At 36.8% G+C, this 72,089-nt stretch overlaps 2 protein-coding genes and 5 pseudogenes across 3 annotated transcripts; 6 read left to right on the top strand and 1 right to left on the bottom strand.

The window, feature by feature from the left end:
• Nucleotides 1–10,577: 10,577 nt before the first annotated feature.
• MRH6 (Adenine nucleotide alpha hydrolases-like superfamily protein) lies at nucleotides 10,578–12,164 on the top strand. 2 transcript variants are annotated; one of them, XM_028058899.2, is made up of 4 exons: nucleotides 10,578–10,849; nucleotides 10,935–11,267; nucleotides 11,349–11,446; nucleotides 11,732–12,164. In XM_028058899.2, exons 1-4 carry the CDS (start codon nucleotides 10,807–10,809, stop codon nucleotides 12,014–12,016), a joined length of 759 nt encoding a protein of 252 aa, XP_027914700.1. In that variant the 5' UTR covers nucleotides 10,578–10,806; the 3' UTR covers nucleotides 12,017–12,164. The 2 variants fall into 2 exon arrangements, with proteins under 2 accessions (XP_027914700.1, XP_027914702.1); XM_028058901.2 differs by having other exon boundaries at nucleotides 10,583–10,849; nucleotides 11,352–11,446.
• A 15,090-nt stretch (nucleotides 12,165–27,254) lies between these two features.
• Nucleotides 27,255–30,085, bottom strand: LOC114173041 (receptor-like protein kinase FERONIA pseudogene; annotated as a pseudogene).
• Nucleotides 30,086–33,142: 3,057 nt separating this feature from the next.
• Nucleotides 33,143–35,524, top strand: LOC146888432 (uncharacterized). Its single transcript, XM_085670099.1, has one exon. The coding sequence runs from the start codon at nucleotides 33,143–33,145 to the stop codon at nucleotides 35,522–35,524; it is 2,382 nt and encodes a 793-aa protein (XP_085526225.1).
• A 5,245-nt stretch (nucleotides 35,525–40,769) lies between these two features.
• Nucleotides 40,770–43,321, top strand: LOC146888431 (receptor-like protein kinase FERONIA pseudogene; annotated as a pseudogene).
• Nucleotides 43,322–47,816: 4,495 nt separating this feature from the next.
• Nucleotides 47,817–50,612, top strand: LOC146888430 (receptor-like protein kinase FERONIA pseudogene; annotated as a pseudogene).
• On the top strand, nucleotides 50,584–53,964 carry LOC146888429 (receptor-like protein kinase FERONIA pseudogene; annotated as a pseudogene).
• Nucleotides 53,965–69,092: 15,128 nt separating this feature from the next.
• LOC114171912 (receptor-like protein kinase FERONIA pseudogene) lies at nucleotides 69,093–71,990 on the top strand (annotated as a pseudogene).
• The last annotated feature ends 99 nt before the right edge of the window (nucleotides 71,991–72,089 follow it).

Raw genomic sequence — 72,089 nt, 5'->3', positions numbered from 1 at the left:
TTGAATCCTACTAATAGATATACTAGAGATCAGAAATTGTTGAAAAAAGAACAAAAAATAAATCTTAATTTTTTCCAACTATTGAAAAAGAAATAAATAGTGAATTTATTCAACATAATTATGTACTTACAAAATACCGTTTTAATTCATCCTATTTCATCTTATCGAAGATGTGATATAGTTCCAAAAGGTGATCGGGAAAGTTCCAACAAAATTTCATTCTTGAACAAAAATCTAATACACTTTTTGGAGGAAAGGTCTCATTGACATGCATCTGGTAGGAATTGAACCTACAAATTTGTCAATTATGATTTGGCGCTTTAAACATTCAGTCATGGATCATTAGTGCAAGAGTGAGTTTTTATCGCGGTTATTTTGAATCTTTAACCTCGGTTTAAGACCCAATGCATATATTGCCGAGGTAAAAAAAGGTTACCTTTCTGTCTCGGTTCACACCTAAGGCATATTTAATCATTACTGCCTCGGTTCTAGAATAACTGAGGCCTAATATAGGCATTTAGAGGGTGTGGTTGGGTCTCACTGGAAATGGCAGCAGCGACCCAGGGCTGATAAATGCAGAATCTGGTGGTGGCGTGACAACGAAGTGCTTGCGGTGGAGGTCGGTGGCCACGACGAAGTTGTTGCCTTTGACATTGGATGAGGCTCACCAGAATCTGCCAGAAACGGTGACGAAGGTGTGAGCCCCGATGCTAGAGGATGTGCAGTGAGCTTGAATAGAGGAGCACGTTGAAGCTCATCGGAATCTGTAGGTTGTGGATTGTGCCGAGTGAGGGGTAGAGGAATTGCAGAGAAAGGGGAATGTAAGAGGCTCGAATCCCACTTTGGTGTGTGTTAGGTCTGATTTTGGAGAGGGGTTTGGCTTATTTGACCTAACTCTTATGCCTCGGGTGCAAATCAAACCGAAACAGATAAGAAGTATATGCCTCGGGTATTGGACAACCGAGGCAGAACTTTTTCGTTCAAGTGAAAATTTAAAAATTGCGTGAAATTTAAAAATTCTGGCAAGCATTAGGCCTCAAGTCTGTGTGAACCGAGGCGGTATGTGGATTTCTGCCTTGGATATTATAATAACTGAGGCATAAAAAGATGCAAAAGTTTCAAAATTTCAATTGAAGTTAAATCTTTTGAAATGCAATTAAGAGGATTCGATGAAAGGATATAATTCAAATATTTTCAAATTGAGAAAGAAATCAAGAAAAATAAAATTTTTCAACTTAAAATAGCTTAAGAGAAGTCTAAAGACAGTTATATGTAACATTGGATTTTTATGATGTTGTCTATAGTTCCATATGTAACATTGGATTTTTATGATGTTGTCTATAGTTCCATAATATAGTCTAACTTTTAGCCGGTTGAATCTTAAAATAATATGTAAGAAAGGAATTGATTTGGATGTATTACCAAAAGGTGATGGTAAAGGTCAAACTCTGGCCTATCTGCTCAAAAAGTTTGAGACTGAGGGAAAGCCATCACTTAACACTCTTTGCTTGTGGTGATTCTGGAAATGATGCCGAGCTATTCAATATTCCAGGAGTTTATGGAGTCATGGTTGGTGTGGTTTAGCAAGTGTTTATTGCCATATTTTGCCTTGGTAGTAAAATATTAACTTTTTTTTAGAATATACTTTGTGAATTGCTGATGCATGTTCAGTGGTACCATCTAGATTACTTTGTGCACTGATTTTTTATTGTTTGATTACCTTGATATTTGAATATTTGCTTTGGAATTGAGCTTAATTAGCCATATACACATTGAATTTCAAAATAAGAGTTGAAACTCAATTTGTAACAGAGATCGGGACTTAAATTTGAAATCTCAATTTGTATCGGATTTGCAAATTTAATTATAAATTGATTCGGTGGCGGTGTTGCTCTTCAATTTAATCTTATATATGATTTTGATTTAATTTAGTCTTTATATTTATCATTTTTATTAATTTATTCTATTTTTTAAAAAAATTAGAGTAATTTGATTTATTTTCAATTTGAAACTAAATTAATAACTAAACTTATTTATCACTTATAATACATTTTAAAATATATTTTTTTATAATTTATACATAAAATTATTTTATTTAAATATTGAAATTCATTTTTCTTTTATATTTCCACATAAAAGATCACTATAAATTTATAGTTTATTTAAATATTAAGAATGTAAATGTAAAGTGAAACTTGTCATATTAAAAATATTTGTCACATTAACACCATGTTCACTTTGAGTTATTTACATTAGAAATATTTGTCACATTGAGAGTGATTGAAGTGTTTATGAGAGATAAATGATTTGAGAATGTTTGAAGTGTTCATTAGAGATTAATGATTTCAGAGTGATTGAAGTGTTCACTAGTAGGGATTTGAGAGACACGAAAAAAAAGGAATAGAAAATTTTCATTTCATTACCGTAATACACTCGATTATTTCTTGTTTTCTTAATTCAACAATAATGTAAATATGACTTTTAAAATTATGCTTACAACAATAATTAATACCCAAAATTTCTAAATTGTTTACCAAACAAAATTTCAATATGTAAATATATTATATTTTATTATGTTTTTATTAAAACAATTATTCTTTTTTCCAATTTATACATTAAATATTTTTTATAAAAGAAATCTAACTCATATAAATATAATTTTAGATTACTTTCAACATCAAGAACAATTTGGTAACCATGTATTTCTTTTAAATAAACTTAATTTTTAAATTATCACTTCAATCAAATCACTCACAAACTTCATTTCTAACTCCACTCACTTTCATCTCCAAATTCCTTAAAGTAAATAACACAAACTTCACTCTGTGATCCACTCAAATCCATCATTTTCCTCTCTCCCTCTCCCAAATCAATCTTTATAAGTGAACACACATTAAATGTTTAGTTTCAAAGTGACATTTTATAAGAAAAAATGTAAAAAAAATAAATATTTAGGTAGAATAATTTTATGTATAAATTATAAAAAAATATATTTTAACATGTATATATAAGTTGTAATTAAGTTTAATCATTAATTTGATCTCAAATTGGAGAAGGATCGAATTGCTCTAATTTAAAAATGGTAGACTAAATTGTAAATTGAAAACAAGCAATGCCACATGGCAGTAAAGTGACATGTGACACGATTTTGATAGGACACGTAATAGTTTATATTTTTGAAAAAAAAAATTGAAAATTTCACGTATTGACATATGGCATTGAAATGACCAAATTGAACCTAGATTAGAGGACTAAATTGAACCATAATGGGACCAAAATGAATCAAACCAACAAAATAAAATACACGCACCAACACACACACGCACTAGTTGTGAGGTCGATTTATGGCAATGGGTTGATTTAGTGTTTAAGATAAGAAGAGATCTCCTATGGGTCGTGATATGAAGAAAGAATGTAATGGATTAGGAAGACAAATCTCTTGTGGACCAAGTTATGAAGGAAGAGTATAATGAATTAAGAAGGCAGATCTCTTATGGGTAGAACTATGAGAAAATCAATATTGAATCACAAGAAAGATCATCTGAAGATCAAGGAACTTTAAAGTCATAGGATCTCATAAATAGATCATGATTATCCAAGCTGGATTTGCTAAGAGCAACGTCATCTTGGAACTGACCAGCTCAAGGATGGATGTTGAGCCATGGGTCGGGTTTAATTGATTTATGATATTTAGTTATTATTGTAACCCAATATTCGGTAATTATTATAAGCCGATATTCAATAGTTATTCTTTCTTGGTAGTTATTATCTTAGAAAATAGGTTAAAATATCTTTTTGGTTCTAATTTTCATCAAATTTTGTCAAATCAGTTCTAGTTTTGTTTTTGAATTCAAATAGATCCAAATTTTTGTCAATTTTGTTTAATTTGGACCTTTTTTGCTAACACCATTGAAATCATTAACAATAATGAACAATGACGGTCACATGTCACTTTGTGATTTTTTTTGTTTTTCTATTTTGTTTTAACTTTTATTTTTTCTAAATCTCCATATGTCAACCCAGTAACGTATCACGTGTCAGAGTCAATGTTTTATATTCATTTTGGTACCTATATTCGTTATTTTTGTTCAATTTAGTCCCAATTTTTTTAACATAAAGCAATTTTGTCCCTCTCCAAATTGAGACCAAATTCAATTTTTATATTAAAATTCACATATTTATTAATATTTTTGTTTAGGATTACAATTAGTTTAAAATTAGAACGAAAATTTTAAGGATAAAGAATAATTTTCAAATTTTAGATCAAAGATGTTAGTTTTCTTTCTTAAAATTTTCGTTATAATTTTAAATTAATTGTAACCTTAAACAAAAAATATGTAATAAAAATGTGCATTTTACAAAAACATCATTATAACTTTTATATAAAAATTAAATTTGGTCCAAATTTTGAGAAGGACAAAAGTGCTCAATTTTAAACAAAATTGGGACTAAATTGAAAAAAAAATAAATAGGGACTAAATTGAATATAAAACATTGACACTAACACGTGGTATATAGTTGGGTTGACACGTGCAGATTTAAAAAAGATTGATTTTTTTTTTAAAATTAAAAAATTAAAAAATCAAAAAAATCACAAAGTGACATGTGGCAGTCATTGTTCATTACTGTTAATGATTTAAATGGTGTTAGCAATAAAGGACCGAATTAAACAGAATTGACGAAAATTGAGACCTATTTGAACACAAAAACAAAATTAGGATTGTTCGATGTTTTCACAAGTCTCTTGGGAAACAATACTTGGACTTTCCACTTTATTACATGTACGATTTGGTACACTTACCAAACATGTAACAATTTATCATCTGCTAGTGTGTTATTTCTAACTTTTCAACAAGATATCCAAAGTTGTCACGACTAAGGAAGCATGGGAAATCTTGAAAAAAAACATACAAAGATGGTGATAAAAACAAAAAGGTGAATTTATAAACTATGTGTCAAAACTTTGAATTTATGATAACGGAAGAAAGTGAAACCATATAAGCATATTTATATAAGATTTAAGAGCACATTAATGCAATGAGGGCATGCAAAGACAACATTTCTTATTAGTAGGTTGTAGACAAGATATTCATGACCTTACCTCTATGATTTGATAATGTCGTGGTGGCACTAAAGGAGACAAGGGATCTTAAGAACATTGAAATTGAAGAGTTGCAACATACTCTTAAAGCTCATGAATACAGGTTCAATGAAAGGAGACAAGTCAAGAACATGTTCTCCAGGCTCAAACCAATGGAAAACACAATAGAAAAGGTGGTTTCAAGAAAGGAAACAAACAAAAGTTGTCTAGACAAAAAGACAGTGATGTAGAAGGAGAAAAAGACATAAGTTAGAAGTCATTTGTGGAGAAAGAATGGAAATTTGACAAAAGGAAGGTAAAGTGCTATATTTGCCAGAAGTTTGGCCATTTCAAGCGAGAGTGTTGGCATGGTCAAGGTGCTAAAGATAGACCAAATAATAAAACATAAGAAATTCTTGCTCAGGATGACATTTCACACACAAAAGTAGTCATGTTAATGACTGAAACAAAACTAGATGCAATTGATAAAAAATCATGGTATCTGGATTCTGGTTGCTTAACACATATGACAAGGAGAAAAGATTGGTTTATTTGTTTGAATGAAGTGAACCATGGAAGAATCAGATTTGCAGATGATAGTTGTTTGCATGTTGAAGGGAGTGGAAGGGTTATTATGAAAGACAATGATGACAAAGAGTAATTGTGGAAGATGTTCTTTATGTTCCAATCTTAAAGACAAACCTTTAGAGTCTTGGTCGATTACTGCAAAAAGGTTTTGTAGTGACCATGGAAGATAACTCCATAAACATGTTTGATCAGTCCAAGAAGTTAATCATACACACTGGTCTGTCTCATAACAAAACTTTTCAGCTCATAATGAACAATTAAAGTATCAATGTTTCACTACATTCAAGAAAAGAAGTGAGTGGTTATGACATCTGTGATTTGGTCATCTAAATTTCAGGGATGTACATGTTCTTAGTCAATAGAAAATGGTTATTGGACTACTTCAGGTGGTAATTCCAAAAGAGGTGTGCAAAAAAAGCGTATAGTACAAACAAATAGGGAACTAATTTTGCAAAATCCTACCACAGAAAACATTCCAAAAGTTAGAATTGGTGCATTATGACATATGTGGACCACTATAAGTTGAAACTCCTAGTAGGAGTAGGTATTTCATCCTTTTTGTTGATTATCTAACAAGGAATATGTGGATATATTTGATTCAGAAGAAGAGTGATACTCTTGTTGTTTTCAAAAGATTTAAAAGCATGGCTGAAAATCAAAGTGAACATCGTGTGAAGACCTTAAGAATCGATCGTGGTGGAGAATATACCTCTATCGGATTCAAGAAGTTTTATGAAGAAGTTGGAATCACTTATGAGATAACTCCTTCATATACACTGCAATATAATGGAATAGCTGAGAGGAGAAATAAAACTCTTTTGGTGGTGCATGTTAAAAAGCAAAGATCTACCTATGTTTTTGTGGGGTGAAAAGGTGCTGACAACCACATTTGTTTTGAATCGGTCATCGACAAAACACCTTGAAGGAATAACTCCAGAAGAAGCTTGGACAGAGAGAAAACTTGATGTTACTCACTTGTGGATTTTTGGTTCAATGTCTTATCAACATGTACCAGATCAACTAAGACAAAAATTGAATGAAAAAGGTACACCTCTTGTTCTTGGATATCACTTAATTGTTAGTTACAAGTTGCATATCCCTGAAAATGGAAAAGTCTTAATCAGTGGAGTTGGAAGTCAAGTAGTGAAAGAGGCGATTCGGGAGATAAATCACAGCGAAGCATCCTGCTAGGTGATGATTTATTAGTTGATGGAACCAATAAATTAAATGTTGAAGGTGAACAAAGTGGTAGTTCAATAAGAAGATTTGGAAGATTCACTCAACTACCCTTTCATCTTAGTGAATATGAGCTGTTCAATGTCTCAACATCCATATTAGAAGGCAACTTAGTGCATTTTGTACTGACTGTAGAGGTAGAATCTATAAAATTTGAGGAGCTATAAAAAATGAAGACTAGTTAAAGGCAATGCATGAGGAAATCAAATCTATAGAAAAGAACCAGACTTGGGAGTTAGTTGACTTGCCTCTAAACAAGAAATCAATAGCTTTGAAGTGGATTTACAAGGTGAAGATGAATCCAAAGGGTGAAGTGGTGAGACAAAAGGCCAAATTGGTAGTTAAAGGGTTCTTACAAAAGGCTAGAGTTGACTATAGTGAGATTTATGCTCCAGTAGCTAGGATTGAAACTGTACATGTGATTGTCTCGATTGCCACCTATGAAATTGGTCCATGCACCAACTTGATGTGAATTCAGCCTTCTTGAATGGGCCAATTAAGGAAGAGGTATATGTTATGCAGCCTCAAGCTTTTGTAGTTAAAGGGTAAGAGGACAACATTTACAAGTAGAATAAGGCATTATATGGCCTCAAGCAAACACCAAGGGCTTGGAATCTATGAATTGATGGTTTTCTCAAGAAAATTGGATTTGAAAGGTGTGTAACTGGATATGGTGCATATTGAAATGCTTTCCTACTAACCAAGGTGTAGATTAACTAATTATGTGTCTCTATGTTGATGACCTGGTGGTAATTGAGAGCAAAATAAAGTTGATTAATCACTTCAAGTCTCAAATGCAAAATGAGTTTGAGATGAGTGACCTTAGTCAACTCAATTATTTCTTGAGAATTGGGTTCCTTCACATAGAAATTGACACCATGATGAATCAAACTAGATACACGAAGGAGCTGATGACTCGTTTTATAATGGATAAATGCAATTGTGCATCAACTCCATTGGAAGTTGGGTTAAAGCTTGAAGTAGACAATGATCAAGAATAAGTAGATCCAACTCTCTATCATAAGATGGTTGTATTCTTAAGATATCTTTGTAGCACGAGACCTTATTTAAATTTTGGTGTTGCTCTCATCAGTGGTTTTATGCATAATCCAAAAAAAGTACTAAGGTATCAAAGTGGTACCACTGCTTTTGGAATTGTTTTCCTGAAGAAAAAGGTAAATGAAGGAGTTGAACTTGTTGGATACAATGATGCATATTAGCGTGGAGATAAAAATGACATGAAAAGTATTGCTGGATATGTGTTTTTCAATGGAGATGCGACTATATCATGGAGTTCAGTCAAGGAATCGGTTGTTGCCTTGTCTTCATACGAGTCAGAGTACATTGCAATCTTTGAAGTTACATGCCAAGTTGTGTGGTTGGAGATGTTGTTCATAAAGGTTGAAGTGGTGCAACAACCTAAACTTTATGTGGATAATAAATCAACTATTGATTTAGCTAATCATTCTACTTCTCATGGTATAAGCAAGCATATTGAGACAATATTTCATTTCTTATGTGAGCAAGCCAATAAAGCTAAGCTTGAAGTTGTGTATTGCGAGTCCGAAATACAATTTGTTGATGTCTTTACTATTGGTGTGGGTACCTTGAAGGAGTTTTGTTCGATTGAGTAAGGTTGTTGCATATTTAAATCAGGAAAAAATATTATATTTTAAAAAATTCCTAATTAAAAATTTATAAATAAAATATAAAATAAATTATGAACGTCTTAGAACTAAATAAAGTGAAGTGTCCATAAAAGTTATATATTATTTGATACATATTATATTAATAAAAAAATTCGTCAAGAACAAGGATATTTCGATACCCAAAATGGTAAAAGTTCTACAGCTTATGTAACACATTTTTTGTTTTCCAGTCTTTTTATACATCAGATATTAATGTATACAAAGAGTGATGTGCATTTCTCCTAGTTCAAGCCAAAATCTGTCCCATCTGCATTTTTTTTTTTCGCAAATACATATTCATTGAGGACTCAAAAAATATTAAATTTAGAGAAAAAAATTATTAGACATTCAAAATAAAAATACATCTTAAACTTATTTAAACCTATAAGGAAAAGAAAAAAACAGATGTTGGACCTTCGCTGTGGGCTTTTTTATCTTTCCTTTCTCAATTTGTTTCTCCCAATTTAATAGAGGGAATAATGTGAGCATTCCTAAATTAGACAACAAGGCAAACAATCACTTTTCAAATTGACTTATCTTTTCTTGTTTAGAACAAAAGCAAAGATTAGAAAAATCTAAAATAAGATAAAGATTTAATGAATGTGACACCATAACTAAAATGATAATTAAAAACAAGTCGAAGTCATACCAGGTTTCACTCAAATAACCTAATGACTTTTACCATTCCAATCAAGAATGGTTTTGTTGTAAAGATGGAAGAATCTTCTTTTGCCTTCTAACCAATTGAGGATTGGAGATTTTAGGTGGAGAGTCAAACTTAGAAGTTATAATGTAGCTTTCATGTTCTTCTTTTTTCTCTTTAATGTTGGTGTTTAAAGTAGCATGTCCAACATTAATTGTCCAATTTAGTGCCATTAATTTGCATGGACAACAAAAAAAAAGCTTAGTTAGGAGAGACTTCATGTGCATCACATGTCACTTGTTCATTTGCTTCTAAATTGTATCCAAATGAACATTTTCACCTAGGATGCCAAAATTTAGAAAATTCTGCAACTCATAATTAGAGATGTTGGACCACAGAATAAAATCATAGAACTATGTCGCATTAAAGATTGAGAATCACCTTTAGTAATGCTTTGATCTGTGTAAGAACTAACTGGGTTGATAAATGTCAGGTGCCACTGTTCATAGTATATGAATGTCAGAAAACTACATAGTTTTTCATTTTGGTTGGTGTAAGAAAATATGAAATGTCATTCTCAGAATTTTGACCCTTGTGAGAGATTCAGGAAACATGAGACTGAAAATATTGATAAAAAGCTGGATAGTGTGTTGAGGGAATATTTTATTTTATTTCAGTTTTCTTGGATGTCACAAAACCTTTGAAGCTCTCTTTTTTGAAAGAGAAGTCATTGACATTATTTGAAGGTGAACCTTTATCACATTAATAATTGTTTTATCCTTTTCTTATGGGGAACATGACTGTATTATTAGTATCATCAAAATGAAGAAGAGCATGAAGCGTAGGAAGAAAGCCATCTCATAAAATGCAATGAAAAAGAGAACTGGTTATAGGTTTGTCATGATAGTTCACAATGTTTTTGACAACAATTTCTGCAATAATAATTGCACCCCAAGTTCTCTAATCTCTTTGCCATTGTAGCACACCATGTTTTTGTTACAATCACTGATTTTCATGACCGATGTGTATGTGTAATAACCAAAAGCTGCATGATTAGAAAAACTATACAAAGAGTGAAGGGTACACACAGTTATAGTCTTTCACAACCATAAGATGTTAAAGCTGCAAGCATATCCTTTTTTTTTTAATCTTTTTCAAGTTAGATGCTAGCAAAACAGCAAACAACTTTATTTACTTGGTCATTTATTTTGGTTCACATGTTTTGTGATTGTTGTGAACCTAACAGTCCTTCATATAGCTTAACTAAAGAAAACAAATAAAGTTGGAAAAGCAAAAGGGAAAGAGAAACATCCTGTAATGATAAGAAAACGGGGCTTTGCAAATTTCAATCAATCACAGAACAAGCCTCCAATGAGTTGTTAGAAGGAGAAACAAAGTGGTGTAATAATGAGATTGATTTTTTAACCATGTTTGAAGGGTCCTACTGCTTGATGAGAAGCACGTTGATGTGGAGCAACCCACAAAAAGGAGAAAATGGAAGCAAAAGAAACCAAGAACTAAGAAAATGATAATTGGAAAAGTAAAAGAGAAAGCAAAGCAGAAAATGAGCTATGTCCCAGGCCAACATTTTACAAAATTTGTCAGCCCCAGCAGGTATTATTGTTGCTCTTTCTCTGTTGTTGTTCTCTTCATTCTCCCTTATAATATAATTGGTGTCTTTCTCCTTCTACATTGCAAGGCATGGGAAAGAGAGGAGCAAGGTTACCAGGGTTCTGCCTCAACAGAATTAGGCCACATGCAAGGGTGCGTTCACCATCTGCACAAGCCATAAAGCATGAAAACACCACAATTGGCACTACAATTGATCAGAAAACTGAGAATTCTTGCAATGCATGTGAGGAGAAATCTGATGAAGGGGTGAAACAAGGGTCTGTGATTGGTAGGAAGATCATGATTGTGGTTGATTCTAGCCTTGAGGCCAAGGGTGCTGTGCAGTGGGCACTCACTCACACAGTTCAGAACCAGGACACTATAGTTCTTCTTCATGTCATGAAGCCTTCTAACAAACAAGGTGCAAAAACTGATCATACAATGGTTTTTGTTTTTCCATTCAACTTTGACTCAGTGATTGAATTTGGTTAACACAATGTAGCAGGCTCAGATGATGAAGAATCCAGCAAGGAAATAGCTCCAAGGGCTAATGAACTTGCTTCCTCCTTCAAGAACATGTGCCAAGTAAAGAGACCCGAGGTGAGCTTATGGTATATACCATTACCTATAATATTCAACGTTTTCTTACCCCCATCAAACACCTTGTTTCTAATGTGTCTCAAAACGCTGAATTAATCAAAACTAGGTGACCCATGTAAAAAGTTGTTGAATTTCTCTTTCAGATTTTCAATCAAAATTGCACATTCACACTTCATTGAATTACATGATGTTGGAAAGTCATCAATGCTAATAAGTGAAGCATGCATGTGTAGTGAACTCATATGATGGCGATTAAAGTTGAAGTTAACTATATGATTCTGATAGGTACAAACTGAGATTGCAGTGATAGAGGGAAAGGAAAAGGGTGAAAAAATAGTGGAAGAGGCAAAAAAGCAAGGCGTGGCACTTCTGGTTTTGGGGCAGAAGAAGAGGTCCACAACATGGCGTCTTCTGATGATGTGGGCAGGGCAGAGAGTAACTGGTGGGGTGGTGGAGTACTGCATTCAGAATGCACATTGCATGGCCATTGCTGTGAGAAGAAAAAGCAAGAAGAGTGGAGGATACATGATTACTACTAAGCGTCACAAAGATTTCTGGCTATTGGCTTAATCAATGAACCAATTTTATGGGGTGTTGTGAGCTTCAAGAAATATACAAGTATAAATCATAAATCATGTTTTTTGGTGTCTGTAATCCACAATGTTTGTACATAATAAAGTGTGCAGAGAATGAACATAAAAAAAAAGGATTGGAATTATTAATTAAGAGTGGAAAAGGGGCATGGTGTCCTTATGTGGGCCATTATCCATAATGGGCACCACATGGTGGCATTGGGAACTTTAGGTTCCTTAAGAATGCTACAGAGCAGAATCAGAGCATGGAGTGCTTCTTCCTCTATTTTCCTGTTTTTCTTCCGGCACTTCGTAAAATTGGTACTTCCCAAACTACCCCTTAAAAATATAATAAAAGGTTTTTTTACGGAAAAATATATTTTGACAAAGTTTTATTTGATAAATTTTGACAAATAATATTTTTTGGTAAACAAATCCTAAAATTTTATTACTTCATTAAATTAGTAAAAGATTATTTTATTTAATAATTTTGTCAACTTTATTAAAAATTTGTTTGTTAAAAAATTGTTTTTTGTTTTAATATTTGCTAGATAGATGTTTCACAAAGTATTTTTGAATTTAAAAAATTCTTTTCAGAACATTCAATCAAAAATTTAAGAAAGAAATATTTAAGATGTGTGTTCTTAAAAATATTTCTAAATCTGAAATTATTTTCTGAAGAACTTATTTCAAATATGTTTTAATATTTCGGAACACGTAATTTGGAACGGAATAGTCATTCTGAAATCAGAAAAATATCCGAAATAAATGTTTCGAAATAAATTTTTGAATTTGAAATTATTTTTGGAAAAACTATTTCAAAATGCATATTTTAGTTTTAAATGTACTTTCGATTTTAGAAATATATTCGAAACAATCATTCTAAAATAGGTTAAATCATTTCATAGGTCCCCATTTTTGTAGCGAAATCTCAAGTAGGTCCCTCCATTTTTATTTGACTCAATTGAGTCCCTATTTTTGAAAATTCGATGCAATTGGTTCCTTTCCGTTAGTTGACCAGTAACGGTGTTAATTTATGTGCCACGTGTCAGCACGTGGTTTTTTTGACTTTTTTTAATTTTTTTTTAATTTTTTTTTTAATTTTTTTTTTATAATTTTTAAAAAAAAATTAAAATTGTCACGTGTCAATCTGACTGTGCCACGTGGCAGAGACAGTGTGATGTGGCAGTGCCACGTGTCAATATTGGATGTGAAAAGTCTCAATATAGTCCTTGTATTTATTATTTTGTCTCAATTTGGTCCCAACTTTTTTAAAACTGAATCAATTTTATCCCTATATCAGATTTAATTTTTATATAAATTTACAATGGTATTTTTATTATAATTGATATTTTTAACAAAATTAAGTTTATTTAAATGTATATTTTGCATTGAACTTTATTTAAATATTGTTTCAAATATTTATATATCCATAATTTATAGACAAATGTTAGAATTTTTATAATTTTTTTTTTAAATTTTATATTTGAATTTATAAAGTTTTTATTTTTAAAGCAACTCTAACATTTATCTATAAATTATGGATATATAAATATTTAAAATAAAATTTAAATAAATATTAGTGCAAAATATACATTTAAATAAATTTAATTTTGTTAAAAATATCAATTATAATAAAAATACCATTGTAAATTTATATAAAAATTAAATCTGATATAGGGATAAAATTGATTCAATTTTAAAAAAATTGGGACCAAATTGAGACAAAATAATAAATACAGGGACTATATTGAGACTTTTCATATTTAATATTGACACGTGCCACTGCCACTGCCACATCACACTGTCTCTACCACGTGGCACAATGTCAAATTGACACGTGGCAATTTTAATTTTTTTAAAAAAAAAAATTATAAAAAAATAAAAATTAAAAAAAATAAAAAAAATAAAAAAAAAAGTCAAAAAAACCACGTGCTGATACGTGGCACATAATTAGCACCGTTACTGGTCAACTAACGGAAAGGAACCAATTGCAACGAATTTTCAAAAATAGGGACTCAATTGAGTCAAATAAAAATGGGGGGACCTACTTGAGATTTCGCTACAAAAATGGGGACCTATGGAATGATTTAACCTTCTAAAATATATAAAAAAAAAAAAACAATTTTGAAACATGATGTGAGGCCCATTTTCTATGCTCTAAAACCAGTCTTGTGTCCTAAGAGCTTGTCCAGTTGCCTTCACTTCCCATTCTGCCTCCTTTCCACAAACAACTCACTTACCCTTTTTCTCTTGTTTTGAAATAGAAGGCTCTGCTAGGGCAAAAGCTTCTCCCTTCCTACAAGCTTGCTGAGTGTCCTCCCTCCGCGTAAGCAGAGCTCTAAACCCTTGTCCTATGTTTCTTTTATGTTTAGAATCTTTAGCTATGTCTTGGGTTTGCCCCTAGAAATTTAGTCTTATCCTTATGTTCATGCTTTACAGCTCTTTAGTTCTTCTTGGAGTTGTGGTGCTCATCTATTGGGTCCCTATTTCATTTTGCTAGCATCTGTCCAGGTAAGGGAAGCTAGGGTTTGCATGTTTTTTTCAATATTCTACTTGTTTTGGTTTTCTTTCATATTTATATGGCTTTTTTGGTGTTGTGGTTGCCTGGAAAATGTTAAAAGGTTGTTTGGCTTTGAATGTTTGTTTGTTGTATGTGTGAACAACGGAGAGAACTGGTACTTTCGCCCAAGGGAGCATGTCTCGCCTAAGTTAGAATAGCAAAAGCTTGCCCTGGTTTCTGCTCGAACTCTCACTCAGGCGACGAGCTTCCGTTTTGAGTGACGATTTATCTCGCTCAGGCGAGAAGGTCTCGCTTAAGCGAGAAATCGCATAAACCTCATTGTTCCATTGCTCAAGCTCTCGCCTAGGCGAGAGCCTTTAGCTTGAGCGAGGGACCCCTTTCGCTTGAGTGAGGGCTCATAGTTTGAGTGAGATTGGTGCAAGGACGTGCTATAACATTGTTCTCTTCTATGTTTTGGTTCTTTGGTTGCATGATTGAGTGATTTACCTTAAGGGCATGAAGTATGATGTCATGTATGGTTTATGAGATTAAATGATGTTGAGGCTTTGTTGTACTAGATATGGAATGAATCATGGATTGATTGGTTGGTTGAGCATTGGCATGAAATTATAATGCTTGAGATAAAATTGTGGTTCTAGTGTGAGAAACATGAATGTGGTATGAGATAAACGTAATTCCATGAATCTCTTGGTGAGATTTCATGGTGGTGTTGTAGTGTATATAATTAGATAAGGATTCAAGTATGGTTGCATCCTGAAACTCTAAAGAATCAATTAGTCTCACGTAGAGCGGACTGATAAAGTGGTGAGAGTAGTAGGAGGCTCTAGTCTTTGGCAAGATAATGACCCTAGATGATTGAAGGTTAACCTTGTGCGTGGTAGGGTGAAACCCATTGGCAATGGTTCTGCAGAGTAGTAGTGGCCACCACAAGTGCAGGCATCCAGTGAATCCAATCTCTTTATATGTATCCGAAAAATTGAGTCATAGAGTCTTGCATTGTTTACCATCACATGTTTGAATTCCTATAGTGTTGCTTGTTTGGAAAACTTTTTAATATTGCTTGCTTATTGCCATGTTGAAAATTATTTTTACTCTAGTTTACCCTTTTTGTTTGTTGTCTATTCTATGTTTGGCTTTCCTCTTTGCAATGATCACCAAATTCTTGGTGTGAGCAGATATGGGAACTCCTTGTGATCGCAGTGATGATGGAAATGTTGTAGTCTAGTCAAGCATGGGTTAGTTTTCGCTTATTGGAGCATCTTTACGGGCACTACTGCCTTTGTAATTTCTATGCTTTATGAGCAAGCCTTTTGGACAACCGTCAAACTCTTAAATTTTGTTCTGATTCATGGCATTGTTTTGTGCCTTAATCTTTCTTTCTCAGGATATTTATGGATGACTGTAATCAGTGAATTCTATATATAGTGTTTGTCACGTGCTCTAAAATATTATAACTATGCGAATTTTTATTTAGTAGAATTATGCTATTTTAATGGGATGTCACATTTTTATGGTATCAGAGCCTTTATTCCTTAGTGTTTGTGGGCTTGTGCTTGTTTAGTTTTTGTTGTGTGTTCCTAATGTTTAGTCAGTTAAGTTTCTAGTCTAATCATGTTTGACTGATGGTTTCTCCCGTGTGTCAAGTGATATGGCACATCCTCGTGTAACTCCTCAACTCCCTCAAAGTGATGCGCCCGATCTAGCTAAGGCGGTCAATGCTATGGTTGTAGCGTTCACCTAGAAAAGTAATGCTATGATGCAACAGCATGAGGCTTCCATGCAGCGTCAGGAAGCATCTATGGAGCAGCAGTAGACGGTGATGCAATAGATGGAGGTTGCGAGGTTGGTTTCTAAGGCTGCTCATAGGCAACACATGGAAGCTTTCCGGCAGTTAGAGAAAAACATGGTTGGTGGTCCCACCTACCGTCCTAAAGCTCCACCCCCACCCCTAGAATGGAGTTGGAGGATTTCTTAAAGCATTAACCTGCCAAGTTTAATGGCAAGACCAGTCTGGACTTAGCTGACCAGTGGATGAAGGACATGGAGAGGATCTTTGACGCCAAGAGGTGTCTTGATGAGATCATATTGGCTTACACCATGTACATGCTCACGGGAGAGGCAAAACATTGGTGGGCCAACATGAGGTTGGTCATGGAAGAGAAAAAATAGCATAGTACTTGGGAAGCCTTCAAGAGGAAGTTCTTGTCTGAATACTTCCCAGACAGCGTGAGGTACACTAAGCAGATGAAGTTCCTCCAGTTGACCTAGGGGATCAAATTTGTGGCAGAATATGCATAAAGGTTCAAGCATTTAGGGCGTTTCTACACCATGTCACTAGGCAATGCAAGAAGTTCGAGAATGGTCTTAGAGGAGACATCCGTTTGATGGTGGCCCCACTCTCCATCAAGGACTTTGCAACCTCAATGGAGAAGGCTATGGTCATGAAAAGGATGAAGGTAGAGTTAAAGCCCAACACTAGCAGCAGCAGAGAGTTAATGTACCATCTGAGTCCAAGTCGAGATTAGAGGAAAAGAAGAAACCTTATGTTAGGCCTCACTCCCAGTCTTCGGGGTCTATAGTGTTTTCTTCTCCACCCAACAGGATCTAGTGTCATTAGTGTGGAGGACCACATATGAGGAGTGTTTACCCACAGCTAGCAGGCTTCCGTAGATGCAACAATTGTGGTAAGGAGGGACACTTCAACAAGAATTATCCCACTTTGAGGAGGGCAGTGGCACGACCCCTAGTTCAGACTCAGTTGAAGAGAGGAGGCAGCATGCCTTAAGTAGCTCGCAGAGTGTATGCGATGACCGGAACTGAAGCGACAGGCTCAGGTAACCTTGTTGTTGGATGTTGTGTGATTGTTGGAAAAAGTTTGTGTGTGTTGTATGATTCTGGAGTGACACACTTCTTTGTGTCGAAGTCTTGTGTGCAAGAGTTGGGTCTGTCAATGTGTGAACTATAGTTTGATATTGTAGTATCTACTCATACATCTGGGTTGGTCAGGACATCGTCCTTGTATTCAAAGTCAATCTAATATGCCTACCTCAATAAGGTTTGGATGTGATCTTGGGGATCAATTGACTCTCTACCAATCAGGTTCTCATAGACTGCTGGGAGAAGAGGTTGTTGTTCTCCAACTCAGAGGAGCCTAAGTTGTTGTCCTCTTAGGGTGTTTTGAAGGAGATCAAGGATGGCGCTTAGTGCTTCATGATCTTTGCTTAGTTAGAGGTTGAGAGAGATGGAAGGATATCATTAATACCTGTGGTGCAGGAGTTTGAGGATGTGTTTTCAGAGGAAGTATTAGGGTTGCCTCCGAGCAGGAAAGTTGAGTTCTCCATAGATCTGGTGCTAGTAGCGGATTCAGTGTCGATAGCTCCTTAACGCATGGCTTCGAGTTGGTGGAACTTAAGAAGCAGATAGAAGAGTTGTTGGAGAAACAATTTATACGGCCTACATGGGGAGCACCAATGTTGTTGGTAAGAAAGAAGGATGGTAGCTCAAGGTTGTGTGTGGACTACAAGTAGTTAAATAAGTTGACTATCAAGAATAAGTACCATCTTTCGAGGATAGATGATCTGATGGATAAGTTGCATGGGGCATCAGTGTTTTCCAAGATTGATCTACGATTAGGATATCACCAGATCTTAGTGAAGGCAAAAGATTCTAGAAGACAACTTTCAGATCCAGATATGGGTACTATGAGTATGTGGTTATGTCTTTTGGTGTGACCAATGCTCTAGCTTTGTTCATGGACTACATGAACATGATCTTTAGGCTATTTTTAGATAAGTTTGTTGTGGTCTTCATAGACGACTTACTCATCTATTCCAAGACTCACGAGGAGCATATCAAGCATATGAGGATAATGCTTGGTATCTTGAGGGAGAAACAGTTGTATGCTAAGTTATCTCAGTGTCATTTCTGGATGAAAAAAGTGCAGTTCTTGGGACATGTGGTATCGGTTCAAGGCATACTTGTGGTTCCAGCTAAGGTGGAAGCGGTGATAAAGTGGGAATTTCCCAAGTTAGTGACAAAGATTAGGAGCTTCGTGGGTTTAGCTGACTACTATAAAAGATTCATAGAGGGATTCTCCAAGATAGTGGCACCTTAGACACAACTTACCAGTAAGGACCAATCTTTTGCTTGGACTGATAGGTGTGAGGAAGCTTTCGAAAGCTTAAGCAAAGATTGACTAGTGCTCTGGTGTTGGTTATCCCTAACGTTGGTGAACCCTTTGAGGTTTACTGTGATGTCTCTCATCAGGGATTGGATTGTGTGTTGATGCAAGGAAGGAAGGTAGTAGCATATGCTTCAAGTCAGCTTAAGGTTCATGAGAAGAACTATCCCACTCATGATCTAAAATTGGCAACAGTGGTGTTTTCCTTGAAGATTTGGAGGCACTATCTGTATGGTGCACAGTTTCGCGTGTTTAGTGATCACAAGAGCCTAAAATATCTATTTGATCAGAAGGAGATGAGCATGAGGCAGAGAAGGTGGATAGAGTTTTTGAAGGATTATAACTTCGAACTCCTATATCATCTAGGGAAGGCCAATGTGGTAGTAGATGGTTTGACTAGGAAGACAATGCATGTGGCACACCTCATGATCAAGGAGTTGGAGATGATTGAGAAGTTTAGGGATATGAAGTTGCAAGTTGAGTTGGAACCAGAATTCATTAGATGTAGGACCCTTACTATATCTAGTGACCTTTTAAGCTCAATAAAGGAACGACAGTCAGTGGATTCTAGTTTGCAAAAGGTGAAAGAGTTGCTTGGATCGGATCAAGCAAAGGAGTTTGCTTTAGGTGATGATGGCGTGTTGAGGTTTAGAGGAAAAGTTTATGTACTAGAGGATGCTGAGGTCAAAAGGTTGATCCTTGAGGAAGGGCACAAGAGTCATCTTAGTTTGCATCCTAACATGACTAAGATGTACCAAGAACTCAAAGAGAACTTTTAGTGGCAGGGTATGAAGAAGGATGTGGCATAATTTGTATCCACCTGTTTGACTTGTCAAAAGGCGAAGGTTGAGCATCAGAGACCTAGTGGGATACTACAACCTTTGGATATACTAGTGTGGAAGTGGGTTAGCATAGCTATGGATTTGGTTACCAATTTTCCAAGAACCTTGAGAGGTCATGATGCGATCTAGGTTGTGGTGGACCGATTGTCCAAGAGTGCTCATTTCTTAGCGGTGAATCTAAGAATATTTATGGTCAAGTTGGCTCAATTGTACATCAGGGAGATCGTGAGGCTACATGGGGTGCCCAATAGTATTATGTTTGACAAAGACCCATGGTTCACCTCTAGTTTTTGCACACACTACAAGATGCTTCAGAGAGTAAGTTAAGGATGAGTTCTACTTATCATCCTCAAACAAATGGGCAGCCAGAGCGAGTGATTCAGTCCTTGGAAAATTTATTGAGAACTTGTGTGTTGAATCATCTCGACAGTTGGGATGAAGTGCTCCTGTTGGTGGAGTTTACCTACAACAACAATTACCAAACAAGCATAGGTATGGCACTGTATGAAGCTTTGTATGGGAGGAGATGTAGGACTTGAGGAGACCCTTGGAGTTCGCGGTTGGGGATCATGTGTTCTTGAGGGTGACCCAAACCACTAGGGTGGGAAGGACTATCCGCTCAAGGAAGCTTTCTCCTAAGTTCTTGGGTCTGTACCAGATCTTGACAAGGGTTGAGCCTATGACTTATGAGATTGCTTTACCTCCTCAGTTGGCTAATATCCATCCGGTCTTCCACGTCTCCTAGTTTAGGAAATATGTGTCTGACCCATCTCATGTGTTGAAGGCTGAAGATGTGCAAGTTACGAAGGATCTCACAATGGATGTACAACCAGTTGGTTTAGAGGATTGCTAAGTTAAGGAGCTCCAGGGAAAAACCATTAGTCTTGTCAAGGTCATCTCGGACTAGAGAAAAAGTGACTCTACTTGGGAGCTGGAGGAGGATATAAAGAAGTTTTATTCGCATTTGTTTTCTGGTAAGCCTTAATTTTTGAGGTTGAAAATTTTTGTTGGGAGAATTTGAGGCCCACTTTTTGTGCTCTAAGTTAATAGGCCCAGCTCTAGTGAGTAAGGGCCCATAACCAGCCTTGTGTCCCTAGGATCTCTTGTCCAGTTGCCTTCACTTCCCATTCTACCTCCTTTCCATAAATAGCACACTTACCCATTTCCTCTTGTTTTGAAATAGAAGGCTTTGCTAGGGCATAAGCTTCTCCCTTCCTCCAAGTTTGTTGAGTGTTCTCCCTCTACATAAGTAGAGCTCTAAAACCCTCTCATATGTTTCTTTTTCGTTTAAAATCTTTGGTTTGTCTTGGGTTTGCCCCTAGAATTTTACTCTCGTCCTTATGTTCATGTTTTACAGCTCTTTAGTTCGTCTGGGAGTTATGATGCTCATTCGTTGGGTCCTTGTTTCGTTTTGCTAGCATTTGTCCAAGTAAGGGAAGTTAGGATTTGCATGTTTTTTTTTTCAATATTCTGTTTGTTTTGGTTTTGTTTCATGTTTATATGGCTAGTTTGTTGTTGTGGTTGCCTGGAAAATGTTAAAACGTTTTTTAGCTTCGAATGTGTGTTTGTTGCTTGCATGAACAATGGAGAGAACTAGTATTTTCGCCCAAGGGGGCATGTCTCGCCTAGGCGAGAATAGCAAAAGCTCGCCATGGTTTCTGCTCGAACTCTCGCTCACGCAACGAGCTTCCATTTTAAGCGACGAGTTATCTCGCATAGGCGAAAAGGTCTCGCTTAAGCGAGAAATCACCGAAACCTCACTGTTCCACTGCTCGAGCTCTCGCCTAGGCGAAAACCTTTAACTTGAGTGAGGGACTCCTTTCGCTTGAGCGAGGGCTCATAGCTTGAGCGAGACTGGTGCAAGGACGTGCTATAACATTGTTCTCTTCTATGTTTTGGTTCTTTGGTTGCATGATTGAGTGATTTACCTTAAGGGCATGAAGTATGATGTCATGTATGATTTATAAGATTAAATGAGGTTGAGGCTTTGTTGTACTAGATATGTAATGAATCATGGATTGATTGGTTGGTTGAGCATTAACATGAAATTATAATGCTTGAGATAAAATTATGGTTCTAGTGTGAGAAACATGAATGTGGTATGAGATAAACGTAATTCCATGAATATCTTGGTGAGATTTCATGGTGGTGTTGTAGTGTATATAATTAGATGAAGATTCAAGTAAGGTTGCATCCTGAAACTCTAAAAAATTAGTTATTCTCACGTAGAGCGAACTGATTCAAGTGGTAAGAGTAGTAGAAGGTCTTAGTCTTTGGCAAAATAATGGCCCTAGATGATTGAAGGCTAACCTTGTACGTGCTAGAGTAAAACCCATTGGCAATGGCTCTACAGAGTAGTAGAGGCCACCACAAGTATAGACATCCAGTGAATCCGATCTCTTTATATGTATCTAAATAATTGAGTCACAGAGTCTTGCATTGTTTGCCATCACATGTTTGAATGCCTATAGATTTGCCTGTTTGGAAAACTGTTTAATATTGCTTGGTCATTGTCATGTTGAAAATTATTTTTACTTTAGCTTACCCTTTTTGTTTGTTGTTTGTTCTATCTTTGACTTTTCTCTTTGCAATGATCACCAAATTCTTGGTGTGAGCAGATATGGGAACCCCTAGTGATCGCAGTGATGATGGAAATGCTGCAGTCTAGTCAAGCATGGGTTGGTTTTTGCTCATTGGATCATCTTTACTATTGCCTTTGTAATTTTTGTGCTCTAAGCCTTTTAAACAATCGTCAAACTCTTAAATTCCATTATGAATCATGACATCATTGTGTGCCTTAGTCTTTCTTTTTCAATATATTTATGGATAACTGTAATTAGTGGATTCTATATATACTATTTGTCACGTGTTCTAAAATATTATAACTATGCAACTTTTTATTTAATAAAATTATGCTATTTAAATGGGATGTAACACATGATTTCCTAAAACTTATTTAGATCCGAAATTTTCTTCCGAAACATTCATTTGAAACCGTATAAATCATAAATCTTCCGTGGAATAATGAATCTGAAAAGCATGCACCACAATTTGTACATTCCTATTATTACAAAAAAATTAATGGTTTTTGAACGGTGTCAATGAGAATCTAGTCGGCTAAAGTGCCGCACAGCACAAAGAAAAGTGCAGGATTTATGTATTGCTGTATGAAAAAAAAGAGAGGGAAAAATGGTGATATAGAGATGAGGAAGGTGAGGGTAATTTGGAGATAGGGAGGTCTGGCACTGATGGAAGAAGAAAAAAAGTAGTTAGGAGTTATAATACTATTTAATTAAGGGATAGAATGGAGATTAAAATTTTTATAGGGGTGCAGGAAGTAGCAGCCCAGAGCATGAGATGATGAATGAGGTACTTGGGATGGAAAAGGGCTTCACCACAAAGACCCAAACAGTTATGGCTGGAATAATATATTAAATTAATTTTTTAAATTGAAAGCAAAGATCAATTTGGTAACAGTTAAATAAAGGGTTTAAAAATTCATGCACAATTGCTGTATCACCAATTAAAATTAAAATTTTACTTGTAAAATCCAGTAAGCCCGTTTTTTGTTTTTAACAAATTATTCAAATTGATATGTTAGAAAGTGGCATTCTTGATATTCATCTAAAATTTATGAATAATTTAATCCTTGAAATTCTTAAAGACAATATAATGTTTGAATTTCACAACCACCATTGGTTAATTTAATTTCTCAATTTGGTAACCATTGGTTGACTTGGTCGCCACCAACCAAATTGATGAGTGTATCATGAAATTCGAGATTGAGTTGAGTGGTGTGCATCAATTTAGACCAAAATAACTTGTACATGGTTGTCAAACTCGAAGATTAAATTGACAATCTATTTGACATTAAGCATCCAAATGACAATTTTTTTTATCAAATAATTTTCTTTAGAAAAAGTTATCGAAATAAATCTATCTCAACATTATTTACAAGAAAATACCTCTTCATTTTCCAATTGAGAATTTGGTTTGAAAGAAGTATAATTTTTAACCATAAATAATGGTTTCTATTATCGAAAAATTGGTCAGAATTTGATCCCTTGAATATTAAATTCTATTTGGTTTTTCTTTTTCTTTGCAAAATATTAAAAAAGGAGATAGTGAAAAAATAATAAAAATTATAAAAATAATAGTAAATATTTAATATGATTTTGTTTTTGGGTTTTAAAATAATATCATAAACTAAAAATAATATACATAATAAAAATAAACTATTTAAAATAAGGAAATATTGATTTGGATTGTGTAATTTAATTTAGAATATAAATAGTAATTAGTATAGTTTTTTTAATAGTTATGAGTACGTTAACAAATAATAACAAAAAAGATATAATAGATCACAAAAATAATGTCTATAATTGTAATAATCAATCATGATAAAAAATTAACGTAAGCAAGATAGAAAAAATTGAACAGAGTCCACTCAAGATAAAAATTTTAATCCTTCAAGTATTCTCTCACGTGTTTAGACTTGTGATTACACCCATGATACTCATGTAAGCAAACACTACCATCACTTAATAAGATTTTGATATTCTGAATCATTGAATAACACACAATCTTGGATCAAGAGGACATTACAAGAGTGTAATATATTGGTCAAGGAAAAGGTAGAAAACTTTTAGATTTTATAGGATAAGAGTAAAGGAAAGAACAAAGGAGTAAATATTTGAAAATAACTATATTTTTTCTTACAATTTGAGCAATTTCTGTATTTGTATTTTTCCTTCTTTCTTTTCTCTTCTTTGTTTTTTTTTTCTTTTATTTACCAAAGATTTTCATGGTGAATTATTTTTATTAGAGGTCATTACTTCCACACTTATTCAACAACCCATTTTCAAGGTATAGAAAAATATAGTTTTTTTCTTTCAAGATTTTGCAATGATCTTAAAAACAAGAAAAAGGTTCCACAAGCTTAAAGGAGTTACAAGTGGATTATCATAAAGGTAGGTTAATGTAGTGATTGGCTTAAAATAAGAAATATCTCGATCATCTCAATTCATGCAAGTAAACAAAGTTGCAAAAGAGATAATCAAGCTAAGTATTAAAGGATAAGCAAAAGAAGAATGAATCACATTACAAAAATAAGAATGGCACAAAATGGTTCCAAATAGAAGGTTGATCTGAGGCGACCTAAGTTGAGGGCCTAGCCAACTCAACCTGAGTCTAGGATTGAGTTGGCATGGGCCCAAGTTTTGACTCAAAATGGGCCCAAATTGAGATGAGTTGAGTCGAGTCAACTCGCGTCTTAGGTTGAGCTAATCATCCCATGCCCCTGGTGGAGACAAGTCAACATGGATCCAAGTAAAGTCAAGTCGGTTCTGGTGTAGATTGACTCAAATAAGCTTTGGTCGATGCTAAGGTGAGGCGACCTAGATCAAGTCAAGCCAAATTAACCAAACCTAGATAAACACAAGTCGGTCTAGATCCAGGTCAAGCTGAATTGGCCCGATCTATGTCCAATAAACTTGATTTTATTATATATTAAATTGATTTTACTAAATTCACTATAAAAAAATATCTCATTAATAACCAATTTAGTGACCAAAATTTATTAGTCACTATAGTGATCAAAAGTTATTAGTCACTATAGTGACCAATTTAAATACCCATTTACAAAATAAAAAATTATTGGTTATTAAGCTAGTCACTATTATGAATAAAAATATATAATTGGTCTATAAATATTGGTTTCTAAAATTTAGCAACAAAAGTTTTAACTACCAAAGAAAATTGGTTACTAAACATTGTTACCAAAGTTTTTGCTACCAAAGATATTAATTTCTAAATTAGTCTCTAATTAATTAGTAACCAATTTAGTGATCAATTATAATTTTTTATTTATAATAGTAATTATTTTAGTAATCAATAATTTTTTATTTTGTAAACTGATGTATAAATTTGTTATTGACTAATAGCTCTTGATCAATAAAACCGGTTGTTATGATATATTTCATTTAGTGATTTAATCTAATTAATAAAATAAATTTAATCTAAATTTAATTCAAATTTAATTAAAATGGATCCGAATTATATATCAATATATTTTATTGAATTTTTATTGAATGTAAATTAAATCTAAACTCAATTTTGAAAAATTTAATCTATAACAACCTTTATTAGATGTAAAGTGGGAATGCCATGAATATTTGGGGTCATGCATTGATCGATACGAGGTGACTGATTGAGTAGTTTAGCTTAGTCCAAGCGCCTTCTTTATTAATTTTGTTTTGACTGATCCACGCGGATAGTTTCAGTGTTGGCATGTTGCAATAATGCAAAAGGGAACTTATTCTGCAAGGACATCAAATCCCTCACGTAAGCTTTCAAATTATTGTTCTTAACTGGAGTAAGCTATCCCGACATGTGTTTTTTTAATATAAAACTTGACTAAATCATTAAATAATGCATCGTATGTTATGACTTTAATGAGGCTAGAGTACTTAGCAACGAGGATAAGATGGTAAAAATAAAGGTTAAATATAATTTTTATTTCTTTGATGAAAATTAAAATTAATCTATCTTTAATATGAATTTAATTTTTTTAACTAATTTTTAGAAATATGTTTCTTAATTAATATTAAAACATAAAAATATGTCATATAAAATAAAAAATTCAAATATTATCATAAAATATGTTTAAAATATTAAATAAACTTTAATAAAATTTAATTTAAAAAATTAAATTTATACAATTTTAAAATTGAAAAAATAAATTAAATTAAAGTTTCGAAAATCAAGTAATTTTAAAAATAATATTTTTCTCAGAGTTCGGTTACCAATGAAGTATTAATTTTTCTGACTTTTTAATGATTTCAATTCAATTTATATTTTCAAATATTTAAATTAGATGTTAACCCTCGGAAAACATGATTTTTTTTTGTTGAAAAATATTATAGTCAATTTAATTAAAAAAGTTGAAAGGTCTTTATCCCATTAAAAAAATGAATAATATAAAGGTCATGGATATTATGAAAAACAATTCAGGAGTCTACAATGATATATATGATATATTTATACGTAATGTTATATCAAATTTATTTTCACCACTCAATATGTGAGATCAAATAATAAATTTATTTCTATCAACACTTTAGACATTTTAATATTTAAACTATAAAATAACGTGAGTAAAAGACTATAACTACTTAGTTTTCTTTAATTGCAATCAATTAGTATTACTTTTCAAATAAAAAAAACAAACACACTAAAATTTTCTTGAATGGTTGATACTTTCTTATTGGGTTAAATATATTTTTGATTTTAACTTTAATTGAAAATTAAAATTAATTTATCTTTAAATTTTTGATCTAATTTAGTCTTTCAACTTTAAAATTATGTCAATTTAATTATTTTAATCAAATTTTGTTAAATTTATTTAACGTTTCAAATATATTTTATGATAATTTTTTAGTTAATGTTATGTATTAAAGGATGTAAATAATTCAAATGTTATTATGAGATATATTTAAAATATTAAATAAATTAATAAAATTTAGTTAAAAATACTGAATCTATACGATTAAAATTTGAAGATTAAATTAAATCAAGATTTAACTAAATCGATTTGTAAACTCGAGAAAAAGAAACATATTTAAACTTTTCTTATTCTACCGGAATGTTAAAGATTATTTAATACTAAATATTCAATGTATTAGTGGTAGCACTAGCACAGCACAAATTAGTTCTGGGAGGGTCTAACCTCCATAACATTGTATCACAGAAGTAGGAATTAGTTAAAGCTTTTGATTCCTACTACCCGTTACTGGTATACGGAAAGATCACATTCACCGAGCAACAGGCATCATGATTTCAGAGAACTCAACCCCAGGTGTCAAATCTGAATTACCATGCAGAACAGCATAATCTTTTCCATCTGAGACACTGCCTTCGTTTTTCTGAAGATGCATTGCAAGAACAAGGTTCTCTAGCACTTCACCAATGGATGGCCTCTCCGCACCCCTTTCAGCTAAACATTTCATTGCAACTCCTAAATATAACTCAAAGCACTCCTTTATTATCTTTTCTTTCAATTTGGGGTCAACTATTTGATCCACGTTGCCATTCTCAACGCACGACATAGTCCATTCAGCCAAGTTAACATGCTCATCATCATCTTCACCTACACTTACAGCAGGCCTTGCGGTGAGAACCTCCAATAACACCACCCCAAGTGAGTATATATCAGATTTCTCAGACAACTTGTGCCTTTCATAGCACTCGGGATCAAGGTAACCAATGCTACCCTTCACGTTGGTGGTGACTAAGGAAGGGTAACCTGCTTTTGACAACCCAAAATCTGAAATTTTGGGCACCCAGTTGTGATCTAAGAGTATGTTTGTTGTCTTGATGTCGCGGTGGATGATCCTGTGCTTTGTGCCAGTGTGAAGGTAGTGCAAACCCCTTGCAACTCCAATGCATATCTCAAGTCGTTGAATCCAACCCAAAGGGGATTCATCTCTCTGCCTCAGATGAAGATGATGATGTAGACTTCCATTGGCCATGAACTCATACACCAATATCATCTCCCCATCCTCATTGCAATAACCCAAAAGTGAGACCAGGTTATCATGCCTAAGTTGTGAGAGCAGAAGGATCTCCGTCTCAAATTCTGAAACACCTTGCTCTGACATTGGATTGGCACGTTTAATGGCCACGTAAGTTGTGCCACCAGTGAAGCTACCCTTGTAAACATTGCCAAATCCACCACTGCCTATAAGTAAATCCTCATGGAAGTCATTTGTCGCCAATTTTATCTCTCGCATTGAAAATTGAGTGCAAAGTGACGACCTTTCTGCCTTTTCAATTCGATTAGGTGTGTGGACAGTGAGACCGCACCATGAAACGACCCTTCTAAGGTTGATCACCTTTAACCTGAATAGGAGTAAGCAAAGGAGAATTGGTAGCACCACTGCAAGAAGTCCACATCCAATGAGGACGAACTTGAGTTTCTTAGAACTTTTATTAAAATGTGGAACATGGGGAGCCTTTACATATGTTCCAGACAAGAGGCTTTTGGGAGGGTTTAGCCCTGCAAGACTCTTATCACCGAAGTTGCTGAGTTTAAAGATCTCCACACCATTCAAGAAAGAATTATAGTACATGGGTTTAGAATCCTTGTTTGGGTGCAGATCAAGCCACAAATCCTGCTTTGCTTCATTAGTATGTGGAAGCATCACTACGTAGTCTTGGTGTACAGCAGCTCCGGGCTTCACACCCAAAGCAATTACATCAAAATGTTCATCAGCAGTTTGATTATTTAAAAATACGGTAAAAACTACCTGATTGATCTGTGTTATTTCTTGATAAATTTCACAGAAGTGAAGCCTGACAAGATAAAGGAAACCAGAATCAACGGGAAAAAACCATGTCATATTGTAATTTAATGTGATAAGTGGATTTTGAAATGGAGCCATTGAGCGGGATGTGCGGTAGACATCTGCTGGGGCTGAATATGGTGGAGCATTATCAGAATACAAAATCAGCATGCTCATATTAAAAGGTCTAACTTCAATATTACCCCCTAAAAAGTAAACTTCATCGGTGTCCCAACTCCGAAACATGCCCGTGTCATATTTGGGTGAGATTTTCTCACCTCCTACATTCAATCTGTACAAGGTTTCCATGGCAGAGTCATTATAAATGTTCACAACTTTTTGATCGTGGCCAACTAAAGGAAGAGGAGCATCATCACCACTTATGTATAAATTAAGCGGCATTGAAACAACTTCAATCCCATTCAAAAATGCAAAGGCAGGAGAGGCATTATATGATGGGGAGAAAGTGAGTTGTAAAACACTCCCACTGACATGCACAATGAATTCTTTGATGAAATAGGCCAAGTTGAAGTAATCAGCGTTGAGGGAAGCGCTGAAGTTATGGAGAAGAGTGAAGTTAGCAGCACTTACTGATAAGAAAGCATTGGAGATGTTGAGATTGATGTAGGAAGCTGGGTAGAAGTGAAGGCGAATGAATTTGGGACCTGGGGTTACATTGAAAGTGTAGGTGAATGCAGAGTGAAAGATCCTTGCAGTCATATAGGGAACTTCAGGAATGGATTGAAGAGTGTTAGGGGCTCTCACTGCCTGAGACTTGGTGTCAGCATCAGAGGGAACATACGGTGAAACAATGTCACCATTCCAGTTCCGGCCATCATATTGCACAAATTCTGATGTTTTGGAGCCGCAGCTGAGAACTATGTTCTCTGTAGGAACATAACTGCCATCATCAGCAACTGCAACTAGTTGTGGGTTTATGAGATACAAGATAAAAATGTAACCCGAACATATGACAGCGTTCATAATTCTCTGCATCAAAGTCGTCTCTCAACAAAGATATTTGAGAAAGGATAAAACAATCAGCTATGGCACTTTCTTCTAATTTCCTAATGATATCGCTTGATTTTTCAACAAAATAATTATTTTCTTGGGAGTCATTTGTCGCCAAGTCAAAAGCCCTCTCTTGGTCCAAAACACTCCACTAGTGCCTATAAGTAAACTCTCCAATATTTGAATATAACATCTGTACAGTATGGCCAATCGGTCGCTCCTTTCACGTCCCCCAGGTGACCATCGGTCGAACGAATTACATGTAATATGAGACCCTCGGATAAGCGGTAAAACATAATGACTATACCCATCCATCGGTCCATCGGCAAAATATAATGACTGTACCCATCCATCGGTCCATCGGTAAAACATTAATTATACCCATCCATCGGTCCATCGGTAAAACAGCAACGTCGAGTCTTTTAACCTCGAGGGGCCATCGGTCCATCAGCTAAGCAACAGCGGTGGGATTCCTTGCATCGCAATCCATCGGCCCATCGGTAAAGCGCAATCCGTTGACAATCTTAACTCAAGGGTCCGTCGGCCCATCGCTAAAGGTCAAACGGGGAACCTTCTGACCTCAAGAACCCATCGGTTCTTCGGTGGAACAAGAGTGGCGAACCTCCTTAAGCGCCTTTCGGTCGATCGGTAATATGCATTAGCATTTGGTAAGAAACACAGCACCTTCAAGCCAGTCACGCAACCGTCGGTCGTACGGTTAAGTAGCCTAAGATCCATTATCGATTAAACGAGTTACTAATCTTAATTAAGAGGTTATTGGGCCGTGATTAAGAGACCTTAATCACAGGCCCATGTCGAAAGCTATAAATAGGGCCCAAAGGTAGGTTGGTAAGGACAATTAATTGCGCATTTATTACAACTGATACCCGACGTACCGACCGACCCACTCTAACTTAAGCATCGGAGTATTTTAGACAGGTACCCCGATCGCCATCCCAACCGATCGAGCTGAGGAGTGGATTTCGTTGAAGTTGTTAGAGAGGAGGAAGATAACGCGAAGTAAAGGGAGTTCTTTTAGTAGGCTTTTGGCCCCTACACCCGAAACATTTTGGCGCCCACCGTGGGGCCGAGCGGTCTCCTTTGAGAATTTACCCGTATGGTGACCACGAGGAACCGAAACAGCAACATGGACGGAGGGAGGTTAGCAGATGACCAGACGGACACTAGGGAGATGATACGGTTGATGCAGCAAAGAATGGATGAGATGCAGAGGAACTACGAAACGCAGGTGCAGATTTTACGTGAGGAGAACGCCATCCTAAGGCGGAAGGAGGAGGGAATCCCTTCGACGCCGACCGTACCCGACCCGAACAGGTTAAGTCGAGTACAGCAACATCGGGACGCCGAGCGGGTGGAGAGTCGTCCCCCGCACACGGGGCATGAGCAGTCACAACCTGATCGGGTTGAGAAGACGCAGGGCTCAAGGGGAAATCCATCACACACTGTGGCGGAGAGTTCGGGAGCGAACAACGGGGGCCGCCCGTCACGGCAGCCAATACCTGAGTTGGGGTCTTCCCCATTCACCTCGTATATCTTAGAAACACCGCTGCCGGAGAAGTGGAAAATGCCGACTTTTGACAAGTACGACGGCACGACCGATCCAGACAACCACCTGCGGGTCTTCATGCATCAGATGATGTTTCATGCTGTCAGCGACCCCATCTGGTGCCGAGTCTTCTCAACCTCACTGACCGGGGAGGCGTTGGAATGGTTCTCCGAATTACCGACCGGCTGTATCGACTCGTTCGCTTCTCTGAAAGCGAGGTTCAGCACGCAGTTCGCACCTCTGAAACCGGCCATTCTGACGGTCGACAATCTGGTCAACATCCGACAGGAGGATGGGGAATCACTTAGGAGCTACCTTGATCGGTATAACCGCATGTCGGTCAAAATAAAAGGTCTCAGTGACGAGATCGCGCGGCATCACTTCTCTTATGGACTCCAGCCAGGAGTTTTTGCGGACAAGATAAGTCGTAAGAAACCGCAGACAATGGAGGAGATGAGGGAACGCGCTGCTAAGTTTATACAGATGGAAGACATGCAGGAGTTTAGGGTGAAGAAGAGAGAGAAGGAGGATGCTGCGCTCCCGAAGCCGGTGGTCCCTAGACCGAGCAAACCAGCAGCTCGACCAACCGAGCGGAAGCTACCAAAGTTCACAACCTACACCCCACTGGCGGTCCCCCGAGCCAGAATCCTGCAAGAAGCCTTCAGCGTTGATTCGCTCCCAGCGATCAAGAAGAAACTTCCGCCACCCGATGCCGACGGGAGCAAACATTGCCAGTATCATCGGACTATCGGGCATACTACCGAGGAGTGTCACACGCTACGCGACAAAATAGAAGAGCTCATTCGGCAGGGGCACTTGAAAAAGTACGTGCGGCAAGATCGTCCCCAGCGGAGTCCGATTAGAAACCAAAGCCCGCGGCGAAGGGTCCCCCCAACCCGATCGGAGAGGAGGAGGGAACCCGAGCGCGAGAAGCGTAGAAGAGCACCGTCTCGGTTACGCCGGAGTCCGAGAAGGAGCCGCAGTCGCAGCCAAGAAAGACCCCTGAGGGGTTACATCAACACCATCTCCGGTGGCTTCGCCGGAGGAGGGTCAAGCTCCGCAGCCCGAAAGAGGCACATCCGAGCATTGAAGTCGGTCCATCTGGTAGAGAAAAAGGTCCGATCGATGCCTCCCATCACCTTCACCAACGATGACTTCAAGGCGCCCGATCCTGATCATGACGACCCGATGGTCATTTCGATAGAGGTAGCCGAATATGGGATCGGGAAGGTGTTGGTCGATCAAGGAAGCTCTGTAAGCATCCTGTACTGGAGGACCTTCCAAAAGATGAACCTCTCCGAAGACCTGATCGTCCCTTACAACGAGCAGATAGTAGGATTCTCGGGCGAGCGGGTGGACACAAGGGGATACGTGGACCTTCGAACGAGGATCGGTTCAAGGAAGGACGGCCGAGAGGTAAGAGTTAGATTCCTTCTTGTTGAAGCTAACACCTCGTATAATGTGTTGCTAGGAAGACCCTGCTTGAACGCCTTCGGAGCGATTGTATCCACCTTGCATCTGGCTATGAAGTTCCCATCAGACAAGGGGACGATATGCACGGTGTATGCGGATCAACAGGTCGCCAGGCAGTGCTATGCTGCAGGATTAAGGATCAGACCTCACAGCCGGCCGCATAAACAACATCGATCGGAGGTGGCGATGACGGACCTGGATCCCCGAACGAACACCGAGGATCGGCTACAGCCGGAAGGAGAGACCAAGGATATCCTCATCGGGAGTCAGCCCGGACAACTCACGAAGATTGGGGGAGCGTTGACCGCGGCAGAGGAAGAGCTCATCGGCACTATGGTTCTGGAAAACAGGGACCTGTTCGCTTGGTCGAGCGCTGACATGCCGGGCGTCCATCCAGACGTGATGTCCCACAAGCTCGCTATCTTCCGGGAAGCTCGGCCGGTCGCTCAAAAGAAAAGAAAGATGGGAGAAGAAAGGCGGAAGGCGGTCGAGGAGGAGGTGAGAAAGCTAGAAGGAGCTGGCTTTATCAGCGAAATCAAGTACACGACATGGCTAGCTAACGTGGTCATGGTGAAGAAGTCGAGCGGGAAGTGGAGGATGTGTACTGACTTCACTGATCTGAACAAAGCTTGCCCAAAGGACGCGTATCCCTTGCCTAGCATCGATCGGCTGGTAGATGGGGCCTCGGGGCACAACTTCCTCAGCTTTCTGGACGCCTACTCAGGGTATAACCAAATCCCCATGTATGGTCCGGACCGATCAAAAACGGCATTCATCACAGACCGGGCAAACTTCTGCTACGAGGTTATGCCGTTCGGTCTGAAGAACGCGGGGGCTACCTATCAGAGGTTGATGGACCGGGTCTTCCAGGGGCAGATCGGTCGGTCCATGGAAGTCTATGTGGACGATATGGTCGTAAAGTCGCAGACTGCTGAAGACCACGCACGCGACCTCGGCGAGGTCTTCCACCAGGTGCGCAAGTATAATATGCGTCTTAACCCCGAGAAGTGCGTCTTCGGCGTGCCGGCGGGGAAATTTCTAGGGTTCATGCTGACCGCCCGGGGCATAGAGGCGAATCCGGACAAGTGTGCTGCTATCATACAGATGAGAAGCCCTAAGAACCTTAAGGAGATCCAGCGTTTGATGGGGCGGCTGACTTCTCTGGCGCGTTTTCTGCCCAAATTGACAGAGAAGGTCAAGCCGATCCTGAAGATTATGAAGAAGCAGACTACAGAGAAGTGGGATGACCGGTGCGAGGCGGCTTTTCAGCAAATAAAGGAGATGATCAGCACTCCCCCAATCATGAGCCGACCGGTGGAAGGGCTGCCCCTGCAGTTGTACCTATCGGTCTCGGACGACGCGATCAGTGCAGCCCTAGTACAAGAAGCCCCGGAGCAGCGGCCCGTTTACTTCATCAGCCGAGTTCTACAGGGCGCGGAGACGAGGTACCAGTTGATAGAGAAGATAGCTTTGGCGTTGTTAACGGCCTCTCGACGGTTACGCCAGTACTTCCAGAGTCACCAGGTGGTCGTACGAACCGACCACCCAATAGCCAAGATACTCCGAAAGCCCGACTTGGCCGGAAGGATGATCGCCTGGTCGGTTGAGCTGTCTGAGTTCGGTCTCAAGTACGAACCCAGAGGATCGGTCAAAGGACAGCATCTGGCCGACTTCACAGCCGAACTCCATGGACCGGTCGCTCCGTCCGACCAAACGTGGGTACTCTTCGTTGACGGGTCGTCGGACAAACGAAGTGCGGGAGCAGGAATTGTTATTGAAGGACCGAACGGTTTCTCAGTGGAGCACTCCTTGCAGTTTCAGTTTAAAGCCTCAAATAACCAGGCAGAGTATGAAGCGCTGATCGCCGGATTAAGACTAGCAAAAGACTTAGGCGCAATGAGGCTAAGGTGTAACACCGACTCTAAGCTGGTGGTCGGGCAGGTGAAGGGAGAATATCAGGTTAAGGATGATTTGCTGCTCCAGTACTATCACAAGACTATCGAAATCATGAAGGAGTTTGTAGAGGTGACCATCCAACACATCCCCCGAGCGGAGAACGTCCGAGCCGACAGGCTGTCGAAGCTGGCAGACGGAAAAGAGAAGGGTCAATTGAAGACAATTATCAGGCAGACCCTGGTGAGACCTTCGGCGGGAGAATGCGCTGCGGCAGAGCGATCGGCTGATTGGACTACCGAGATGCGAGAGCTCTTAAGGAAGTGCGAGGCTGGGGAAGAAATCAGACCGGCGGAGAGACGGCGAGCGCTTCGGTTCGTGATCATCGGAGACGATCTATACAAGAGAGGATTCACAGCGCCACTCTTGAAGTGCCTCGCAGCAGACGAAGCAGAATACGTCATGAATGAGGTCCATAACGGTATCTGCGGGATGCATACCGGACGGAGAACGATGAAAGCCCGGATACTCCGAGCGGGTTACTTTTGGCCGACCATGGAGCAAGATTGCGAAGCTGTGATACGCAAATGCGCAGGATGCCAAGCCCACGGAAACGACATGAAGAGGGCTCCGACCGAGTTACACAGTTTGACAGCCCCGTGGCCGTTCGCGTAATGGGGGATGGACATCGTCGGACCTTTCCCAGTCGGCCGAGCGCAGAAGAAGTTCATACTCGTAGCAGTCGACTACTTCACCAAGTGGGTCGAGGCAGAAGCTCTGGCTAATATCACTGCTCGGCAGGTCCACTCCTTCGTCTGGCGCAATATCATATGCCGTTTCGGTCTTCCGCAGACGATCATCACGGACAACGGTCGTCAGTTCATTGATAAAAAGCTAAGGGACTTCTACAAGCAGGTAGGGATAAGGCATGTTACTAGCTCGGTCGAGCATCCCCAAACCAACGGCCAGGCTGAGGCCATGAATAAGGTGATAGTGGCTGAGCTGAAGAAGCGATTGGGAGAAGCCAAGGGAGCCTGGGTTGACGAGCTGCCACAAGTCCTTTGGGCCTACCGATGCACGCCACATGGGACTACCGGAGAATCTCCTTTCAACCTGACCTACGGCACAGATGCCATGCTGCCAGTCGAGGTAGGAGAACCGACCCTTCGGCGGGAGATGCAAGACCTCGAGGTGAATTGTGGACGACTGCGCGAAGAGTTAGATTGGACGACCGAGCGAAGAGAGCGAGCAGTCGTGCGGACTGAAGCGTGCAAGAGGATGGTGGCAAGAAGGTATAACGCGAAGGTCAAACCAAGGAGTTTCGTCAAGGGGGACTTAGTTTGGAGAAAGACCAACGACGCTCGGAAGAAGTCAACACAAGGAAAACTAGCACCAAACTGGGAGGGACCGTTCCGCGTGACCGAGAGTCTGCAAAATGGAGCCTATCGGCTGGAGTATTTGAGCGGCAAAGGAATACCCAACACATGGAACGCGTCACACCTCAAAATGTATTACAGTTAATCATGAATGAAATGAGCGTTTCATACAAGTTCATCTAACATTCTAACCGATGAGGTTCCCTAAGAGACCCAAGCAAAGCCTGACCGATCGAGACAGGGACCCCCAAGAGGAGGTCCCGCTCCGTCAGCACCGATCCTAGCGATCACCCTGCGTCCCTACGGGACCCAAGCAAAGCCTGACCGATCGAGTCAAGGACTTCCACGAGGAAGTCCCGCTCCGTCAGCACCGATCCTAGCGATCTAAATACCCCACGGGTAAAACAAGCGACACGAGCTGTCTTGATCGATCGGGGCATAACACCAACGATCTCAAATAAATTGAATAATAAGCGTAACGTTTGCACACCGATCGTCCGGTAAACAATACTAAGCGTAACCAAGCAAAACCAACACATTAAACAAACATACGGCCGACCGCCAATGCCAGAAAACAACGAGAATAAGGCCGATCGCCAAAACAAGTTATAAGCAAGCAAATGAACGAAAGGGATAACAGGTGAGATAAATGAGAAGCTATGAATTTACATAAGTGTTTGTCAAAAAATAACCTAATAACCGAGCGAACGCGATCAATCCAACGGTCGATCGGGTTCGATCGGTTATATCAAAATATACAAGTAAAAATAAAAGAAAATAAAATCTTATGCGGGTGGATCGTTGACCTCGTCCAACCGGTCAAAGACTCGCTCCACCTTCCCATCTACTACTCCCATATGCACGTCGAACCGGTCGGGAGAGCATTGGCAGTAGAAGACCGCCAGATCGACGGCCCTCTGGAAGCCCAGTTCATATTGAGCAAACACTTGCTCATCGGCCACTTCCAGCTCGGCCTCCAGGTCCTTGGCCTTCTTCTGCCAATCTGAAGCTGATCCAGAGGCGGCCAAGTGCTCTAGACTTAAATCATCGAAGCGACGCTGGAGCTTGCGCAGTTCTTCAGCGGCTTTGGCCTGCTCCGCCTTCGCCCGATCGTCAGCAGCCTTCAGCAGCCCAGCACACTTGGCATGCTCCGCCTTGATGCCGTTAAGCCGATCAAACTGGGCCTTCAGATCGGCAGCGGACGCTTTCACCTCCGTGAGCTCGGTCTTTGCCGCTGCTAGCTCCTTCTCCAAATCCTCAATCCTGCTCCGCTCGGGACGAGGAAACTTGGTATATAGAGCAGCAAGCCTGAGGGTCAGTTCCCCGGCGGTCCGAAGGGCGTCTTCCTCGGTTACGTCCTTCAAAGCTTCAGTTATTTGAGGTCCCAATTGGAGGATGACCTCCTTGTCCAGGTTAGCACCGCCACCGAGGAAAGTGTCGGCCAACGACAGCGATTCCCCGTGCTTTTGTTTCTTGAAAGGGGGGACGACCGGGGGGTCTTCTCTTCTGGACTTCTTGCCTTTGTCCCCGGCGGCAGCGGCAGCAACACCAGAACTTGGTCGCTTCATGACCAAGCGAGGCCGTGGGACCGCACCAGAAGTGCCTGCGGGAGCGACGGCGGGAGCATCCTCACCGGTCGAAGGGGCAGCTGGAACGGTTGAGAGTGGAACCACCTCCTCTGCGGTATCTCTCCCCCGTCGTCGAGCCTTAGCACGAGCAGCGAACTCAGCGCTGGCGGCGGTCGTTCGGGCCATGATATCTGCAAAACGACAAAACGATTAAGTTAAACTGCGACCAAAATTGACGATCGGCGAATATCAGAACAACTAACCATAAACCGCCCCCGACAGGTCGGGGGAGCGGATGCATTGGATTAGCGGCCGTGGGTGGATCTTGTCGGGCAGGGTCTTAAGGACGGCCAGGTCAGCCCGCTCGGCCGGGGTCATCAGATCTTCAGGCCAGGCATCGGTGGGAGGAGGGAACGCCGTCCAGTAGAGAGGAAATTTAGGACGATCCTGCTCGTCGAAGAAATACTTCCTTCCCTTGCTAGTAATCGCCACCTTAAAAAACCCGTTCTTAAAACCTTTGTACGACGCAAGATAGAGAGTGAGTAGGCTCTTGTTCGCCCCCAAGAACGAGACCCAACCCTTGGACGCCGTCGGCCGTGTCTTATAGAAATGGAGGAATAGAGGCATGGTGGGTGTGAGACCAGCCGCTCGGCAAAGAACGTCGAATGCCTGCATGGACGCCCAGGCGTTCGGATGAATTTGCGTCGGCGCACACTGAATCTGGCGAAGGACGGCCATTTGCCAATCGGCAAATGGAACACTCAAGCGTAGATCTTGGAAGAGGCAGGCGTACACGTAAAAGAAGTCTAGCTTCGCCTCTCCCTTCCCGTGGCACACTCTATCATTGCCGGCGCAGATCTTGACTCGAAGTTGCCGATCCTCCACCTCCTCGCTAAATATTCTGGTCCGCTCGACCAGATCCCCTAGGTCGTTCCCCCAACGAAACCTTGTCGCAAGCGTGCGCGGCTCATAAGGGGCCCAATCGTACCCCGATATCTCCGGCAGATTGACGTCGTCCCCCTGGTCATTTACGTCGATCCCGATCAGGTCCCCACTTTCATCGGAAGCAGCGACCTGTTCCGCCGCCACCTCGATCGGTTGCTCGGCCTCAGAGCTGCCACTTAGCAGTATTGGTGAATCCGTGCCGCTCGATACTCCCCCGAGCGAAGTCCCTGACTCGGACGACTCAAATAAAGCGGAAATCGACCCGGCGTCCCCAGACCACCCGACCGCTCCACCCGACAGACCATCTGAATCCGCTGCGCTTGAAGACATTTTTTACCTGCAGAGATAGAAAAACGATCGGAGGCTCGGCTAGAAAGAGAAAGGAAAGCGTGAAAATAACGGCAGCCACACAAACCTATTTATAGGGGGGACCATGTGACACGTGGCAGCACCAGGACCCTACGATGAAGGTCAGATCAACGGTCCCAGCTTCGCGACGCTTCAAATCGTAACTGACAGGCACGACCCACGAGGCAATGTAACCGTTGAGAAAAACCGTCGGTCAGTCCGCATCATGGTCTTGGAGAAACCTCTTCGCTCCTTTCACGTCACTCGAGGCTGGGGGGGCTTGTGTACAGTATGGCCAATCGGTCGCTCCTTTCACGTCCCCCAGGTGACCATCGGTCGAACGAATTACATGTAATATGAGACCCTCGGATAAGCGGTAAAACATAATGACTATACCCATCCATCGGTCCATCGGCAAAATATAATGACTATACCCATCCATCGGTCCATCGGTAAAACATTAATTATACCCATCCATCGGTCCATCGGTAAAACAGCAACGTCGAGTCTTTTAACCTCGAGGGGCCATCGGTCCATCAGCTAAGCAACAGCGGTGGGATTCCTTGCATCGCAATCCATCGGCCCATCGGTAAAGCGCAATCCGTTGACAATCTTAACTCAAGGGTCCGTCGGCCCATCGCTAAAGGTCAAACGGGGAACCTTCTGACCTCAAGAACCCATCGGTTCTTCGGTGGAACAAGAGTGGCGAACCTCCTTAAGCGCCTTTCGGTCGATCGGTAATATGCATTAGCATTTGGTAAGAAACACAGCACCTTCAAGCCAGTCACGCAACCGTCGGTCGTACGGTTAAGTAGCCTAAGATCCATTATCGATTAAACGAGTTACTAATCTTAATTAAGAGGTTATTGGGCCGTGATTAAGAGACCTTAATCACAGGCCCATGTCGAAAGCTATAAATAGGGCCCAAAGGTAGGTTGGTAAGGACAATTAATTGCGCATTTATTACAACTGATACCCGACGTACCGACCGGCCCACTCTAACTTAAGCATCGGAGTATTTTAGACAGGTACCCCGATCGCCATCCCAACCGATCGAGCTGAGGAGTGGATTTCGTTGAAGTTGTTAGAGAGGAGGAAGATAACGCGAAGTAAAGGGAGTTCTTTTAGTAGGCTTTTGGCCCCTACACCCGAAACAACATCTAATTTCAATATTTGAAAATACAGATTGAGTTACATTGAACAAAAGTCAGAAAAATTACTGCCCCATTTTTATTAACCATAGCTCATGAAATGTGAAAAATATGATTGTTTGTATCATGTTCTGATTGCTGAGTACCCTAACATAATTAAGGTCGTAACATATTATCCATTTTCATATTTAATTATTTAGTCAAATTTTATATTACAAAACACATGTCGGTATAGCATACTCCAATTAAGAACAAGAGCTTCACAGCTTCTGTAAGGAATTTGATGTCCTTGCAGGATAAGTTCACTTCTGCATTGTCTATTGCAACATGCCAACACTGAAACTCTCCGCGTGGACCTGGCAAAACAAAATAAAGAAGGGGCTTGGAGTCCGCTAAACTACTCAGTCAGTCAGTCAGTCAACCCATATCCATCAATGTATGAAAAGTTAGACCACACAACAAAATGAGGACACCTTTGCTATGTAATGTAGATAACATAATCTTACAGATGAACTCATAATCTGTGCCTTCACACCATATTCCTGTGCCACCATGATGAAATCCCACATGATACAGTCAAGAAGGAATGGCATCATTAGTTTTGTACTACTGCACCTCCTTTGGTTGTTACTATTCATCCATTTAATCAGTTGTGATCCAATTAATGTCCCAGATAAAATCCTCCTAAACTGTGGTTCTTCTGAAGTATCATCATTCAATGGAGAGAATTGGATAGGAGATAGTGGATCTAATTTCTTAACTCCAGAGTATGACAAGAGTTCATCTACAGTCTTGCTCTCAAACATGGAAGACTCTGTAGCACCAAAAGTTCCATACTCAACAGCAAGAGTAACTCATTCTCCGTTGACCTACTCCTTCCCTTCCTCCCCTGGCCTCAAATTCATTCGTCTTTACTTTATCTCATCTTTATATCTGAAGATGAAACCCTCCAACAAGGCTTATTTCTCTGTAAAAGCTGGGGCTTACACTCTTGTAAGTGATTTTAATCCATCTGGTTTTGCAGAAGAGCTCAACTTGATGGTTTTCACCAAGGATTTCTTAGTCAATGTTATGGAAGACAAACTAATGATTACGTTTACTCCATCCCCTATGATTTCAAAAGCATTTGCTTTCGTAAATGGCATTGAGATATTACCAGTGCCCCACACTATATACTTTCCAGGTTCCGAGGCTCCTGTTCCTTATCTTGGCCACCAGAAACCCTTTTTTATCAATGATGAATACGCTCTTGAGATGCTTTACCGTGTTAGCATTGGTACTGACACAAATAGAGTTGCTTCCAAAAATGCTTTTGGAACATGGTTAGATGATTTCAATTATTTATTTGGTTCACAAACTGGAAGTATCCTTGGCGTAAATTATCCTCTTATTACCATGAATGACACTGCTTACACTTACAACTATTCAGCTCCAGAAGAGCTATACAGTAATGCCAGGACCATGGGAAGCAATGGAGATGCTAACATGAAGTACAATTTAACATGGTCTTTCCCTGTTGACTCTGGATTCAATTACCTTGTCAGACTTCATTTCTGTGAGATCTCTGTAGAGGTAACGCAGCCCAACCAAAGGGTGTTCAAAGTGTACATAAACAACCAAACAGCAGAGGAGAGCATGGACGTAGTTGTTTCAGCGGGAGCACCATTTATTCCTTTGCACAAGGACTATGTTGTTATGGTTCCTACGGAAAGTGGGAGAAGGAAAGATTTGTGGATCTCACTTCACCCTAACTTGGAGTCAAAACCAAAATATGCCGATGCCATACTGAATGGAATTGAAATCATGAAGATAAGTGATAGTAATCATAGTCTTGCAGCAATGTTCCAATTGAGAAGCGAACAAAGAAAGAAGAAAGTTCAACATGTCATCATTGTGGTTTCTGCTACTTTAGGTACTATCTTCGGACTGCTCTTCACATTTTTCATTATTATCCACAGAGCAGGGAAAAAGTTGAAGTGGATTACTTCTCATATACTCCCTTCAAATTCTAATAGTAGTCACAAAAACATTCAACCCACAGTAACCTCAGGTCTTTGCCATCAATTCACACTTGAAGAAATCCGCATAGCTACCAGCAACTTCAGTGAAGATCTTGTAATCGGGGAGGGAGGATTCGGAAAGGTGTACAAAGGCATCATGCATCATGATGGAGTTACAGCTGTTGCAGTAAAGCGCTCTAATCGTAGATCTGGTCAAGGATATAAAGAGTTTCAAAATGAGATCAATTTTTTCTCATTCTGTCATATGAATCTAGTGTCACTGCTGGGATACTGCCAAGAGGGAAATGAACTGATACTTGTGTATGAATACATGGTTGAGGGTCCTCTGTCTGACCACTTATACAAGAAAAGAAAACAGCCATTGCCTTGGATTCAAAGAATAAAGATTTGTATTGGTGCAGCTCGAGGACTACATTACCTCCACACGAGCACAAGGCACCCAGTGATTCACCGTGATGTGAAGTCAGCCAACATATTATTGGATCAGAATTTGGTAGCCAAGATTGCTGATTTTGGATTGTGTAGAACAGTTCCCTCACTATACGACTCACATGTAAGCACTGAGGTTAAAGGTACTTTGGGATATTTAGACCCAGAGTACTATAAGAGAAGAAAACTGACTCAAAAATCGGATGTGTATTCATTTGGAGTGGTTTTGTTTGAGGTGTTGTGTGGAAGAGCAGCTGTGAATCCAGTGGCAGTGGAAGAGGAAAGTGAGAAAGTTGGGTTGGCAACATGGGCCATGCACTGTTACAAGTGTGGAAGCATTGATGAATTAGTTGATCCTCATTTAGCAGGTAATGTTAGGCCACAATGCCTGATGGCGTTTGTGGACTTAGGCATCCAATGCTTGGCTGATAGAAGTGCAGAGAGACCGACTATGGGAGAGGTCCTCAATACTTTAGAGAGAATCCTTTCCTTGCAGGATAGTTTAGAGGAACAAGAACCTAACACAACTCAGTTTCTACAATAGCTTATGATTAGTGTCTAACCTAATTCAAAATACTTGATTACTCATTGTGATTAAATTATATGATCAATAATTCCAAATTGTTTATCTTTATATCGTATGAATGTAAAATGGACCAACTCATGTTTCACTCAATGAAAGTTTCAGCTAACAACTACGTTTAGATCTTCGTGTATACAGCAAACTATTAGATCTTCGTGGTATGGAAGTTCAACAGCCCCACGTGGTCACTCTGTGTGTCATCCATACATACCCTTTCAAATCCACCAGGTTAAGGCTAGTCTCAAGACCCAACCCAAAGGAACTAACCCTGACCCACATTGGTCAGGGCAAAAACGATCCCATAGGAAAAGAGTTACAGGTCCAAGTGTCGATTATGTCCTATTGAAGTCCTGAATTCTGTCGGAAATCGATTTGTAAGCCATCACGAACCTTGGATTATTGTTTTAGATTGAGGAGCAAGATCTTCATGGAAGTAAAAATAGATCAAGAGTGTAATGAAATAATGTTCATAAGAATCTCTCGAAGCTTCTTTTAGAGCAATAAAAATTAGGGATGGTAAAGCATGTGAGTCTGGCCAATTTTGTCCCATTTGCGTTTTGGTTTGCAAAGTGCAAGTCTAGCTGGCCCGAAGTTCAAAAATGAGTTTATTTTTTTTTATTTTTTCTGGTTTGCATTGGTCCGTGGGCTGCGAACTAGTATGCATTTGTTATGACTAAAATATTTTTTTATAATAATTTATATTCATTTATTATTGAAATAATTTCTATTAGTTCAACTAATAAAAGACAAGAAATAGTAGTAAAGATTATAGCTAACAAAATATGTACAAATTTGTTAACCTAAATATGCAAAGATATTCCATATCTAAAATATAAGAAAACAATCACCTCTGGAAATTATCCAAATATCCAAATTTTGTTTGTTGACACCTGTCCATTTTACAGGATTTTCTGTAAAAGCACATTAAGATATTACTGAAATAACCCAACTTTATTGGTTGACACATGTCCATTTTAGAGGTTTTTTTGGTCAATTCTTATGTACAGAAGAAGCTTTCTTTGTAGCCTTCGTTAATTACTTGTCTATTTGACTGTTTTACCCTTCTTGTTCAGCTTCCTTTTCATTTTCCTGCCCAATTTCATTGACATGTGTCTTAAATAAAGGGCTTTTGGTCTTTATGCTATTCTTTGAAGTTTCCCGCTACAAGACTAATAAAATTTGACTGAGATTGTGCATTTAATGCGTGATTGACATTGGCCAAGAGAAGATTACCAGTCTTCTTCTCCAAGAAGCCAAGCTATTTCCATTCTTCATTCTTCCATCAAAGGGAATTTTGAAGAGCAGAAGAAAAGCCTTCCTGTTGAAGGTTAGTTCTGCTTCTTCTTCATAAAAGTTTGTATTTTTTGTACTTCTAATGTGTTGAATAGGGTATCGTCATGGGTTAGTAGTATTTGAAAGTTAGAAGGTTAAGTTTTTTTAAGTTTTGTTTGTTCTTCTTGGTGATGTTCTTTATTTATTTTTTATTTGTGCGTTTGGATTTTTTTGTCCTCATGGGTGCTTAAGTTTCATTTTTTTTTCTTTATTTTTTTGTGCTTATTTTTCCATTATCCTGTTTCAAACCCTTTATATTTCGTATTTGTGTTTTCTTAGTTTTGGACATTGGTGTTTGGTGTTTGGTCCTTGGTTTCTCTAGACCATGTATGTATTTTAGTGTTATGTTTTTAACATTTGTATGTGTTCTTTAGTTAAAGGTTTGTGCTGGTCAAAGGTTTGTGATTTATATATATTTTTCAAGGGATATGGTGTTTAGGTGTTAAAATAGCATATAAAGGTACATTTTACAATTTATTGTTTGATTTGATGAATGTTTTTTTTTTGTTTTGTGTTAAAGTTCTTAACTTTTTAGTTGCTTCTTGGTTCTTTTTCTTTTTATTTTTCTTCCTGTTTGATGGTTTTCATGTACTTGAAGAGAAAAACTTTTTGGGAGATGGTTTTTGAATGTTTCTATCATGTGTTTAGATTATTAAATTTTAAAGTTCTTAACTTATTTTTTTGTTGTTTCTTGGTTATTCTTCTTTTTCTTCTTCCTGTTTGATAGCTTTCATGCACTCAAAGTTTTAGGAAGACAATGGATGTCATTATCGAGTTGAGCTCGGAACGTATCCCTTGAGTTGAGCTCGGGATAGGGGTTAAGCACGTACATTCCTCGAGTTGAGCTCAGAATGACATCCCTCGAGTTGAGCTTGGGATGGTGGATGAACACGAGGAACCCTTGAGTTGAGCTTGGGTTGGCGAGTGTTGCCGGTGTGAGTGTGCTGGTTGTGGCCAGTACGAATGGGTCCAGTTAGATTGCCCTCCTCAGTTGTTGGCTGACGAGTTTGGTAGTCTTAGGACATTATGGACTATGTCGGTAATTGGGAACTCCACCTGGCGTTACAGTGTATGATCCGTGGCATTGGTTCCTGGACGTGCTCTGTCGGTTGTGGCCGATAGGTTTGGCAGCAAATTACCTTGGGGTATCACTAGAAGAGGTAGAACCCGAATGGTTTGGTTGTGGCCAGACGTTAGAGAATTGATTAAGAGATAGTACTTTGATACTTATGGAGCTTATATTTGTTTAATTGGTTATATGATATTCTGTTATGATGTATGTTGTTTTCATAAGCTCACCCTATCTGCTTGTGTTTGACGATGATCGTGTACGCGGTACACGTGAGCAGAGGATGTTGATGCAGGTGGAGCCGGTGATGCTTAGTCGCGAGTGGGGGTTCTACTGGGGGAACTTCTTATATTTACTTTATGTTGCTTTTGGAAACTGTTGTAAACCCTGATGGGTGAAATTATAACATTGTTATTTTGGTTTTTTTGTAGAGAATGTTTATAAACTTTATTCCATCATTTAATAAATTTTAAATTTCCCGCATTTTTGGGATATGAGGTTATTCATAAATGCGGCAGTATTATTTTTTAATTGTTTTATATATTTAAACCAGTAATATCCTAATGGGACGTTACAAATATCACTTACAAAACCAACAAAGATCGGTTGACATTGCTTGAGATTGTTGGTGTGATATCAATAGAATTAACTTTCTCAATTGCATTTGCATATTTATCAAGTGAATGACAAAATAATTTCACTTGGGTTCTTGAAAGACTAAGAGGTTTGTTTATGAAGTCTGAGGGTGGTCCATAAGTCATTGTTACTGACATGGATCTGACTTTAATGAATGTTATTGGCATTATATTCCCTGAATGTAATAATCTTATGTGTCATTTCCACATTCATAAAAATGTGCAGGCAAAATACAAAATGTTAGTGAATTCTGTTGATGCATGGGATGTTGTGCTGCAAGCATTGGAAAATGTCATGGACTGTGAACATGAGTATAAGTTTGCCCAATTTATCCTTCACAAAATCAAAAAATCATAAAACATACCTTCACTATCGCGGATGAAAACCCTAGGATTCACTTTCTCTAACCTCGCACTCGTCGCACTCACTCCTCCACACTACTCAGTAAATGAAAACCCTATTGGGTTCTTAATCAAAATTCGTATACCAATGTCGTCGTCGTATTGCACACCAGATTTACCTCTCTCAATAGCACACCATCGTCACAGCACTCACAAACCACTTTCGCATATTCTTTGAGTTTACCTAAAAAGTTAATAACACATTTTCATTCATTTATGCAAACAAAAATTAAATTAAAAGTATCTACTTTCAAACGTAAATTATAAAAAAATAGTAATTAAATATAAATGTTTTAATTACACTAACAACTGTTAAGGTAAAAAATTGCCACGCCATCTACGTCGTTTGCCAAGTCATTAGATATTTAAAACCGTTTAAAATGAAAATACTTTTCACTCATTATAAAAGTAAAAGGATCATTTTTATATAAACTTTGACAGATGAATGATTTCCAATTTAATATGATAGTACAGGAATAAAAACATATTTATCCCATAAATTAAATATTAGAATGGTGTGGGTTTACTCTAGTTTTCCAAGGTAGTTCACAACGTGTTGACAAATTGAATACACATTGAATAAATGATCCGAAAACAAAATTGACAGTAGGAAATATACCCTTGTCCCTCGTAGTCCTCTTCAAAGAAACTATGCTCAATCATAACTTCGCAGCAATTCCCACTTGAAAAAAAGAAATTATACTTTATTCAATCGTGGATGACTTTGACTTGGAATAGTCTTGGTGGATAAAATTATATTTGTTTGATTTTTAAATTTAAAAGCAATGTAAGCCATGATCCTACTCCTACAGGAACACTGTCTCACCCCTTTATAAATTTATTTAAAATTCATAAAAAACTATGAAATTGTAAATAGAACTGGGTAACCAGGTCAGTGGTCGTTTTGTGAAATAGAACTTGTTAAATTGGAATATATAATCAATGTGGAAGGTACAAGTGTTACTGGGCAAGTCAATGTTGAAACTGACAACAAAGAAAACGATTATTTTGTTGAAAAATCAAGCCATATGATTAGGAAGTTAGGACAAAGTGCTAAAGCTGGTTGTTATTTCCATACTCAAATAATCATTGTTGAGACACAAGATTGATGCAGAGAATTATGAACGCTATCATATGCTCTGGCTACATTTTTATCCTGTATCTCTTACACCTGCAACAAGTAGCAGTTGCTGATGATGGCAGTTATGTTCCTACAGAGAACATAGTTCTCAGCTGTGGCTCCAGCACATCAGAATTTGTGCAATATGATGGCAGGAAATGGAATGGAGATGTTGTTTCACCGAATGTTCCCTCTGATGCTGATACCAAGTCTCAGGCAGTGAGAGCCCCCAACACTCTTCAATCCATTCCTGAAGTTCCCTATATGACTGCAAGGATCTTTCACTCTGCATTCACCTACACTTTCAATGTAACCCCAGGTCCCAAATTCATTCGCCTTCACTTCTACCCAGCTTCCTACATCAATCCCAACATCTCCAATGCTTTCTTATCAGTAAGTGCTGCTAAATTCACTCTTCTCCATAACTTCAGTGCTTCCCTCAACGCTGATTACTTCAACTTGGCCTATTTCATCAAAGAATTCATTGTGCATGTTAGTGGGAGTGTTTTACAACTCACTTTCTCCCCATCATATAATTCCTCTCATGCCTTTGCATTTGTCAATGGGATTGAAGTCGTTTCAATGCCACTTAATTTATACATCAGTGGTGATGATGCTCCTCTTCCTTTAGTTGGCCACGATCAAAAAGTTGTGAACATTTATAATGACTCTGCCATGGAAACCTTGTACAGATTGAATGTAGGAGGTGAGCAAATCCCACCCAAATATGACACCGGCATGTCCCGGAGTTGGGACACCGATGAAGTTTACATTTTAGGGGGTAATATTGGCATTCAACCCTCTAATATGAGCATGCTGGTTTTGTATTCTGATAATGCTCCACCATATTCAGCCCCAGCAGATGTCTACCGCACATCCCGCTCAATGGCACCCTTTGTCAATGGAATTGTAAATTTAAATTACAATATGACGTGGTTTTTTCCCGTTGATTCAGGTTTCCTTTATCTGGTCAGGCTTCACTTTTGTGAAATTGATGAAGATATAACAAAGATGAATCAGGTAGTTTTTACCATATTTTTAAATAATCAAACAGCTGATGAACAATTTGATGTAATTGGTTGGGGTGGGGAGCCCGGCGTTGCTGTACACCAAGACTATGTAGTAATGGTTCCACATGTTGATGAGGGAAAGCAGGATTTGTGGCTTGATCTGCACCCAAACAAGGATTCTAAACCCATGTACTATAATTCTTTCTTGAATGGTGTGGAGATCTTTAAACTCAGCAACTTCGGTGATAAGAGTCTTGCAGGGCTAAACCCTCCCAAAAGCCTCTTGTCTGGAACAGATGTAAAGGCTCCCCATGTTCCACATTTTAATAAAAGTTCTAAGAAACTCAAGTTCGTCCTCATTGGATGTGGACTTCTTGCAGTGGTGCTACCAATTCTCCTTTGCTTACTCCTATTCAGGTTAAAGGTGATCAATCTTAGAAGGGTCGTTTCATGGTGCGGTCTCACTGTCCACACACCTAATCGAATTGAAAAGGCAGAAAGGTCGTCACTTTGCACTCAATTTTCAATGCGAGAGATAAAATTGGCGACAAATGACTTCCATGAGGATTTACTTATAGGCAGTGGTGGATTTGGCAATGTTTACAAGGGTAGCTTCACTGGTGGCACAACTTACGTGGCCATTAAACGTGCCAATCCAATGTCAGAGCAAGGTGTTTCAGAATTTGAGACGGAGATCCTTCTGCTCTCACAACTTAGGCATGATAACCTGGTCTCACTTTTGGGTTATTGCAATGAGGATGGGGAGATGATATTGGTGTATGAGTTCATGGCCAATGGAAGTCTACATCATCATCTTCATCCGAGGCAGAGAGATGAATCCCCTTTGGGTTGGATTCAACGTCTTGAGATATGCATTGGAGTTGCAAGGGGTTTGCATTACCTTCACACTGGCACAAAGCACAGGATCATCCACCGTGACATCAAGACAACAAACATACTCTTAGATCACAACTGGGTGCCCAAAATTTCAGATTTTGGGTTGTCAAAAGCAGGTTACCCTTCCTTAGTCACCACCAACGTGAAGGGTAGCATTGGTTACCTTGATCCCGAGTGCTATGAAAGGCACAAGTTGTCTGAGAAATCTGATATATACTCACTTGGGGTGGTGTTATTGGAGGTTCTCACCGCAAGGCCTGCTGTAAGTGTAGGTGAAGATGATGATGAGCATGTTAACTTGGCTGAATGGACTATGTCGTGCGTTGAGAATGGCAACGTGGAGCAAATAGTTGACCCCAAATTGAATGAAAAGATAATAAAGGAGTGCTTTGAGTTATATTTAGGAGTTGCAATGAAATGTTTGGCTGAAATGGGTGCGGAGAGGCCATCCATTGGTGAAGTGCTAGAGAACCTTGTTCTTGCAATGCATCTTCAGAAAAATGAAGGCAGAGTCCAAAATGGAAATGAACGCATAAATGATAATGTTGTTCTGCAGGGTAATTCAGATTTGACACCTGGGATTGAGTTCTCTGAAATCATGACGCCTATTGGTCGGTGAATATGTGATATTTCCCCAAACAAATTGCCTTGATGCTTTTAGACATTTCCACTTCAAATAATGTGTTGTAGGAATCAAAAGCACTACCAGAAATCATTTGTATTCCGCTACCACTGTTGCATCTTCTACTTAATATGCATCAGATTTAAATGAATGCAAGCGAATTTGCTGCAATTCTGAGCTCTGTTCTGAACTTTCCCGTAAACAACAGGCCAATTGCTTCATAAAAATGGCTTACGGCAAGTGCCAATATGTAAGGGGAACTGTGCATTCATTGTAAGGCAACATCCCATTAATAAATACTTCAGTTAAGGATAGTTTACCACATGTAAAAAATCATTGAATATTTAGTATTGAATAATCTTTAACATTCCAGTAGATTAAGAAACTATCAAACATTTAAGAACAATATGTATGTTTAAAAATGAAACTAATTGATTGCAATTAAAGAAAATTCAGTAGTTATACTCTTTTACTGGCGTATTTTCAACTTTAAATATTAAAATATCTAAAATGTTAATAAAAAAATTATTTGACCTTAAAAATTGTAAGACTCATTTCTTTTGTTTTGGGTCTGACTTTTTGAGAGGGGCTAATGTCAGCCCACTAGTTACCTAGGACCCCTTCCAGTTACTCACTATTCTCATTCTGTTTCTTTTCCAAAGAACAGTCCACCTTCTTTCTCTCTTGTACTAGGACAGCTGCGAAACCCTCTCCAGCTAGCGGAAACGGTTTCCACCATGTAAGTTGAGCTTAAACTTTCGTTTTTCTCCTTTTCTAACTCTGTGCATTGATTCTATCATGGGTTCTTCCTTAGAACCTCATCTTCGTTGTTGTGTTTATATTTTTTTTTTCATCCCTTTAATTGCTTATGGAACTGTGGTGCTCTTTCTGTTAGTGTTTTTTTTCCTCAAGTTTAACTCTTGCTCAATGTAAGGGAAGTTAGGGCATTAAAATTTTTTTTCTTTTTTTGTCTTGTTTGTTTTTTGTTTTGAATCGTGCTTAAAATGTTGGTTTGATGTTTATGGTTGTGTTTTCTTTAGTTTTGTTATTTACTTCTGAAATCAGTGAAAATCTATCAAGCTTAAACTAGAATTTTTAGTTTAAGCAAGATTAGTTTAGTTTAAGTGAGAATTTTTAATTTAAGTGAGATTATTCTAGCTTAGATGAGAATTTTCGGTTTAAGCGAGAATAGTGAGAATAACTGATGCTGAAAATGCTTTTGGAATATGGTTATACGATTTTAGGTACATATCTGGTTCACACTATGGAAGTATCCTGAATATAAAGTCTCTTACTGTTAGCTTAAATTACACCACTTTACCTTCGAAGGATTACAATTATTCAGCACCAATAGAGCTATATTGGACTGCCAGGACAATGGCTAGTGATGGAGATGCTAACATGAAGTACAATTTAACATGGTCTTTCCCAGTTGATTCTGGATTCAAGTACCTTGTTAGGCTTCATTTCTGTGAGATCTCTATGGTTGTAACGCAGCCGAACCAAAGGGTGTTCAAAGTGTACATAAACAACCAAACAGCAGAGGAGAGAATAGACGTAGTTGCTTCAGCCGGAGCACCATTTACTCCTTTGCACAAGGACTATGTTGTTATGGTTCCTACGGAAAGTGGGAGGAGGAATGATTTGTGGATCTCACTTCACCCTAACTTGAAGTCAAAACCAAACTATTCTGATGACATACTGAATGGAATTGAGATCATGAAGATAAGTGATAGTAATCATAGTCTTGCAGCAATGTTTCAATTGAAAATGGAGCAAAGATAGAAGAAAATTCAACATGTCATCATTGTGGCTGCTGCTGCTTTGGGTACTATCTTCGGACTGCTCTTCACACTTTTCATTCTTATCCACAGAGCAGGGAAAAAATTGAAATGGAGAAATCAAATTCTAAAATTACTCACAAAAACACTCAACCCACAGTAACCTCAGGTCTTTGCCATCAGTTCACACTTGAAGAAATCAGCATAGCTACAAGCAACTTCAGTGAAGATCTTGTAATCGGGGAGGGAGGATTCGGAAAGGTGTACAAAGGCATCATGCATCATGATGGAGTTACAGCTGTTGCAGTAAAGCGCTCTAATCGTAGATCTGGTCAAGGATATAAAGAGTTTCAAAATGAGATCAATTTTTTCTCATTCTGTCATATGAATCTAGTGTCACTTCTGGGATACTGCCAAGAGGGAAATGAACTGATACTTGTGTATGAATACATGGTTGAGGGTCCTCTGTCTGACCACTTATACAAGAAAAGAGAACAGCCATTGCCTTGGATTCAAAGAATAAAGATTTGTATTGGTGCAGCTCGAGGACTACATTACCTCCACACGAGCACAAGGCACCCAGTGATTCACCGTGATGTGAAGTCAGCCAACATATTATTGGATCAGAATTTGGTAGCCAAGATTGCTGATTTTGGATTGTGTAGAACAGTTCCCTCACTATACGCTCACATGTAAGCACTGAGGTTAAAGGTACTTTGGGATATTTAGACCCAGAGTACTATAAGAGAAGAAAACTGACTCAAAAATCGGATGTGTATTCATTTGGAGTGGTTTTGTTTGAGGTGTTGTGTGGAAGAGCAGCTGTGAATCCAGTGGCAGTGGAAGAGGAAAGTGAGAAAGTTGGGTTGGCAACATGGGCCATGCAGTGTTACAAGTGTGGAAGCATTGATGAATTAGTTGATCCTCATTTAGCAGGTAATGTTAGGCCACAATGCCTGATGGCGTTTGTGGACTTAGGCATCCAATGCTTGGCTGATAGAAGTGCAGAGAGACCGACTATGGGAGAGGTCCTCAATACTTTAGAGAGAATCCTTTCCTTGCAGGATAGTTTAGAGGAACAAGAACCTAACACAACTCAGTTTCTACAATAGCTTATGATTAGTGTCTAACCTAATTCAAAATACTTGATTACTCATTGTGATTAAATTATATGATCAATAATTCCAAATTGTTTATCTTGATATCGTATGAATGTAAAATGGACCAACTCATCCTTCACTGAATGAAAGTTTCAGCTAAGAACTACGTTTAGATCTTCGTGCATACATCAAACTATTAGATCTTCGTGGTATGGAAGTTCAACATCCCCACTTGGTTACTCTCTGTCATCCGTACATACCCTTTCAAATCCACCAGGTTAAGGCTAGTCTCAAGACCCAACCCAAAGGAACTTACCCTGACCCACATTGGTGAGGGCAAAAAACGATCCCATAAGAAAAAAGTTACAGGTCCAAGTGTCGATTATGTCCTATTGAAGTCCTGAGCTCTCGGTCGGAAATCGATTTGTAAGCCATCAAGGACCTTGGATTGTTGTTTTAGATTGAGGAGCAACATCTTCATGGATGTCAAAATAGCTCAAGAGTGTAATGAAATAATGTTCATAAGAATCTCCCGAAGCTTCTGGCTTTTCCAGCAATAGAAATAGAAACCTCGATCCCTCTAACAGGTATAAAGGGATCACTTTATCGGATAGGGCATGTGCTTTTCCATGATCAAGTTTAAGGGGATTTCTTACTGTATCCCATATTTTATTATTCCACCTCCATGTGTTTCAATATGTTATATATGTTGTAATTATAGTTTGACCGTAGATATTTTGGATTATATAATTTGTTTACTAATTTATATTACGAATTATACAAATTGTAAGATTCTTAATGCAAATTTGGATTGCATTTCGAAAATAAAAATTTGAAAGATAATTTATAATGAAAATTATATTTTGATTTGTGTAACCTATAATGTCCCTTCACCCAGTAGTGAACCTACCTAGGGACTAAGGGGTCATGGTCCCAATTTTTTTATATTTATATATATATATATATATATATATATATATATATATATATATATATATATATATTAATATATAATTTTAAATATATTTTTCAAAAAATAAATATTTGTAATATATTTTATATATTTGATATTTTAATAAATTTGTATACATCTATATTTATATATTAGGAAAAGTTGTTTTTTGTTGTCCACATTTATTTTTTAATTTTATATTTTAAATATTTTTTAAATAAAAATAATTATTTTATTAATATTATCTTTTAAATGATTATTTGTGTAATTTAGTTTCGATTTTTCAAAATATGATACAATTTTGTCATTTTCGTTAAATTTTTTGAATCAGATCTTTTTGATTTGTTGGTATAATTGACATAATTCTAGTATCAATTTTTTATGAAAGATCTTTTTTCAGCTTTAGAAAATTCAACGAAAAAAATCAAAGTATATCAATTTTTAAAAAAATCACAAATAAAATAAACAAAAAAGTAGATCAAAAGAGTAATTTAACCAAAATTTTAGCACCAACAATTTTGGTCGAAGATCCGCAACTGCTTTGATGAGATTATTTGGAGTTGAATAAATCAAATTGGGCTCTAAGTACTAAACTTAAATGCTTTGAGCATTTCAAGGCGATTATTTCTTCTTGCACCTTTCATTTTTCTTCCTGTACCTCCGTTCAAATTTCAAATTACTCTTCACTAAAATTGTAATAAAAATGTAAAAGCTACCTCTTTCACCTCACTTTTTTTAAAATAATATGGATAGTGAAATCCAAGAAGTACTTTTAGATTTGAAAATATATTTCAAAGTAAATTCAAAAATTGCATTTCACATTGTGAAATTCAGGTTTTTCCAAATTTGAAAATATGCTACAAAATGCACAATTAAGAATGCTTTTAAAAAGAATTGTATTTTGGAACATTATGCAAATTATTTTCACGTATAGGAAATGTTTCAAAATACACATTTCAAAATGCATTTAAAAAACACACTTTGGATTCTATAGAGTTAACATATTCCAAAAACTTTCCTAACTATATTTCAAATCCCAATGTCACAACCATCATCCCATGCTAAAAAAACCTGAAAATATTACCTTCCAAATGCAGGCAAGGGTAGATGTGTATAGAATGCTCACTCCAAAGGTAGATTTATGGACGAATTTTTCTTCTGCAATAGGGATTGCAGAGAGGGATGAGAAAGGGTGAAAGGCTATCACAACAGAAGAAAAAATAAGATTTATTAGGTTTTAGGGTTTTATTAAATTTTTAAGCAAAGTAAAATGGGGTTTGTGAGTTTTATGAGATGCAAAAAGCAAAAAATGCATGTCTAAGAAGACACATCCTTTCAATATCTCAATGAAAATAAACATGGGCTAACAATAATTTAGCCCAAAAAATAAAAGGCTCCCGAAATTCTTCCTGATCCACAATAATTTTTTCTTAACCTCCATGTAATTAAAAATTCTAACTGTACTCTTATTTGTAAGATAAGATTTGTATAAATAATTTTATTTCATCCTTAGTCGATTTATTCGATTTAAGATTTTCAACAAATATTATCAAAATATTTTTTTAATAAACAAGTGAAAATTATAGGTGTAAAAGAAATAAATAAAAAAAATTATATAATTAGTAAAACTAATACATTAAACATGCTTGATAAACCAAATGTTAAGTTTATTTATTATAGATAAAAAGTTAACCTAATGAATATATACTCATAAAAATTATGAAACATATAAAATAAACATAGGAGAACGATCAAACTTTCGAAAGAAATGGTTTATAATACTACAAAGAAATAAATAAAATTCTCTTAGTAAATCAATATTGTTGACGGATAATTGATAATAAAATATTTGTCAATAAATTTTATCAATGAATGTGAAAAATTTGTCGATAATTATTAAAAACTAAAATTTGTCGAAAATTACTGTGAAAACCAACCAATTTTAGCTAATGGTATCACGATTTGGTTTTTCTTTTTCTTCCTCTTTCTTCATCTTTCTCTTCCTCCTCCTCCTCCTCTCTTCTTCTCGTCTTCCTCCTTCTTCGACTCTGCCATTGTTGCAACCATCACCTTCGACTCCTCCTTTTCATTCTTTTTATATTCTTCTTCTCACATATCTCCAATTACTTTATAACAAATATTTCATCAAATTGACAAAAAAATTGGCACTCATTTATCGCCAAATTTTCAAAAAATTCAATTACCAATGGATTCTCAAAAAATTCACTTACCAACAATTTTAAAAGCATAATTCATTACAAATAGATTTTAAAATATAATTATAATTTTTTTCCATAAAATGGTAAATATTTTATTATTGCACCTCCATGTGTTTCAATATTGCACATATGCTTTAATTATAGTTTTGTTCTAGATATTTTGGATTGTATAATTCGTATACATATTTATATTATGAATTATACAAATTATACTATCCGTAATGTGAACTTGGATTGCATTTTGAAAATAGAAATTTGAAAGATAATTTGTAATGAAAATTATATTTTGGTTTGTGTAACCCATAATGTTCCATCACCTTAGTTGACTTGTTCTTGAGATGAGAAAGCTTGACTACTAGAATTCTGGAACAGACTATACACTTAGAAGCCCTACTCCATTGTGGGTGCTTTCCTTCATAATAGTAGGTTATGACGACGTTTTCCTTAAGAATTGTGGGATTGAATACCCCAACCTCCCGGATGCTCCCGAGTATCTTGGAGTTAGGATAGTGGAATGTTGAAGAAGTTGAACACACAAGAAGAAGTGGAAGATGAAGTGATTTTACATTTTTTATTAAATTTTTCAATAATGATAATGAGGTCATTTCAATAAGGCTATGGGATGCACAGATAAAACATATAGGATGCATAAAGAAAACATTGCGGGTACACGAAGAAATGCTCCAAGATGAATCGAAGTTGAATAAACCAAATTGGGCTAGAGAGACAACTACTAAATTTAGATGCTTCAAGCATTTCAAGTTAATTGTTTCTTCATGCACCTTCCATTTATCTTCCAATACCTCTGTAAACCTCAAATTCCAAATTACTCTTTACTAAAATTATAATAAAAATTTAAAAGCTACCTCTTGCACCTCACTATTTTTAATGTAATATGGATAGTGAAATCTAGGAAGTAATTTTAGATTTGAAAATATATTTCTATTATGAATTAATGGTCGTCCATTAATTTGATTCAATTACTCATATGATTGATATCACATATGATTCATTACTCTTTATGTAAATATTTGTATTAACTATTTGATTTATATTCCTTTATGGGTTACCATGTTGTATCTATAAATATGACTTTTCCTATCAGTAATAAGACAAACAATAAAGTTGCTCCATATTCTCTCATTCTCTATTTTTTCTTCTATTCTTTATTCTTCTCTATGTTATTAGATTTATTTCATAACACGTTATCAATACCATGCTCCAACCAACTAAGGACTAGTGAAAGCTTTTTCTCTCTAACGACAATGCTCTGTGTGTCTCGATCCAAGCTCTTTCCAATCCTTTCTTCATAACAAGTTTACCTTATATTCTTATTCTTGTGATAAGAATTATTGTTTGACTTTATCAATTTTCATCTCCGTCTTATTATTTTTATTTTTTTATCATGACGATGATGATGATTATTATTATTATTATGATTATTACTATTATTTTATTTACTAATTTTAAACATATCAAATCTTACAAATTTTGAATTTGTCATCCATGATATTATAAGGAAAAATTACTTATATTGAATTTTAAATGTTGAAATACATTTAGATACAATAAGTCTTGGGATACTATTAAAGAAAGAAATAAAGCATCTAAGCAACTAATTTTCTCTTACGACAACAATATTGTGAAAAGAGATTTCACAAATATTATGAATTTATTTCATGCCTTTGTATGGCTGAACAAAACAATGAAGCTTTTGATGAAAAATCATGAGATTCACCCAATTTGTTCCATTCCTAGAAATGAATTCAACAATAAATATTATGAATTTATTTCATGCCTTTGTATGACTGAACAAAGCAATGAACTTTTGATAGAAAATCAGGAAACCTGTCCAACTGGTTCTGTAACATTCCCATAAGTGAATGCAACAACATTTGATTTATATTTTCATGATTGTGATATTGATTATGGGCATGGTTATAAAGGAAATTTCAAAGACACATTTTGTCACCATAAGTGGCACAATAATGTGAAAAAGGGAAAATAAAAATATGAAAATATTGGCAAATAAGATGAAAATATATATTACCATTACGATGGTAAAGGCCATTTGAGTTATACCTATCGTACACTAAAGTATCTTACAAATAATGAGAAGAACATAGAAACACACTTTGCTCATGAAGATGGGGATTCTAATTATGGCCATATGGATGCTACTCATCTTGATATTATTATTTTCTTTGCTAAACCAAATGGAAGCATTGATCACCTCATTGGTTATGAGAGTGTTAAAAAAAGAGATTTTCTCATATTGATATTTATGTTTATATGAAGAATGAATGTTGGCACGAGCACCAATGATAAGGATATATGTCTTATTGATAGTGTAACAACTCATACAATTCTCAAGAGTAATAAATTTTTCTCTTGTTTGGTAATGCGAGAAGTCAATGTTAGTACTATTTCTAGTACTACAAATATAATTAAAGGCTCCGGAAGAGCTATTGTACTTCTACCAAGAGGTACAAGATTGCATATTAAAAATGCATTGAATATCATTATATTGAGACAAACAATGCAGGATATATTGAATATCATTATATCACTCGAATTAAGTTGAATATAAAATGTGTATTGGAGAAATTAGCCTTCTCTTATGGCTTATACTACACATATAGTAATGTAATTGAGACACATGTCATTTTAAGCTAGAAACTTACAAATAGAAATGAATTTCTTGTTTGGCATGATCGGTTGGGTCATCCTAGATATATCATGATGCGAAAAATAGTTGAAAAACTCATGTGGACACTCACTTAAGAGTCAAGAAACTTTTTCAGACCAATGAGTTCTCATGTACTATACGTTTACAAAAGTTGATGATAAGACCATCACCAGAAAAATTAGAAATGAGTCAATCTCATTTTCAGAACAAATACATGGTGATATTTGTGGTCTAACACACCTACCATGTGGATCAGTTATATATTTCATGGTTTTAATAGATGCATCAACTAGATGGTCACATATATATTTATTATCAACACGCAATTAAGAATTTGCAAAGTTATTTGTACAATTAAGAGCTCACCTCTCAGATTATCCGATTAAGAAAATATTTTTTAACAATACTGGTGAAATTACATCTCATGCTTTTCATGAGTATTGTATATGAATTGGAGTTGAAGTTGAGCATTAAGTAGAACATGTTCATACTCAAAATAGACTTGTGGAATCATTACTAAAATGTCTAAAATTGGTTGCAAGACCATTACTTATGAGAGTTAATCTTCCAATGGCTACTTGGGGATATGCAATTTTGCATGTTGCATTATTGATTCGCATCAAACCAACAAGTTATCACAAATACTCTATTATGTAATTGGTTTTTGGTTAATGACCTAATATTCTCATGTAAGAATTTTTGAGTGTGGTGTATATGTTTTCCCCACCAAAAGGGACTATGATGGGTTCTCAAATACAATTGAGAATATATGTTGGATATAATTCTCTCTCAATAATAAAATATCTTGAACTATCAAAATGAAACTTATTTACAGTTCAAATTTCCGACTGTCATTTTGATGAATAAGTGTTTCCAACATTAGGGGGAGAAAGAAAACAATTGGAAAAAGGCATTGGTTAGAATGAATTAGCATTATCTCGTCTTGATCCTCGTACAAAAGAATGTGAACTAAAAGTTCAAAGGATAATTCATTTTCAAAATTAGTCAATCAATTACTTTATGTTTTACTAATAGAAAAATGGTAATAAATACCAGCTGCTAATGCTTCGAATATAATTGATATTAATTCATAACACACCTGAAGCATGGTAGGCTGTTAGTTCCAAACACACGCTTGAAGCATGGTAGCCCTATTTGTTCCAAAGATAAAAACTCCTGAATGAGAAAGGGATCTAAAGTGCAAGATGAACTAAATGAAAAGGTGGAAATTCCAAAAGATTCATTTGACATAATTAATGATTCGATTCTAGAAGAACCTCAGGTACCTAAAATTGTTCAAAATTATGAGATCTCAATAAATTATGTCATGAATCATATAATATGGAACCAAAATGAAGTCAACATCGACGAAACTTTTACATATAAAATAGCGATAAATGTTATGAATGACAATGAGGATTAATAACCAATGATCATTGAAGATTGTCAGCAAAGAAATGATTAACCAAAATGAAAATATGCAAAGAAACATAATTAGATTTGCTTGCTAAACGAAAGGTTTTTGGACCTATACCTGAGGGTATGAAACTCGTTGGGCACATATGGATTTTTACGCGAATATCAAATTAAAAATGATAAAATTGTTAGATATAAATCACAGTTGGTTGCTCAAGGTTTTTCACAAAACCTGATATCGATATATGAAAAGACATATTCACTGGTTTTGGATGCAACAACATTGCAATATTTGATTATCCTAGTTGCTCAACAAGGTTTATATTTACATCTAATTGATGATGTTACAACCTATTTGTACGATTATCTTGAGAATCATATTTATATGAAAATCCCTAAAGGATTTTATTTGCCCAACAAAGCAAATTCTATAGAGGGTTATTCAATAAAATTGAATAAGCCATTTTATTGATTAAAACAATCAGGACGTGTGCGGCATAAACGTCTTATTGAGTACTTATTAAAATAAGGATATAAAAATGATCCTATTTGTTCTTGTATTTATATGAAAAGATCCAAAAATGAATTTCCCATAATTATTGTTTATGTAGATGACATAAACATTGTTGGAACTCCTAATGAGCTCACAAAGGCAATTGATTGCTTAAAGAAAGAATTTGAAATGAAGGATCTTGAAAAGGCAAAATTTTTGTTTGAAATTAGAAATTGAGTTTTAAGGTGCGTAAAATGTTCTAAATGGACAAGTCACATCCATTATGCACTCTAATAGTTGTGAGGTCGTAAGATGTTGATAAATGCTCTTTTTAGACCTCAAGAAAATGATGAAGATCTTCTTGGTCCAAAAGTACCATATCTTAGTGTTATAAGAGCTCTAATGTATCTTGTTAATTATACTTGATATGATATTGCATTTGCTGTAAAGTTGTTAAGCAAGATATATTTCTTCACCTACAAGAAGAAAATGGATAGGAGTAAAAAATATACTCTAAAATATACTTTGTTACCTTAAGGGTACTACGAATATGGAATTATTTTATCCAAATGATTTAAAATTAGATCTAATGGATTATGCATATGCATGTTATTTATTATATTCTCACAATGTCATAATGGTTGATCACAAAGAAGATATTTATTCACACGTGGTAGCAAAATGATTTCATGACGATATATGAAAGAGACCATAACAGAAACATCATCAAAATCATGCATAATTTTTAGCATTACATGAGGTAAGTCGTGAATATGTTTAGTTAAGGTCTATAATTCAACATGTGAGACACACTTATGGTTTATCATTGAGAAGAATGTAATCAACAATCGTACATGAAGACAACAGTGCATTGTTCAATTGAAAGGATGATGTAGAGATCCAATTGAGACACACTCCTTCATCTTGATAATGTAAGTTTACATGAGGGGGAGAAATAGAATATGTAAAGAACAATATTATATAGAATGGTGTACTATTTTTCCTTCACTAGGTTTTTATTCCAAAGGATTTTTCCTAGTAAGGTTTTAACGAGGCACATTCTCTTATCAATGGACACCCAAAGGGAGTGTTATGAATTAATGGTCATTCATTGATTTGATACAGTTACTCATATGATTGATATGATTGATACTCATATGATTCATTATTTTTTTATAAATATTTGTATTAACTATTTGATTTGTATCCTTTATGGGTTACCATATTATATCTATAAATATGACTCTTCCTACAATAATAAGACACACAATAAAGTTGCTCTTTATTCTCTCATTCTCTATTCTTCCTTCTATTCTCTATTCTTCTCTCGATTATTAGTTTTATTTCATAACAATTTCAAAGTAAATTAAAAAATTGCATTTCACGTTATGAAATTCAGATATTTCCAAATTTGAAAATATGTTCCAAAATGCAAAATTAGGGATGCTTTTAAAAAGAATTGTATTTTGGAACATTATGCAAATTATTTTCACATATGGGAAACGTTTCAAAATTCACATTTCAAAATGCATTAAAAAAATACACTTCAGATTCTATAGAGTGAACATGTTCCAAAAATTTTCCTAACTAGATTTCAAATCCCAATCTCACAACCATCATCCCACGCTAAAAAAAAAAAACTGAAAATATTACCTCCCAAATGCAGGCAAGGGTAGATGTGTATAGAATGCTCACTCCAAAGGTAGACTCGTAGACGAATTTTTCTTTTGCAACGGGTATTGCAGAGATGGATGCGAAAAGGTGAAATGCTATCACAACTGAATAAAGAAGTAAGAAGAGTTATAAGGTTTTAATGTGCAAGAAGCAAAAAACGCAGGTGTAAGAAGACGCATCCTTTCAATATGTCAATGGAAATAAACATGAGCTAAGAATAATTTAGCCGAACAAATAAAAGGTTGTCGAACTTCTTCCTACACCACAATAAGTTTTTTTAACCTCCAAGTACTTAAGAATTCAAATTTTACTATGAGATTTATATAAATAATTTTATTTATCCTTAGTCAATTTAATCAATTTAAGATTTTCAACAAATATTACCAAAAAACTTTTTAATAAAAAAGTTAAAATTATGTGTAAAAGAAATAAATAAAAAAATTCTTATGAAGATATATAATTGGAAAAACTAATACATTAAACATGCCTGATAAACCAAATGTTAATTTTATTTATTATTGAAAAAAAAAGTTAACCTAATACATATAATACTCATAAAAAATTATGAAACATATAAAATAAACATAGGAGAACAATCAAATTTTCGAAAGAAATGGTTTGTAATACTACAAAGAAATACATGGATCGAAAACTAAAATTTATCGATAATCGTACAAATTTGTTAGTAAATTAAAATTGTTGATGGATAATTGACAATAAAATATTTATCAATAAATTTTGTCAATGGATGCGAAAAATTTGTCGATAATTATTAACAACTAAAATTTGTCAAAAATTACTGACAACCAAAATATATCACTAAATATTTGTTAGTGAAAACCAACGAATTTTACTTAATGGTAAATATTACAATTTGGTTTTACTTCTTCTTCCTCCTTTTTCATCTTCCTCTTCCTCCTCCTCCTCTTTTCTTCTCCTCTTCCTCCTTCGGCTATGCCATTATTGCCAGCACACCTTCGACTCCTCCTCTTCCTTCTTTTTATATTCTTCTTCTCACATATCTTCAATTAATTTATAACAAATATTTCATCAAATTGACAAAAAAAATCGGCACTCATTTATCGACAAATTTTCAAAAACATTCAATTACCGATGGATTCTCAACAAATTCACTTACCAACAATTTTAAAAGCACAATTCATTACAAATAGATTTTAAAAAATAATTATCAACAATTTTTCCACAAAATGGTAAAAGCTCACATGCATATGATGATTGTACAATTGTTTTTTTTTTGTGCAATCCAGGTGTTTGATAAATTTTTATAGAGTCTTTAAAAGTGTTGTGTTTACTTATTTTAAGTGTTGTTTTGAACAGGTTAAAATCCATTCTCTTGTTCTTTTTTGTATTGTTATTGCTTGTTTATAAAACTTCTTTGGTTTGGTTAACCATGAGATTGCTCCTTCTTCACTTGAGGTGTTAGCTCAAGAAATGGACCTAAATTGAGAGTTGGCATTATGGTTTTGAGAGAAAATTTTGAGTGAACCTCCCTACACCTATTGTGGCGTCATTTCATTTCTATCTAATTTTGTGTTCTTTATCTGATATTCTTGTTCATATTTTAGAAGGGATTCAAAATAAAAAATGATCGTAATCTTTCTAGAATAGTATCATATCAATCTTAAAGTTGAAAAGTCTAATAAAAGTTCAAGAGAATACTTATTCAGGAGATCACAAATTAGTATTCCCTTGATGAGCATATGTTGAGGGCATCAAGAGAATAATCTAATCAAGGAAAGTTAGGAGCACATTTTCATGCAAAATGTGGAAACGGGACATACCAAGATAAATAAAATCGAAAGAGGAAATCAAACAATGGACTTTCTTAGAAAGTAGAACGAAGCACGACCAGTGAACAAGAATTGAGAGGATAAGTTTGATCGAGCTAAGGCGAAAGACATCGAAATCAAGGAGAAAATAGTCGAAGTAGACATTTGAGGCTAGTTTGAGAATGAGGTTACATGCAACTAGAGATGGTAACGGGGTGGGGGGTAGGGACGAGTTTCAATATTCCATACCCATCCCTAGAGAAAAAATTTATCCTCATCGTCATACCCAAACCTAAATGATATCGAATTTTTTTCACATCCTCATCCCTACTAGGTAACGAGTATATACTTGTACACGTACCCGTACCTGTACCCGTTTTCTTATTGTTTCAATATCAATTAATTAATTTTTATAAAATAATAAAAAATTAATGTAAAGAAAATATAATATTATCAAATATTCAATATTAAAGGAGGGTTGTCTCTTCATTATCGAATATTTAAAAAGAAATTATAATTGTATACACTTCAAATTAGAATAGTAAATAAAATTTCATGACAACCAAAACATTTATTAAAATTGCAAGTGTTAATGAAACCTAGTCGATAAAATTTAAAAATACTTTTAAAAATTAAAAAAAAAAGAGTCAAATTAAAAAATATTTTAAATGTTTGTTTACTTCTATTTCTTAAATTTTAATGGAATAAATTATACACAAATAAAATTCATAATATATCATTTGTTACAAATCACAAAAAGAACAAAGATTAAACTAATAAGAATAGAACTTTAACATTGATCTTTCATCTTTTGAACTTCAATATATGTTGTATGGTGATAAAAAGATTCATTGCAAAATTACACTAAATTATTATATTATATTAAATAAAATTTATTTATACAATTATAGTGATAAAATTATACGTATGATAATGAGTTAGAAAATAAAAATAATTATATAAAAAATATAAAAATAGTATTTTACATGATAAAACTAAACAACAAATAAAGTTATTAAAAAACATGATTAACTGTGTCTTAGAAATAATTTGAGAGACCATTGAATGAAATCACACAAAGGAAAACAAACGTTTACTTACGGGTATGATAAAATGAAAAATACCTTAGAGATTTAAGAAATCTTTTTGAATATCAACCTAGTTGATGGTTGAAAGATAACAGAAATTGGTTTAGTGAAACAAAATATTTCTTCAAATGAAACAAAAATTAATAATAGGTTTAATTATGCCTTTAGTCCCCATTTTAGACTCGAAATCTCAAATTCGTACATGTATTTTTGGAAATCTCAAAATGGTCCCCTTTTAAGTTTAAAAGTCTCACTTTTGCCCTTTCCATCAAGTTTGGGCAAACGACGTTTGTGGTTGCTGAGGTGGCTTTCTGTTACTGAAACGTGTCAATTACAGGTGGATTGGTGTGGAAATCTTGATTTATTTAAGCCACCAGCATTACAAAGTGTAGAATCCCTAATTTTGTTGTCATCTTCTCCCTTCTTATGTGATGAATCCAGCCAGTTGTGTGTCTTGTGGGTCCTGTTCAAGTTTAGATGTTGGAGGAAAGCATAAGAGCAGCGTCAATTGCAATGCAGGTGGGTGTAGAAGCTCCAATGTGACGCCTAGTTGTTATTGTGGTGCTAAGGCTGTGTTGAGAATTGCCAGAACAACCAAGAACAAAGGATGGGAGAAGGGGGTTCTGCAAGCACTATTGTGATGGTTGCTGGGATGGCTGACTAGGAGAAGCCGAAGCCGAACCTGCTCAGTCTCCTGAAAGTGATAGCTCTGTGGATTCTTCTCCGCTCTCTGATCTCTCCTTTGATGTCAGCGAGCCGCAATGGGAAGATGCTTCTGCACATTTTAACTTGCAGAAATTTTCTTCTTATGAGATCGATTGGGATTCTCTCTGAACACATGTTTTTTAAATGTTTTGTGGGTAATTATGATAATAATAATTTAGTGTAGTGGTAGGTGGTAGGGGCTCCGCTGCAATTTGAATTTTTGAAGATTGCAGTGTTGCATATGTAGGATTTGGATAATTGGGTTTATTTTATTTTAGGTTTGTTTTGGTGAAACAGTGATGCTTTGAGGTTGTAATAATAAACTTTTTCACCAAGTAAATCACAGAATGTGAACAAATGTTTTTTCTTTTCACTAATTCTACGTTTTGAAGTTGTGTTGGAAGGTGGAAATTGAACTAAACCCAAAGCACAACATGGAATCTATTCCAGTTATTCCATTGAGTGAACCTTGGTTAGGAATGGAGACACAACCTCTCTATTATCAAAAACTTTGTCCTTTTCTTCACAAATTGATACAAAACAAAACGCCTTTCACATGAACCACCATCACATTTCTCCCCACCGTTTGAGATGAATGCGATGAAGTCAATAACCTCAGATTGCACGTGTGATGACGATAGAGAAGGACACCGATCGCACTCCACAGCTTCCACCACAGTTTCCCCAATTTTACCCGAGCTTTCTTTTTTAAAAACCCTAAACCTAATTTCACAATTCTAATTTTTTTGAAAAATAATTATCCCACCTTAAATTATAAAAACCCTAAACCCTAATTTAATTTAACATTTTTTCTTACCCTAAACGTAATTTAATTACAGCTACCCATTCCACGTCAATGTTTTCCTGCCAAGTCACTGTTCAATAACTGGTCAACCTTGCCATGTCACTGTTCACCAAACGCCGTCAACCCAGACTTAACGGAAAGGGCAAAAGTGAGACTTTTAAAGTTAAAAGGGGACCATTTTGAGATTTCCAAAAATACAGGTACCAATTTGAGATTTCAAGTCCAAAATGGGGACCAAAGACATAATTAAACCTTAATAATAATAGAATAAAGAAGATAAATTTTTTATATTACCTAGTAAATGAAATATTGATGCTATTGAATACCTAAATTGAAAATGTTAAACATTCTCATGTGAAAAGAAAATATACAATAAATAAAAATATTTAAAAAAATAAAAATATTCAAATTGAGACGTAAAAGATATTTAATTGACATACATTATTGAAACATAATTGCATAAATTTTGTGATAAGATGAAACATATCTTGGAGATGCAAATGAATTTCATAACAAGTCAAACAATTAGAAAAAATAAAGAATAAAAAAATGTGTACTATATGTATGTGCGTGTGTGATTACTTAATAAACTATGAGTATTTTAATAATTTAAATGGAGACGGAGACATGATAAGTATGGGGATGGGGTGGATATGTACATCTTTATCCCCATCCTTATACCGAATTGTAAGAGTCGGGTATTCCCTATACACATATCCATAACATTCAATGCGGGATTTCCCGTCAAAACAGGGACAGGTTCGGGCAATACCCACATGACGGGTCTATTTGTCATCCCTATAGGCAACAACTACTGCAAAACGTGGAGACAAAAAAGATATATGTCACAATGTGCACAATTTTAGGGAAATTACTCTGATTTATGTATTTTTGGTCCTAGGGGCTTTGTCTGTAATATTCTAAGTCTGGAATGGTCGACAAATGTCGTCTTGTCCTCTGAAGTAGGCAGCCTAGGCTGCTTATGCTTGTCCGTTGATTCGTTTGATAACTGTTTGTGTGCTTGCGGGGCTTTATGTAGGCGGATTTAATCGTGTAATTTTGTTAGGCTGCCTAGGTGCAGTACAGAAGACATGAAACACTCAAACACTTTCAATCAAATCGAAAAATATATTAAGTTTGATGGCTCACCGTAAACGAACTTATGTGGAATAGATTGGATTCACTAAAAGACATTATGTAAGCATCAAATCCAAATCCTGGTCTTTTCTTCACTTCTTCATTTCAATCATTTTATTGTTTCTTATTCCTCTATTTTTTTTTTTCATCTATGGTGCTGAAAACTCAACTGAAAGTGAGGTCTTGCAATAGTGAAATTCCTTAAAAATGTAATGTATTTGAATTTTTTAGAAATTTACTATCCAAATGTTTCAGCAAAAGTAAAAGTAGACTTATAATTTTATATATGTTAAATGATTTCACCTTTAATTTAAAAACGCAAAAATGTTAATAAAAAAATGTTGTCAGATTAATTTTGTGAAAAGCATTTTAAAAATCGGTGAAGAGTTAATAATTTAGAAATTGATTCAATAAATTAAATATTAGAATGGTGTGGATTTACTCTAGTTTTCCAAGGTAGTTCACAACGTGTTGACAAATTGAATACACATTGAATAAATGATCCGAAAACAAAATTGACAGTAGGAAATATACCCTTGTCTCTCGTAGTCCTCTTCAAAGAAACTATGCTCAATCATAACTTCGCAGCAATTCCAACTTGAAAAAAAGAAATTATACTTTATTCAACCGTGGATGACTTTGACTTGGAATAGTCTTGGTGGATAAAATTGTATTTGTTTGATTTTTAAATTTAAAAGCAATGTAAGCCATGATCCTACTCCTTCTGTAACACTCTCACCATTTATAAATTTATTTAAAATTCATAAAAAAACTATAAAATTGTAAATAGAACTGGTTGAATAGGTCACTGATCGTTTTGTTAAATTGGAATATACTATCAATGTGGGCCTGATAAGGAAAGATACAAGTGTTACTGGGCAAGTCAATGTTGAAACTGACAACAAAGAAAACGATTATTTTGTTGAAAATCAAGCTATAGCATTAGGAAGTTAGGACAAGGTTCTAAAGTTGGTTGTTTTTTCCATTCTAAAATATTTTTGCTAAGACACAAGATTGATGCAGAAAATTATGAACGCTATCATATGCTCTGGCTACATTTTTATCCTGTATCTCTTACACCTGCAACAAGTAGCAGTTGCTGATGATGGCAGTTATGTTCCTACAGAGAACATAGTTCTCAGCTGTGGCTCCAGCACATCAGAATTTGTGCAATATGATGGCAGGAAATGGAATGGAGATATTGTTTCACCGAATGTTCCCTCTGATGCTGACACCAAGTCTCAGGCAGTGAGAGCCCCTAACACTCTTCAATCCATTCCTGAAGTTCCCTATATGACTGCAAGGATCTTTCACTCTGCATTCACCTACACTTTCAATGTAACCCCAGGTCCCAAATTCATTCGCCTTCACTTCTACCCAGCTTCCTACATCAATCTCAACATCTCCAATGCTTTCTTATCAGTAAGTGCTGCTAACTTCACTCTTCTCCATAACTTCAGTGCTTCCCTCAACGCTGATTACTTCAACTTGGCCTATTTCATCAAAGAATTCATTGTGCATGTTAGTGGGAGTGTTTTACAACTCACTTTCTCCCCATCATATAATTCCTCTCATGCCTTTGCATTCGTGAATGGGATTGAAGTCGTTTCAATGCCACTTAATTTATACACGATGGGTGGTGATGATGCTCCTCTTCCCTTAGTTGGACATAACAAGGTTGTGAACATTTATAATGACACTGCCATGGAGAACTTGCACAGATTGAATGTAGGAGGTGAGCAAATCCCACCCAAATATGACACCGGCATGTTTCGGAGTTGGGACTCTGACGAAGTTTACATTTTAGGGAATATTGGTATTCAATTCTCTAATATGAGCATGCTGGTTTCGTATTCTGATAATGCTCCTCCATATTCATCCCCAGCAGATGTCTACCGGACATCCCGCTCAATGGCACCTTTTCTCGGTGGAATTGTAAATTTAAATTACAATTTGACATGGTTTTTTCCCATTGATTCAGGTTTCCTTTATCTGGTCAGGCTTCACTTTTGTGAAATTGATGAAGATATAACAAAGATGAATCAGGTAGTTTTTACCATATTTTTAAATAATCAAACAGCTGATGAACAATTTGATGTAATTGGTTGGGGTGGGAAGCCCGGCGCTGCTGTTCACAAAGACTATGTAGTAATGGTTCCACATGTTGATGAGGGAAAGCAGGATTTGTGGCTTGATCTGCACCCAAACAAGGATTCTAAACCCATGTACTATAATTCTTTCTTGAATGGTGTGGAGATCTTTAAACTCAGCAATTTTGGAGACAAGAGTCTTGCAGGGATAAACCCTTCCGAAAACTTAGTAAAGGCTCCCCATGTTGCACATTTTAATAAAAGTTCGAAGAAACTCAAATTCGTCCTCATTGGATGTGGACTTCTTGCAGTGGTGCTACCAATTCTCCTTTGCTTGCTCCTATTCAGGTTAAAGGTGATCAAGCTTAGAAGGGTCGTTTCATGGTGCGGTCTCACTGTCCACGCACCTGATCGAATTGAAAAGGCAAAAAAGTCGTCACTTTGCACTCAATTTTCAATGCAAGAGATAAAATTGGCGACAAATGACTTCCATGAGGATTTACTTATAGGCAGTGGTGGATTTGGCAATGTTTACAAGGGTAGCTTCACTGGTGGCACAACTTACGTGGCCATTAAACGTGCCAATCCAATGTCAGAGCAAGGTGTTTCAGAATTTGAGACGGAGATCCTTTTGCTCTCACAACTTAGGCATGATAACCTGGTATCACTTTTGGGTTATTGCAATGAGGATGGGGAGATGATATTGGTGTATGAGTTCATGGCCAATGGAAGTCTACATCATCATCTTCATCTGAGGCAGAGAGATGAATCCCCTTTGGGTTGGATTCAACGACTTGAGATATGCATTGGAGTTGCAAGGGGTTTGCACTACCTTCACACTGGCACAAAGCACAGGATCATCCACCGCGACATCAAGACAACAAACATACTCTTAGATCACAACTGGGTGCCCAAAATTTCAGATTTTGGGTTGTCAAAAGCAGGTTACCCTTCCTTAGTCACCACCAACGTGAAGGGTAGCATTGGTTACCTTGATCCCGAGTGCTATGAAAGGCACAAGTTGTCTGAGAAATCTGATATATACTCACTTGGGGTGGTGTTATTGGAGCTTCTCACCGCAAGGCCTGCTGTAAGTGTAGGTGAAGATGATGATGAGCATGTTAACTTGGCTGAATGGACTATGTCGTGCGTTGAGAATGGCAACGTGGAGCAAATAGTTGACCCCAAATTGAATGAAAAGATAATAAAGGAGTGCTTTGAGTTATATTTAGGAGTTGCAATGAAATGTTTGGCTGAAAGGGGTGCGGAGAGGCCATGCATTGGTGAAGTGCTAGAGAACCTTGTTCTTGCAATGCATCTTCAGAAAAATGAAGGCAGAGTCCAAAATGGAAATGAACGCATAAATGATAATGTTGTTCTGCAGGGTAATTCAGATTTGACACCCGGGGTTGAGTTCTCTGAAATCATGACGCCTATTGGTCGGTGAATGTAATCTTTCCCCAAACAAATTGCCTTGATGCTTTTAGACATTAAGACATTTCCATTTCAAATAATGTGTTGTAGGAATCAAAAGCACTACCAGAAATCATTTGTATTCCGCTACCACTGTTGCATCTTCTACTTAATATGCATCAGATTTAAATGAATGCAAGCGAATTTGGTGCAATTCTGAGCTCTGTTCTGAACTTTCCCGTAAACAACAGGCCAATTGCTTCATAAAAATGTCTAGGGGAAGTCTGCATTCATTGTTAAGCAACACCCCATTAATAAATACTTCAGTTAAGGATAGTTTACCACATATAAAAAATCATTGAATATTTAGTATTAAATAG

Source organism: Vigna unguiculata, chromosome 2, assembly GCF_037176805.1.
Source record: "Vigna unguiculata cultivar grain cowpea cultivar isolate G323 ecotype 2 chromosome 2, ASM3717680v1, whole genome shotgun sequence".
Classification (NCBI taxonomy): Eukaryota; Viridiplantae; Streptophyta; class Magnoliopsida; order Fabales; family Fabaceae; genus Vigna; species Vigna unguiculata.
Note: the sequence above shows the minus strand (reverse complement) of the source record. Positions and strands in the feature narration are given on the sequence as shown.

What these genes read in the sequence shown, in the direction of transcription:
- LOC146888432 (XM_085670099.1), top strand. Translation starts at nt 33,143, where the DNA reads ATGACGGACCTGGATCCCCGAACGAACACCGAGGATCGGCTACAGCCG.
- MRH6 (XM_028058899.2), top strand. Translation starts at nt 10,807, where the DNA reads ATGTCCCAGGCCAACATTTTACAAAATTTGTCAGCCCCAGCAG. An exon ending in GAAGCCTTCTAACAAACAAG is followed by an intron (nt 11,268 to 11,348) that starts GTGCAAAAACTG and finishes AACACAATGTAG; the next exon opens with CAGGCTCAGATGATGAAGAA. An exon ending in GCCAAGTAAAGAGACCCGAG is followed by an intron (nt 11,447 to 11,731) that starts GTGAGCTTATGG and finishes TGATTCTGATAG; the next exon opens with GTACAAACTGAGATTGCAGT.